We start from the raw sequence: 60,684 nt of genomic DNA on the forward strand, positions 1-60,684 counted from the left end.
ATTTTGGTCTTTGTGAAGGATATAGATGATTTTTTCTTAAATTCAAATTTTTATTTTTAATTGTTTCAGATATATCATTTTCCAATCCAGCTAATGAAATCAAAAATCTCATCAAACTCATTTTATTCAAATTTGAAATTATCATCTGCATTGGCAAGAAAATATATCAAATTAAAAAATCAAAGTACTTTTATTGCTTTATTCATTTCAAAGTCTCAATAAGGCCTTCAACATTGAGTAAAAAAAACCCACCTCTTCACAGGTTGAAGGCAACCATTTTTTAGGGTTAGAGTAGAGTTCTTGGCAAAAAAATATATAAGAGTTTTCTGAGTATATATATATTTTTTGGGGGTTAAACAACATGAAAATAGTTAATTCAAAAATAAGAATGGAATTGAGGTCAGTAAACAATCAAATTCATCTTGATATAAGTGTAAAAAATCAATAATCTTGAGAAAAAAAATGATGTTAACCACAACGTTTTTCAAATGACTTTTTTTTAGGTTTCATATAACTATAAAATTAGGCTGGACAAGAAAACAGGGGACCCACTCAATTCCCATTGTGAGTGTCCTGCCGGCAGAGGCCCCCATGGCACATGCAAACACTTAGCAGCTGTATTCCTGATGATGGAAGACTTTGTAAACAATGGGGCATTAAAAGTGGAAAAAACCTGTACAGAAAACCTTCAGATGTTTAACAAACCAAAGTCCACATATCATGGTAAAATTCACCAATATTTTCTTAAACCATTAAAATTTCAATAATGTATGGATACTTATATTACTTTTGAAACAGAAATAGTCACAATCTATCGGTTAACTATAAATGTATCCTGATGTACATGTAGAGAGATTTGCTCATTTGGTGAGCACCTTCATGGTCAAGTGGTAGCATGTTTGCCTTGAATATGGGTTCCAACCCAGGGCTGCTTATTTAAACCAAATATTTTGAAATTGGCTGCTTCTCTCATAAGCACGTGGAATAAAAGGAAGGAGCAAATACTGATTGGATCAAAGTCAAAATAATAAGTGTAGATATGATGGTAACTTCATTTACTGGTGCATTCCAAATTAATCTCAGCATGTCCGTCTTGTGTTCAGCAGAATCATTATAATATACATATTCAGGAACATTTACATGTTTTTGTCCTGAAGTATGCATTTAATTTTCTTCCTACCTTTAAACATATATAAATACATAATTATATGCATATATTTCATTGTTACAGGTTCACCTGTTAAAGCTGAATTGCTACCAACCAAAAGAAAGCTGTGTGATGAGTTTCTGAATGATCCTAGACCCCTTAAGTATCGAAATGATAACACCTTCAACTATAGAGTCAGAAACCTTATGCTGAATTACTGCAGTCAAACATCAAAAGATCTCTCCATTAGATATTTATATTCCAAAGCAGATATCCAGGTATTTGTTGTTCAAAATACGCAGAAATTAAAAATAATGTCAAGGTACATGCTTTTCCTTTCATTTAAGGAGGCTCCCAGGTACAAAAATTTCAGCAAAAAATTAAAACTTTGTTTTTTTATTACAAATTTTATTAATTACACTTTCAGTTATAACTTTATGATATGGTACAAACATAACCCAAACAAATAGATTCGGTTTGTCCACAGATGACTTAAAATGTTTATATCATTGACAAAGCTCTAAATTATCTCCCTTTGTTGCAAAAATGACATTTTTGGGCATGAAAATTGAAATCTTTTTTAACTCATTGGTGACCTATATTATTTATTATTGTTTTCAAAAAAGCTGTACATATAAATAATTGTAAAATTTAACTTATTTCTGTAATTTAGTTCTTTTTTTTATTTCGATATTACAAATTTTTCTCCTATAACTTCAACAGAAAAAAGGGACATTTAAAAAAATGTATGCTTCTTTCGGAGGCAGATAGTTTTCTCACATTGTTCAGTTATACAAATCAAATTGAATCAAATACTGTTTATTGTTTAAATTTACAATACAGGAATGATACCAGCTGACATTTATAAAATACAAATACAAAAATTGACGAAACAAATATAGTGCAGAGACATATTTTCTCAATGATAAGAGACAATTATTTCATATCTTCATTGTGGGGAGGTGTTATTCATACCATATTATTATATTAAGTCAAGCTATTACAATAAGCTTTAAAACTTCAACTGTTCTTATAATAACATTATGTTTGCTTTACCTCATATTCAAATCTTACATATCACTTCTCCAAGCTTCACATACAGTACACAAAAAAGCTTGTTTCCTGGATTTTATTAATCCCTAATCTAATTTCTTTTAAAATGAAAAAAGTGATTTTGTCATGTTGGGGCCTCTGTGACTGAGTGGTATTAGTCAGTAGCTTTAAAATAATGTAAATAGAAAAGAGATGTTACACACAAATCAATTATGCATTAAATGCTACTGCTTTCCTTCAAAGGTTTTCACATGTGTTCCAAAGAGCACAATTTTTATTCTTTAATATAGCAAATTCTTGTTACCTGGTATGACTGATTTTGTGAAAGTTTATTACAAATGTAGACAAAAAATACTATATGTTGCAGGCAGCAGCTATTGAACATAACTACAGTACCATTCCATTCACTGAACATTGGGTTGATCATGCAGTTGAGGTAAGTATCATTGTGTTTGCATTACAGCTAATTTCCTAATCTTATAGAGCAATGTTAGCTTGTATCCTTTGTTTGTTTATTGTACAATAGACTTTATAGTAATTTGAAAAAAATTCAATTGAATTGAACTATAATATTTACAGTATATTTATTGCTTTGAGATGCCAATCTCAATTTAAAAGCTTTGCTATACGTTTATACAAACAAAACAAGCAAGGCAACCAAAGTTTTACTCTACAGGCTGTAGGAAATTAGCTGTAACAAGATTGAAATATGTGTATCTATTTGTGATTATTGAAAATAGAATTTTTACAACACTCCTAAATAGTTTTTGAAAATAGTAAGACATGGCAAAATAACTATTAATTCTGGCAAGTGAAGGAATTAAAAAGTTCAAAATTAGCTAATTGCAACACTGCTAAAACCATTCTTAAAGACTTAAACTAAAAAAAAACACTCTTAAATATGTAACAGAAATAACTAGACAATTATGGAAAAACATTTATCAAGGACGACCTCACTGACCAAACATAGCAAATTAAAAGACAAATAAAAGTAATCAGAAACCTCATTTCTCTTTGGTTTGGTAAGTTTGTGTTATATTTATGTATTACAACTAGTTTGGCCTCAAGCATTGCTGAATAAAAATTATTTGTTGAAATGTGCATCTGGTGAAATAAGACTGATATTTCTAATAATTTTTTGTTTCATTGAGGAGGATTTTACATTTATTGTATTCAATAAATTATTAATTCAAATTTCAGGTTGATGCAAAAATGGCCCAAAAAATAGAACAGATGACAAGGGGGCAAAGTGTTAGTTCGGCTTGGTACCAAGCCAGAGAATGGAGGCTAACTGCGTCCAGATTTGGGGAAATATGCAAGGCAACCTGCAGAAGAAATACAACAAAGCTGTGTGCATCATTAACTGGAAGGAACACATTTTCTACCCAAGCCACGCTTCATGGAAAAAACTATGAAAAGAAGGCTCTAAATGCATTCCAATCAAATTCAACACTACAAACCACTACATGTGGTTTGTTTGTAAGTGTTGAACATCCATATTTAGGTGCAACACCTGATGCCACTGTGGGTGAGGATGGATTGGTTGAAATCAAGTGTCCTTTTAATGGAAGAAATGAAAAAATAAAACCAGGGAAATGTTTTCCATTTTTGAAATATGATGACAATGGCAATACAGTGCTTAAACAATCAAGCAACTATTATGTTCAAATACAAGGACAATTGTATGTTTCTAAAAGGGAATACTGCTATTTTGTTGTTTACACATTTTGTGATCTTTTTGTTCAAAAAATTGCCATTGACAATGCTTATTGTGAGTCATGTCTTATACCAAAATTAGAAGTGTTCTATAAGAAGTTCTTCAGACCTTACATTGCATCACAAATGTAGAACTGAATGAAATATGTTAAATTTTGCATATATTTTAATATATATGTATACATTAGAAAATCATTTAATTCACTTAAAGTCATTGTTTGGAACATTAAGGGCATACGATACATGTACAGGGGAGGTAATGATGTTGCTAACGTAAAATGTTTTTTTTGCGATGTCAAACTGACATATTGGGAAAAGATGCATTTTTCAACTGTTTTTTTTTAACATTCTAACTGAAAAGGAGTTCATGAACCCCTATTTTTAAAAAGGACACTTTGTTTCATTTTGCCGGAAGATTATGTGGACCAAATTTTATAAAACTGTCAATAGTGCATTTTTTTAAAATTTCGATAAATTTGATTTTTACCATTTGATAATTATAAGTTATTTCTGAAGAAAAAATGCATAAATTTTTAGAATACTTATAAAATACAGAAATTACAAATTATTTAACAAAAAACAACTTGTATTTATATTTTAAAACAAAAAGGTTAAGTCTTTCTTTCGAAAGGAAAAATATGAACACAAATCCTAATTTTGAGCAAATATACAAAATTTCGACCTCATATAACTCAAAAAGTAGCATATGAAGGTATATTTTTTATTTCATATTTAATCAGGCAAAAAATAGCCTATATGGAAATTTTCATTTAACTGTAAATACATATTCAAAACTGTATCGAATTCAAAACTGTATCGTATGCCCTTAAAGAAAAATATATATAAAGCTTGGTTAACTTATCAAATCAATAGGCCTCTTTGGGGTACACACGTTTACATCACATTCAAATTATTGTATAGTCAGTAGTACTTTATTATTTAATTTGTTACCGTGGCATCAGCATTCATAACTCAATTTTTTATGAAATTCTCAAATTTAGTTAATTTTTCCCCAAAACAAAAGCTAACAAGAATTTCAACCTATAACATGGGTTCTCTTAATCTTATATTATAAAAAAAATCATACCTCCCTGAAAAATTTTGAAAAAATAAAAATTTACTTATGAGTATTGTTTTGAAATTATTAGGTTTCTTTTCTTGTGAATTGAATGCTACATGTAAATAATAACAATGTTACATACATGTATAATGATATAAGTTGTAAATTTTCCCACCCTTTTTTTTAAAGTCAAATATCTAGATGAGAAGTTCCATTATTTGAGTTTTCACCTACATGTATCAATAAATGTTATCAAATTAGTTTGTTCATTATGTTATCATAAATCATTTTTGGGAATTTCAACTGACTATCCATCCTTAGCATGTTACTTTTCATTCTATCATGTCAATTAATATTGTATATGTATTTGGTATTTAACATTTATTCTGAAATTCTTGAATAAAACTTATGACACACATTACTTTTTTTTTTGCTTTAGTAGCTTTATCAACCAGTCTGATGTTCTAAAACCAATAATATGATAGAAAGTTATACTATTGGTAAAATTTGTACAGATGCCAAAAAAGTCACAATTCTCATGAACAAAACATAAAACATAATCCCTATGAAATGATTTATATAAATATATAAATATTGATTATCATTTAAAAATCAAGAGATGATAAGGATATATGCTTGTCATTGAGACAGTTTTCACCAAAGTTTAAATTAAAAAATACTAACAATTTCACAACTGTAGACTTCAACAATGAGAAAAACCTATATCATATACAATGTATAATATATATTAACTTTATAGCATATAAATCAATTTCATCTTTTATGCGTTTTTATGTACAATATTTTTTCTAAAATTAGAAAGGACAAAGCACACATATATTACTCTGGAACCAAGTTGAAGTTTTCCACGTGGAATGCCATGTTTCAGAATCTTGTAACTTTTCGACAATCCGATTACTCTTTCGATGTGGATTCTTTTAGAAGCTACTCTCCTATCATGGACCACTTCCTTGGGATCAAGTTGGGATTTCCCTTTTAAAAAGGTTGGTGTGTTAACATACACATCTTGACTGGCAAATAAATCTTGAACCATAATCCCCCCAGTGTTCTCCCCAGGATTTTGGGATAGCACCAGGGTAACGCGTGTCGAAATGATTTGTACAATATGTCGTGTCGCGTTACATCGCTTATTTTTTCTTCTTGTTAGTTTTTGTGCCATTACCTTTTTGTCTTTTGTTTTGTTTACTGTGTTATGTAGACTTTGGGTAAAAAAAAATACTGGTAAAAAAAAGTAAATCAAACAGTTTGTATACTTTAATATCTTTTAAGAATAAATAACAGAAAGCACTTTTAGTCTCTAACTAGTCACTTTTTATACTTTGATCAAGCCAATTTTGTCCTTATACTTGTATACCGGTAGTTACACTACACATTCCCCATTTTTGTTAGATTACACCATAACAATTAACGTTAAACAAGATTAAATTTTAATGTAGAACCGTTAGTAAATTAAATACTATTTTCCATAGCTTTAGACATGATTCTTTTAGACATCAATAAAATTATTATTAAAATCATTATTGTTATTTCATGATGGACATGAAAAGTATACTTATATTATCTATGTGGACACTTGTGAAAGGTTGTCATGTCTAGCTGAGTTCCAATCATTGTAAATTTATTTTGTAAAAGTTAATCATTAAACTTCTTTAATACTCTTCAGCTATATATATGAAATGGATGTTTACAACAACATACAGTCCTAGCTCAGTCAGTAGATGTATAAATGGATATACTACCTATTTAATATAATATGTTTGTGCTTTAATAAAAGTATGATTGTCAAAAATAATTTGCAATATATTTTTGTTGGTATATTCAAAGAAAGTTTTTATCCTTGAGGTAACATCCTTATATAATTTTGCATTCAATTTGTACTTTATTTCTATTTCAAATGATGGATAATATTTTAGGAGCACATTGTTGTAATAAGCTAAATCAGGGGAAGTAACTCAAATTTTAAAAATACGCAAATCATTTATGACCAAAGGCTGGAGTAATAGAGTTTATTAACAAATGTCTGCTTGTCCCTCAAAAGTCTCATAAGTCTGTGATCATTAAGTTATGATCTCTTAATTAATTAAATCACAAGAATCATGTACATCGATTAAATCCAATCATCAAGGTTAACCTCAAAAGGTAAATCGATCACGTGGTGTAAACAATCTTCGTTGTCAGAACTGGATTCAACTGGTTTGAACTGGTCAATTTTCATCTGAAATGTTATACCCCACGGAAAGGTTTACCGTTATATGATTTTTTTTACCGATAATTTTAGCACCACGGTGAAAAATTATACATCGCGGCAAGACCGATACCACCACGGTAGAAAATTATACATCGCGGGCCCGTGGTCCTTTAAGGGCCTGGGGAGAACACTGCCCCCTATCTGCCATTATACTGTCCCCTTTGTTAAACATTTTGATGTCTGGATTAAGTAGTTCAGATTTTTCTACAATTTGTCTGTCACTTGCAGATCCACCAAAAGCATCTGACACAAAAGTTACAGCTCCCCTCGGACTACAGCCAATCATAGTTTTCAGAGTGTTTCTATGTTTATAGTTTGACCAAGTGGTGCTTTGGCAACTCACATTTGTGGGTTTTTCAATTGGTACCTCAGTTGCATCTAAGATAACACGAGTATTGGGAAACTTTTTCTTGAAGTCAACTGGCATAGTTTCTTCTATGATTTCTTTTGATGGCCACACATCTAATTCTTTCAATTGAAAGTATAAAAAATTTATCCATGTCATGATAACTCTAGAAACTGTAGACTCTGAAATTTTGAACAACATTGCCAGTTCTACATCCTCTTTTGCCTGCCTCAATTTTATCAAGGTTAAAAACAGTTGATCTGTTGGGTGTAATTAAGAGCACTTGTACTGGAGTTCATATGCGGCTGGTCCAAGACAATGAAAAAATATCATAAAATGATCATAATCATCAAAACCAGTGTAATAATTTATCAATTTATCATTGAACTTGAAGCTTTTTATGCTAAATGTTCCAAATGAAGGAATATCACATTGAATTCCTTGGTTCTTAGAGGAAACATCATCTACTGTTATAATAGGCTTCTCACTGTTAGGTTCAGAGGAAATTACTTCTGCTTCATATTGATAATCAAACTTATTAAGTATCAGTATTGTCTCATCTGCAGATCTCTGTTTGAAACGTTTAGCTCTTGGTGATTCTTCTTTTATAGATGGTCCGAAATTAAAAATTGATGGTATTGCTTCAGCCTTCAACCGTGAACGTTCACCTGCAAAAAAGTTATACCAAACATTATACAAAATATATTATCCCCTGAAGGTAAAGGTAAATAAAGTGTTTTATCTTGGATTGTGAAAAAGCAGTACACAAACAATCTAGTTCTGTGCTTAATTCTGAGCTGGAATAGCCAATTAGCCATGATAGCAATTAATCATTTTTTTCCAAATGAAGTAAATGAGGGGGGGTGATTATATGAATTAAGTATTAAATCCTACATTGACATTTTGATGCCATCCCTTACTTGCAATTATATTTAGCATACATGTACTTGTAGGTAACTACACATTATGTCATATCATGCATATATATTAATATGCATTGAATATTCTTATTTAGGCCTAAAATAAAATTTCATTTGTTTGGCATTGCCGCCCGACCCACTGAAAAACTTGCCGCCCGAATAATTTTATTGGTGTTTCAAAATTTGTATTTTTTTTGTATTAAAAAAATCGGAAAACCGCCGGAATTTTGATCATATCCGCGGAGTTTGTTTCCGGTCTTTACTTATTTCAAATCATGATCTTTAAAGTGCTTGTTGTACACTGTATTCAGAGCAAGCGTTTTAATGACATAGACTCGATAAAAGTCTGCAAAAAATGTCAAAAAGACAGGCAGTGGATAGCATCCACTTATGCTTTAGTCAAGGGAGAGGAACATTTTATTAAAAATAAGATGTTCACCTATTCTTTAGATGGAACATGGGTTGATGTTCTGAAAGGCCTTTTAGAGAACTCAAATGTCGTCTTTGGTAAAGCAGACAGTGACACTGTAATTTGTTGGTGTCTGCTTTGCATCCTCACATCAGGAAATATAAGTTTTTCACCCAGACATGACAGAACAAACATCTGTGGCTTTAACCTCTGAAAGATCTCTTAAATATGTGAAATCTATCATTGACAAATTTTTCTTGAACCAGATAACAAAGCATGTTGCCATGTTAATTCCAAAACAATGTATTCTTTGACCTATAATTGTTTACTTTTACAAGTTGTGACTTGGATGGAGAGTTGTCTCGTTGACACTCATACCACATCTTCTTATATCTATTCAAGATGATGATGCATTGGCTTGATGGCTGAAAGGTGTACCTGCATGAAAGCACCAAAGCTAAAAGACCAATATGGTCCCAGATTTACAGGTTTATAGTAGTTTTGTACCAGTAGAGGTTAGCCTGGTACAAAACATACATATTTCAAAGACTAGCCTCTTTTGTGTGTCAAGAATTTATGAACCCAACCCCTCTCTTTCTTCTTAACATGAATAAGATAATTCTTAAAACAGAAAAGATATCTGACAGCAACATATTTATAAATGTATCTACTGGTAGTGTTCCATTGTTTTAAGCAAACCAAGGGCTCATGAATTTAACGGTATTTATGTCATGCATGTCCAGAACCCTGTTAATCAAACAATCATAACAACCTTAAAATTTATTTTAAATTATCTGTAAAAATTGTCTGTCCTACAGCATATTTATATTTTGAAATTACATGTATCATACTTTTACTGCAGTTATTACAAATGCAGTATAAACACCCTGCCAGGGTGAGGCATTCATGACTGTTCTTGTGCCAACCTTCTAAATTTGTAATATTTTGCTATTCTCAAAGCTGATCAGGGGCTGTAGTGGCTTTGACCATTTGGTAGTTCCGCAAAATTTGCATGTATCAATGCTAGTCTTATCACCTCTAGGGATAAGTGCATGTATGCATTCACAAAATTAAGGTTAGATTGTCATGACATTTATAATAAGGTTCCTCTGTGCACTACGCTTTCGTCCACCAATGAAACTGACTGTAATGAACTTGCCCATATGGTGTAGAAGTTACTTTTAATCCCATCAAACAAGCAAACAATCAAAGCTTTAAATCATCTATTTGTACAAGGAACTGTAGTGGTCGAACTGATTAAAATATGATAAGTTTACCAAACTGAAGGCAATTTCAAGATGTGACATTAAGCCTCTATTCAATGGACAGTCCCACAATTAAGAATCAATTTTCATGTCTAACATGTTACATGGTTAATGTCAGTTCCCTTCCACAGATATGTTTCTGCTGGGTACTTTGGTTTACTCCTCCAAAAAAACTGAATGTTTAACATGAAATTATCCATGTGTTGTAGAATGTGACATTAACCCCTAACAAAGAAACCATAAGTTTGTACACACAACAATGCTGCACTGCTTTTGGCTGTGATCTAGAGTCATCATGGTTGTGATATATAAAGTTTTTAATGATGTAAAAAAATAAAAAAAAAATCCCTACCTACCTACCCACCTGCTGATGGTGTGAGTCGGCAATGCCAAACAAACAATTTGTTAAGGGTGGCCTTATTCTGAAATTATATTTGCATGTGAATGATATAAGTGTCTCACTGTCTGGTAACAGTCTGTGTTTGACACATAGTAAGTTGTTTTTTCATGAACACTTGAAATTCATGCCAGAAAGTTCACAATCATTCTAGTTCTGTGCTTAATTCTGACAACAAATTACATGTAGCAATCCATCAATTTTCCCCAAATTAAGTTAAGAGGAGGAAGGTATGTGTAAAAAACTATGTGAATTAAGTTTTTTTTTATCCTACATGTAGATTGAGCTTTTGATGTTGTCCCTTATCACAAGGATAAATTCTATTTTCCAGGGTCATACCACATCTTCCTATACCTATCATAAATATCCCTTGTCACTGCACCCTATCAAGTTTCGTTTAAAATTTTATAATAAAACTGTCAACCTCTGTTACCAGCTAAGGTGTCTCCATTGACTCGATGTTAATCCTAGCAGTTGTAGCCAGTCTTGAATTTTAACCATGAATTCATAACAAAAATAATAATGTATCCCATCCATCATTTCATGGTTGAGTAAAATGTCTGTTTTCCATGATGGCATCTGAAATATTAAAACAAGAAACCACAAAGCATCATGCTATTTAAATAAAGGTAAATTCAGAATTGTTTTTAGTGTTCCTAAGGGACAACCATTTAATGCAGGGCATGGTTTTTGTGTTGTTTTTCTTTATATAATTTCCAAATTTGGAGAGGAAAAAAAATAATCTTACTGTTAATGTAAAGATATAAAAAATAAGACTTTTATATATGTGACGTAAAAATAAAAAAAAACATTATGCTTTTGCTCTGACAGTAGAGATCCATACTTTTTTTTCAAAGTTAAATGGTTGTTCCCTGTTAAATTATATTAGAAATGAAACTTTGTGTTAATCATTTATGATTTACACTTACAAATATTTAATGATTTGTAAGCCATAAATAAAATGTAATTGCATCAAACAATATTTTAAAATAAGACTCCAATTTGGTTCATGACAACAAAAATTCTGAATTTTAACTTTCTGTAATACAACATATCATAAAGACAATGAAAAATATTTTTTCTCTGTCTCTGAAGTTTTAAACAAAGCAATACAAAATAAACAAAGAAGAGCAATTTTTATTGATACAATATCATTTAGAAATTTAGAAATGAAATTTCAAAGGAAAAATGTGTGGATTTATCCTCATCCGTGTTCAAATAATGTGACGATATTTAAAAATATGGGTCTGTGTTTGAGGCTTTCCAAATTTCCCCATGAAGGATTGACTTCTATCAGAAGTCCAAATGGGCCGACTTCATATATTATATATCCAGATTACTCATCTTTTTATGCATGTTTCTTTTCATGGTTATGTTTCACTTGCAAATTTATTCGCCTAGAAATAATCTGATTTACCTTGTAATCAAATATAAAAGGGACTGAAAAACTGACAAAATTTTATTATTTCAAAGAAAATTAAAGCACTCGTAAATACCCCCTTTTTGTGAATAATCTGTTAAAACAACTGTTTAATCGAGAAAAATCAAAACAAATAAGTTTAAACATAACTGAATTCAAGAAAAATATAAATATAATAACCTAATCCAGTGGTTCTATAATCTCCTGGAGTGAAATGATTGTGGCAAACTTGGTCGTATTTTCCTGGTTTCCATAACTTTTTGCTGGATGGATCAAGTCTTTTTATGGCCACTCTCCATTTCAAATTGAATTCAGTGTCTTTTGGAAATCTGTGACCGCCTTCGGAATTATTGCAGCCGGGCACACAACAATATTGGGGCATAGTATGGTCAATTTATCGATTGTTGATTTTGGTTTCTAATGTAAACAGATGCCGCGTAATGCAATTCAAGCGTCCAAGTGATTAAAGCGCTTACGACAACCACTTATGGAACACCAGCGACGTCTTCAGGAAGAAAAATTACGAATGATCCCTATTAGACGAACAAAGTAAATACGAACGAAAAGACGAGATTATTCATCAGTTTATGAGCTACATAAACAAATAACTGTTTGGTTTAAAAATTTTACTACTGGTTTTCTTTGACTGTAATAAAGGTAAAATTTAGTTTGATTCCTACAATATCACTGTATTCGTGGCTTATATACATTGAAGATGTCTGTTTGCATACATTATCGTTAATCATATTGTAGAACTTTTTCTTGGCGTTCTAAGGAGTCAAATATTGTTGCCGTGTACTATAGACTCATTCTTGTTTAATATGGTTTATATGAATAAACCTTATTGAACAAGAAAGTACACGGATTCCCCACTCCCACATCCACTTCAATTGAATTTTAGGCGGAGCAGACGGACGAGCACATAAACTGTAAACCATAATACCCCTCGGCGGGGCATAAAAACGTTGATGCAATTGACAAATGGTTTTTGGCAATACCTTTAAGTACAAATTATTAAAGCTACCAATTATTTTGTACTTTGATAAAAAAATTATTCCAATTTTGTTCTTCTTCATAAGATTGAGGTTGAAAGGAGTATTTAGAAATAATAGGAGAATTTGTTTGCTTTTGATAAACAACACATGATCCGACAATACTTCGGTGCATTGTGTTTTTTTTTTTTGTTTTTTTTTTTGCAATCTGCCAATGAAAGTTTTGCTAATATGTACACACTTTTACCACATCTTCCTATATCTATATAGCATAACTGAACAGCAAAAACGATGCCACAAGTACACCAGAACCTACTTACTCTACCGGCTTATATGAATTGTAACCTTGTTGTGATACAATTACTGGTCAGCGTACCGCCTGTAAACAAAACCAATCCCGCATTGTCAGCTATACAAGGCCCAAAAATGACAAATGTATAATAATTTAAACTAATGGCCTTAATTATGTCTATAAACAAACATGTAACAAACGACAACTTCTGAATTACAGGCTCCCGACTTGGGACAGGCACATAAATACAGAATCCTAACCCTCTCCTACATGTAACCTAGCACAGTGGTTTAACAGTACAACATAAGAACAAACTATTAAATAAGTTGAAAAAGGCTTAATTCATCAGATGTATACAAATATAAATATATCGAACAAAAAAACAAAGACTGTACATGGCCATGTATATAAGAGAGGAACGAAAGATACCAAAGGGACAGTCAAACTCATAAATCGAAAATAAACTGACAACGTCCTAACAACAACACGACGCTAAGTATGCATTGTATTGACTGTAGAATGGCTTTGTGCTTTTTCCATGAAACCATATGCATAATCACCTTTCGAAATGATGGCATTTGAATGCTGAATTTTATCAAGAAAAGCTCCTCTGACGCAGCATCTGCAGAATTGTACTTTGTTTGTTGTAAGCAAATTTGATAAAAAAAAATTAAAAAAAATTCATTATCAGAACGTGAATCACCACATAATTGAATGCTCTGACAAATTGAAATTTTCTTGCAGATGCTTTTGCCGCAGAAAATGTGGAGAGTGTTTACATTGTCTTGTACATTTATGATTGTGAATATGATTACAGTTACAAGTATGTATTATAATTACTTATACGGCAACATTCTGCAATTATAATAAGTGTAGATGCAACTGGAAAAGTCAAATGTAAATTGATGCCGCAAGTACACCAGCATCTTCTTACTCTACCGGCATACACGAATTGTAACCTTGTTGTAATGCTGTAATAGCTAAGTCTTGGTATCCTTTTATTTTGTGTTTTGTGTCTTCCCGGCTTGTTTATAAAAGAGAAGATGTGGTATGATTGCAAATGAGACAACTCTCGACAAGAGACCAAATAAATGACACGGACATTAGCAACTTTGGGTCACATAGTTACATATACAGCAGTTAAAGGTATAAACATCCATATGGTAAAAGATTCGTATGCTACTGTCATATAAATGTTAAGTTTTCATCCATCATCTTAAGATTAGAAAAATGCCTGTTCCAAGACAGGAATATGAAAATTGACATTCATTCGTTTGATATATTTGAGCTTTTGATGTTGCTATTTGATTAGGGACTTTCCGTTTAAAATATTCCTCGGGGTACGGTATTTTTGTTATTTTACTGTTATCCAAACTGTCAAAAAGAAGTAGTCATGTTATATTATACCAGTTACCTAAATTACACAATAATTTGATACGGAAGTAGTAGTTGTCTTTTACAGCCAATTTCAATGGGATAACTAACTGGTGAAAGGGATGGTCTTAACACACACATACAATCCATATAAATCAAACTTTTGTAATTCTAAGCAATATAAAACTATCTTCAGCAATGTTATCCAATGAAACAACAACGGCAACAACTTTGGAGACAACAATATCAGATATAATATCTTCTCCGGTTGAAACAGCAACAGCATCAACTCAGGTGACAACACCATTAGCTTTAACTAATGTTCCCGATGAAATATCATCAATACCCCAGGAGTCCACTCAATTAGCTATAAGTACGTCTTCAATGGAAACAATAACAGCGTCAACTCAGCAGACAACAACATTAGTTATAACTACTTCTCCCGATGTTACGACAACGGTATCAACTCAGGAGACAACAACATCAGCTTTAACTCCTTCTGTTGATGTTACGACAACGGTATTAACTCAGGAGACAACAACATCAGCTTTAACTACTTCTCCCTATGTTGCGACAACGGTATCAACTCAGGAGACAACGACATCAGCTTTAACTACTTTTCCCGATGTTACGACAACGGTATCAACTCAGGAGACAACGACTTCAGCCTTAACTACTTCACCCGATGTTACGACAACGGTATTAACTCAGGAGACAACGATTTCAGCTTTAACTACTTCTCCCGATGTTACGACAACGGTATTAACTCAGGAGACAACGATATCAGCTTTAACTACTTCTCCCGATCAGACGACAATGGTATCAACTCAGGAGACAACAACACCAGCTTTAACTACGTCTCCCGATGCGACAACAATGGTATCAACTCAGGAGACAACGACATCAGCTTTAACTACTTCTCCCGATGTTGCGACAACGGTATCATCTCAGGAGACATTGACATCAGCTGTAACTACTTCTCCCGATTCTACGACACCTGCATCAACTCAGGAGACAACTACATCAGCTTTAACTACTTTTCCCGACTTTACGACAACGGTACCAACTCAGGAGAAAACGACATTAGCTTTAACTACTTCTCCCGATGTTACGACAACGGTATCATCTCAGGAGACATTGACATCAGCCGTAACTACTTTTCCCGATTCTACGACACCTGCATCAACTCAGGAGACAACGCCATCAGCTTTAACTACTTCTCCCAATGTTACAACAACGGTATCAACTCAGGAGACAACGACATCAGCCCTAACTACTTTTCCCGATGCTACGACAACATTATCAACTCTGGAGACAACGACTTCAGCTTTAACTACTTCTCCCGATGTTATGACAACGGTATTAACTCAGGAGACAACGACATCAGCTTTAACTACTTCACCCGATGTTACGACAACGGTATCAAATCAGGAGACAACGACATCAGCTTTAACTTCTTTTCTCGATGTTACGACAACGGTATCAACTCAAGAGACAACGACATCAGCTTTAGCTACTTCTCCCGATGTTACGTCAACGGTATCAACTCATGAGACATCAACAGCAGCTTTAACTACTTCTCTCGATGTTACGACAACGGTATCAACTAAGGAGACAACAGCATCAGCTTTAACTACTTCTCCCGATGTTACGACAATGGTATCAACTAAGGAGACAACAACATCAGCTTTAACTACTTCTCCCGATGTCACGACAACGGTATCAACTCAGGAGACAACGACCTCAGCCTTTAATACTTCTCTCGGTGTTACGACAACAGTATCAACTCAGGAGACAACGACATCAGCTTTAACTACTTCTACCGATGTTACAACAACACACAATTTAGAAACTAAAACTACAGTAGAACTTACAACGTCATCACCTCTGAAGATTACAACGTCTACAACAGTTGTAACAGGTAAGCTAAGAACCTCAATAATTTCTGACAGTTTTGCAAAAAGTATGAAACAAAATTACATACATAACAGAATCAATGAAATTTCATATATACATGCATAGCAGACGACTATTTACCTGTCGATACATCTGGTCATACTACTTTACACTATAGCTACAAACTATTAATTGTCTGAAATGGCCTATATCTGTACTCGACTGTACTGATTTTAACTCGACCAGTCTGAATACGTCTGATATTTACTTGATAATACTCGACTGTAGTCTGAACCATACTTAACAGTCTGAATGTGTACTTGACCAGTACTTAACCATTTTATACGAATCTGAATTGTACTCGACCTAGTCTGAACTGTACTCGACCCAGTCTGAACCGTACTCGACCTAGTCTGAACCATACTCGACCTAGTCTGAACCATACTCGACCAAGTCTTAACCAACCTAGACCTATTCTTTGTATCTATCAACTGAATTTGATCAATTTCGGAATTCTTTTAATAAAAATGAAATTTGATCAACAACTTGAAATAAAAATGTACTCAATACAGTATTGAAATTAAAATTTCACAATAATCAACCATAATATAACTGCAACTCAATATTAATCAACACTTACATAATAATGTATATCAACTTTTAAAATATAAATAAAACAAGCTGATCAAATAATCTAAAAAAAATGAGTTGTGACTAATATTTTATAGCACCTGCATACGGGGTATATACCTCCCAATTGATACGATATTCCCGTGCTTGCATTTCCTATCATGACTTTCTTGATAGAGGTTTGCTGCTCACAAGGAAGCTATTAAACCAAGAATTCCAAATGGTGAAGTTGAAATCATCCCTTCGTAAATTTTACGGACGCCATCACGAGTTGGTTGACCGTTATGGAATAACCGTTTCACAAATGATATCGGATATGTTCCTTACGTCGTAACTACAATCCCCTTCCCTTTCATGAATATGACCTACCGAATTAGACTATATACCGGATTTGTAATCACATAAGCAACACAACGGGTGCCACATGTGGAGCAGGATCTGCTTACCCTTCCGGAGCACCTGAGATCACCCCTAGTCTTTGGTGGGGTTCGTGTTGTTTATTCTTTAGTTTTCTATGTTGTGTCGTGTGTACTATTGTTTTTCTGTTGTTTTTTTTAATTTTTAGCCATGGCGTTGTCAGTTTGTTTTAGATTTATGAGTTTGACTGTCCCTTTGGTATCTTTCGTCCCTCTTTTAATATTATTCAAAATGTTATGAACATTTTAGAAGTATTTTATGGTATTAAACTGGACTATTTCCACCATTAACTTAAGCCTCGTATAGATGTATGGTGTCAGTTGAATTAAGTTTATAATGCAGTGAATGTTTTTTATGAAGATATATATAAAATAGTATATAAAACAACTTAATAAATCTAAAAAAATGAGAGCTTAATTGTTTTGTTTTAATAAACCAAGAATTTAATATAATCATGATAATAGAATGTCAATAGCAATCCTTGATAACCTTTTTAAAACAGGAAATGTATTCCAAAGTAACAGTAAAAAAGTTTTCAATTAATTAAAGTATTCTTTTGTCAAATTAACATGGCATACATAAAGCACTTTAATATGTTCTAATTACCTCAGTACATGTGTGTTTTACAGGTAAAAAGAAAGCCCTGTTTTCTTAAATTCATGTATTACTTATCTACTACATGCATGTATATTGAAAGGCCTTGTTATTTAATTTAAACAGGATGTTGCAATTTTGAATCAATGTTATTTAGAATTTAATACATCTGGCCAGGTGTGATCTTATTTATGAGTTTGCCCTAAAGCAGAGGTTATACTTTGTATTTCACCACTAATCAGAAAAACAATTTTATTTATTTATTTTCTTTTATCTCTTTTTGATTTAAGTTATATATAATATATTTTTTTTCATCCTAAATATAATCAGAGATATTTTTCTTTTATAAGGTTAAATCTTGTTTTTAAATTTTGTCGGCTGTTGTTATATATATCAGTTAAAAAGAAATTTATTTTAACAGTTAAAAAAGTAGAGGTTTTTTGGTCTAGTATGGTTCAGACTGGTCGAGTATTTTTTAGACCTTTGGTTAAGTATGGTTTAGACTGGAAAAATAGGTCGAGTACATGTCGAAAATGGGTTAAGACTGTTTCAGACTAGTCAAGTAATAGGTCAGACTATTTTCAACGGCAAAGATAAGGGTCAAGTACGATTCAGTACTGTCAAGTATGGTTCAGACTGGGGTCGAGTAATATGAAGTAAAAGTCAGACCAATTCAGACTTGTCGAGTAAAAATCAGTACAGTCGAGTACAAATATAGGCCATTTCAGACTTAAATGGTTTGTAGTGAATTTAAGAGTGAATGTTATTCCATCGGTTACGGTTATGATTATTAGGTCTTTCCACTTTTCCGTGGAAAGACCTATTGTTTTTCTTCTTCTTCTGATTATTATTATTATTATTTATTTTTTTTCTTCCGTCAACTTTTTGTTCCTTCGCAATTTTTTTGTTTCGCAAGATGTCGCTTAGACATATGGTATATGATATCGAACAATTAATACGCTTTTGAAACTGACACCGCGTAATCTAAATATTATCCACGTAAGAGTTATCTTCCCGAACACTGTTTTTCTTGTTATAACTTATATGTCGAAACCGTATACAAAACCGACAAATTTATTTTACCAGATTACTCGTTATATCCTCAGGTTGATTTGATTAGTTTTGACTGAAGCTATCCGGAGACTCCATATTAGAGTTGTCCCCCCTTTTGTATATGATATAAGTGATATGTATTTCTTACTGATAAATCATAAGTGATAGAGACTTAGGGTCTTTTGATTAAAGATGCTTGGTCCAAAAAAACTTAAAATTAGGTCAATGTCAAAGGTCAAGGTCATGTTCAAAGTTTTAATTTTGGCTCATTATCTCTTATTTTAAGAAATCTTATAAGATATCGACAAAATATTTTCACACAATTGTTAGTTGCGACATGTCGTAACACGTAAATTTGAGTTGAAATGGTACGTAGACGGTTGAGGCGACTTTTTCCCCTTTTATATCTAATATTAGTTGTATGATAATATAACTCTTTAACAGTATTAGGTAGAGGCCTAGAGTCTTTTGATTTGAAGTCCTTGTCTGCTCAAGGTCATAGGTAAATTTAACGTTCTAGATTTTTACCTTTGCTTTTACCTCATATGTATACATGATAAACCATGGAACTTTTTGCATTATATTGCAAGCAATGTGATCTAGAAAAAGCCAAACGGAAGTGACTTTTTGTAAACCGGAAGTAGCTATATTTTGTACTAAATTAATGTAAAAGTATATAGAACCATATATTTTTGGAATCCGTGTCAAGTTAACTATAAAAAAATATCGGAAGTAACATCTTTTAAACCGGAAGTAAAAAATTATCTCCCTTAATTATACCTTTTTGCATAGAAACCATATATTTTTGGAATCAGCTTTCAATAAGCTGTCATTTGACGCTAAAATTGACATTTAAAACCAAATTTTAACGTTTTCAAATGAAAAAAGATCCTTATTGGTGGAAAGACCATCAGTGGTTCTCTGAATAATTGGTTTTTAATTTACATTATCTTTCGAATGAGAATATGAGATTTGAATATAGTTAATTGCTGTTGCCTTTTGATAATTGATGTAGAAAATCAATAGGAAAAGGTTTTCAAAATATCAAAATGTATAAACTTTATTTTATTATTAACGCAAACTCGTTTTAGAAAATCTACATTGAAAAATGCTACTAGTCATCACTGCACAAATATACAGGAACTTTACATGCTATGTAACATATAGTGACTTTATTTGTTAATATGAGTAATGCAACTATATACATGTAGTTATATCTATTCTACTCTAGAACAAAAAATTGCAGTTGAATATCTATATTTTCTATGCATTACTTTCCGTATACAAAATGTAGGGAAATTACATAATTTCAATATAATTATTTCACTACCACAGATCAGCTAAAACATTCTTATGATCCCTTCTATATATTGGTTAGATAAACTATAAAAACCGTGGTATACCGTTTCATATTTAGTACATAACTTTTCTAGTTAGGGTTTAGTTTCTTAGCTACTTTCAAGAAATTATCATTCATTTTTTAAATAAATCATATGCAAATAGTGGATTTTACTCAATTTAAAATCTGAAACATTCGTTGGATGTTTTAGAGAAATAACTAATACACAGCCGATTTCTCTAATGAGTATGGTAATTCTGCTAACTTTACATGCTGGATGTTTGATGAGATAATTAAAGCTGAACATTTTCTCCTTGGCTAACTTTATGTACGTTTCGGCAATACAGTTTACCGACAGGTTTTACGCTATCATATGGACACCATGTGTGCCCTTTTAGCAGATTTATTCTGGTGATAGTATGGTAATAATTTAAATCACAGTTTATTGCCAAAATCGGGAAAAATAGTCTTAATTCCATTTGTATGATAAATAGATGCCGAAGATATGTTTCGAATTTGTTATCGATTATACTATGATCTTTCATTAAATGCAACATCACATGAAGTAACCTTTTCATCAATGTGTACATGCCATGATCATTACGAAACAGGTAACTACTAATCTTGATATTAATACCCTTCAGAACACCTACGATCATTTATACAATAAACATACCTCAGTAAGATCAATGTAATATACAGAAACATTATAAAACTGTAGAGATGTGGTTTCATTGTCAATGAAACTAGAACCCACCAAAGTTCGGATGAAGTTGTTGATAGCAATTAAAGGCAATCGTACGACCTAAACAATGCGAAAAAACATCCTTTAAGTCGGCTATAAAAGTTTGTGACATAATAAATATGAGTTAAATCAATAATGGATAACAAACAGCTTATTTATGACAAAACAATTTACGAAAAACACAAAACGATAGATGCATGTATGAAGCAGCGACAAACTTTGCACTACAAACGTATGATTTCAGACAGTCTCAAACGGAATATGGTAAGGTTAGACATGTATTAAGGCACCAAACGGTCTCCCGAACCTGGAACAGTGATGTGACAGTGCGATAACATAACACTTACATTAGAACAAACTATGAAAAATAGTTAAAAGCCGTATAACTCATCGATACAATGCAGAAAAAAAATATCTAGCAAAAACACTTACCAGATGTAACCGGGTATGATTACATTCCTAACAACAGAAATAACACAAACTTTATTGATCTCAAAGTACTCACAGTAACTGACAGCTCGTTCAATTCCAATCCACATCAATAAAAAATAATTATAGTTCTAACATGTATCTTTTGCAGCGTATTGTCCAGAAGAGAAATTAAACAATATAACATGGTCACATGTAGCAGCAGGACAAAAAGACACACAAAAATGTCCGCCTGGGTATATAGGTATTTCATGTAACATACGAATATTCTGATCCTATAAAAATGCAAAAGACACACAAAAATATCCGCCTGAGTATACAGGTATTTCACGTAATAAAATTAACAGTATCAACATACGAATAATCTGATCCTATTTAAATGAAAACGCTGACGGTCAGTCCACACATTAGGTTGCACTATGAATTATATATATTTGAACCGCCATTATTGATTTGGGAGGGGAATGCATATTCCAGAACCAAAATCGAGTAATATTTGTAATGAAATATTTTCTACATCACAATTCAATGATTTCCCATTTCTACCCGCTGATCGGAATCAGAAAAAAGAACAGAAGGGGTAAATGTATAAAGAATGATGATAATAGCATTAGGCTTTATTTATATGCGAGTACGCTTTCTACCGGACATACGCATATACAAAAACATGGAATGTTTTTTCTTTCAATTAGTAGAAAATAATCTTAGCCTCACACAAAAAATAGATTTCTTGTTTATGGAAGTAAAACTTGTATTTCATAATCCAATTTTTCTTCATGATGATTAATTTAAAGTAATTCATCAATTCAGAAGTTTGTTAATAATTTGCAAAGTCTGATCTATGATGTTTACTGATCTTTGTGCTTACTTGTAGGTAATGCCTTTCGAAAATGCAATGACAACGGTGATTGGGAAGATCCGGTGTATATAGAATGTGTTAATATGGTACTTCATGAAACATCAGAAGCGGTAATTGTTGACTGATTTCGCCATTATACTTGTTGTCGATTATTTTTTGTATCTTATGCATGTATCCATATTTTATAACAGATACTTGAAGTATTAAAAATATTAATCAACTCCCTTTTCACTTCAACTTTCATATAACAATTAGTTAAAGGCATATTGAAATCATCAGCCACTGACTCATTGATACTTTAATACCAATATGTTTAACAAATTATTGTAAACAATATTTATATTGAAGGTGAATAGTCTTAGAAATATCACTGATCCTGTGAAGGTAGCAAAAGGTATATATGGCGTATTGGATATTATAGATACTACTATTGGGAAAAAAATTCCTCCTACATCTGGAGATTTGAAACTTACCACTAATATCCTGACTGACATTATCGACATAGGGACAGCGGCAAATGCGTCTGTGGATTCCGAGGTAAATTTTTCATCTTTTTTATCAGCAAAAAGTATCATGACTGTAAATGTCATCTGCATAGAACTATCTACGTATATTTAGTACTGACTGAAAAAAACCGGATTCGTTTGTATTTCAACATCAGTCTGATGACTAAAACGGACAATGAATGTTTGATCGGGGAATATATCTTATCATGAAGATATACATACAAAATGTATATTGGATTTTTTATTATCATCAAGTTTCCATTTAAAGTTTAAAGGATTTCCCACCAATTATTGATAAGTAAAAACATAATCAATACAAACATATGATATACTTAAGACAAGACAGTACAAGATGCATGATAATGATGGTCGATAAAAGGTACAATAATCATGCAACCTAATATTGTGGAATTAAAAGGCTCATTAAGGAAACAAATATGACATAAACAAAAGTGGTATAAATCGTCCATATATAACAACAAAATATTGTAGATTAATTTGATATTTATCAAGTTTCATTTCAGAAATTCGGAGATGTTCTAAATTCTGTGTTGGATTCAGATAATAGCGGTAGCTGGAATGAAGTTAATTCGGAGGTAAAGTTTGTATAAGATGAGCAATTTCTTGTATGGTTTCTACTACATGTAAACGAAGCTTTTCTATTGCAATGCAAGCATTAGACTCATTACAAAAATGACAAACGTATATATAAGCGTCTGGTCTTATACGGATACATTCTACGTTTTGTTCTAAATATTTCTGTTTTTTAAATAGTTTATATTTTTACATATTTCATAGAAAACGATATCATTACATTACAGGACCAATCCGACGAAGGGGCATCAAAAATTATGGGAATAGTAGATAGTCTTGGTAGTCTCTTTCAAAAGAATTTACTACCTAATCAAACCATTACCATTAACAAAACAAACATAGGTAAGCATACTTTCTAGTATACCGTCTGAACTAAATGAATACAAGAAGTGATACATCTAACCATTTAGAGTATTCTCGTGAAACAAACCATAAACTGATAAAAAGAAAATGATCCTGTATGCGTATACACATATTAGTAGTATTTTAATTTACGAAAACTCTATTTTGCAAGATTAAATTGGATCATCAAAATATGAAAATGATACGTAATAGTTGTATTCGTCTGAAGGTGCTCTAGATTTACCTACATCAGTCAAAACCGAATACTAGGAAGATACATATTCTGACGACGATAACTTAATATTATTATATGGAGTCTTATTTCATGTTTTCAAACTAGAACGCTGAATTAAAGGTATCGAGGAAAGAATAAATGTATATACTTATGACAATAACCTGATTAATTTTGAAAATGTAACTGTGGTGATAGTTATTTAGATACTTATACAGTATAACAGTAGTGCAGTGTTCGTTATCTAAATGCTTATAGTGTGGTTATCAAAAACTAAAATAAAACAAAAACGTTTTTTTCATTCTATATGATGAAATCAATTGAATGTTATTCAGCAACAAATTGAATGGAATTTTATTTTTTAGTTATAGAGGTTTCAACATTGAAGAAGAACCTTACCTTCCCGCCAGATTCAAATTCGATGTCAGAATTATTTCTTGCAAACCAACCATCTCTACAAGGTTTATATAATTAAAACGAAATGTTTTTTTTTTCAACTTAATGCATACACTATGAGAATATTTAAAAGTACGAGAAGACATCTATTGATTGAAAAGTAATTTTAGAAGATGAGTGCATTGATATATTAACAACTTTGAATAACACTTACTCCCTTAAAATAAAATGACTTGTACAAATTCATTAATGTTCTTCCGAAACTACTTTACATCGACAAATTGATTGAATCCATGAAGAAACAATACAAAAACACAACAAAAACAAAAAACTAAACGCCCTTGCTCGTCTCATGTTGTTTATTCTATGTCTTATGTCTATTGAATATATATAGTATCATAAATAACATGCAGGCACCATCGTTGTGAATTAGTATTTCCTGCGTTGTCCTTCTTATAATTACTTTGCTACTTATATAATAACCACAAACAGCTCAGACTTAAAACTTAGAGAGGTAAATGTTTATAAATTTAAATATAGTTACCATTTTCGTCAATTTATTTTAGGTATTGATGACTGTACACTCATATTATATATTAAATACTCTTTTAGATACACTTTACACAGCGGCCCTCTACAGAACATTGTCAGGTATACTTCCAACAACACCCAATAGGTATGTAAATTACTAAACTACTACTTTATACTAAGTTAGATAATTCTATTTTTTTTTTATAAAACCTACTTTGTCATCGTTAACTCACATATAGATTTAAATATTTGATGACTTTCTTCTATTAAAGGAATCGAATTCTGTGGTTCTCGTTTGAGTAGTTTTACATTTTGTTATTTTTGGGCCTTTATAGTTGACTATGGGGTATATATTTTTTTTTTACCCATTTTTGAAAGTAGCCTATAGTTGTTAAAACCTGTGTCACTTGGTCACTGGTGGAGTGTTGTCTCATTGGCAGTCATATCACATCTTCTATTTTTTCGTACAGTGCATGTATGCTTTAACTAGCTGTTCAAATTAAATCTTAGTTAACATTTTTGCTGCACCCATATGACATACCGCTTTAAGATTAATGGTTTTCCTTTACAATAAGTGTAAGCCATGTGGGATCCATCTTATTCAACAACATACCCATCGGGAGCATTTGAGATCAACCCCGGTTGGTTGAATTTTTGTTGATCAGTCTTTTGGTTTGTATTACAATGTAGGTAATTTTTTTCAATGTATTGTCACATTGACATTGATTTATGAGTTTATATATCCATTTGTTAGCTTGTCGTTCAATTTTATGAAATTTAATCTCTATCGAAATTCGAATCGGAACAATTTGAAAACGTTTTTTTAATCGCATAAGTCAGGAATTTGATGTACATTAGTTTTCGTTTGTTTATGTAATTTATACGTGTTTCTCGTTTTTCTTCTTTTTTTATATAGATTACACTACAAACTCCTCAGAGTCTGAATTGACCAGTTTTTGTGCTCGACCAGTAAAATCGAGCACACATTTTACTCGACTAGTCTCGACATTGTCTCGACTGTACTTAACTGTACTTAAGTGTACTCGACTAGGTCTCGACTAAGTCTCGACTTTACTTAATTAGTCTGATTCAGTACTTGATGATCTTTGTGTAGTCTGAAATAGTCTTGACCAAGGCTCGACCTGTCTCGACCTGTCTTGACTAGTCTCGACCTGTCTCGACTAGTCTCGACTCAGTCTCAACCAGTCTCGACCTGTCTCGACTAGTCTTGACCTTCAAATTTAGTTTTGACTGGTGTAAATCAGCCCATCTAACTAAATTAAATATTGATCTTAAAAAATTCAAGCTTATTAGGTAGTTTGATTTATTACTGTGAAATGAAAGAATTTAATTTTACAATATGTAAAAAAAAATTATTATATAAAGATTCAGATAGGCATCTTTAATTTTTTTTATAACTTTTTCAAATCAACTTGGATTTTCATCAAACTATGCAGATATCTTACATATATATCAAGCTTACTGAATCCCATTTCATTTAGTTTTTTGTTGTATTGCTGTAAAATTTAAGAATTAAAGTAATCTTGGTATACATGGTATAAAAAGCTAGGATTTGCAATTCGGACAAAATAGAGATAGTACACTTTAATTTTTTTAATAACTTTTTCAAATCAACTTGGATTTGCATCATACTATGCAGCTATCTTACATATATATCAAGCTTACTGAATCCCATTTCATGTAGTTTTTTGTTGTATTGCTGTAAAATTTAAGAATTAAAGTAATCTTGGTATACATGGTATAAAAAGCTAGGATTTGCAATTCGGACAAAATAGAGATAGTACACTTTAATTTTTTTAATAACTTTTTCAAATCAACTTGGATTTGCATCAAACTATGCAGCTATCTTACATATATATCAAGCTTACTGAATCCCATTTCATTTAGTTTTTTGTTGCATTGCTGTAAAATTTAAGAATTAAAGTAATCTTGGTAAAAAAAGCTAGGATTTGCAATTCGGACAAAATAGAGATAGTACACTTTAATTTTTTTAATAACTTTTTCAAATCAACTTGGATTTTCATCAAACTATGCAGCTATCTTAAATGTATACTAAGCTTACTAAATCCCATTTCATTTTGTTTTTTGTTGTAATGCTGTCAAATTTAAGAATTAAATTAATCTAGGTCAAAAAAGCTAGAATTTGCAGTTCGAACAAAATAGAGATAGTACACTTTAATTTGTTTTATAACTTTTTAAATTCAACTTGGATTTTATTGAAACTATATAGCTACCTTGGTGATGTATTCTTCTTACTGAATCCCAGGTTGTTATAAAGTTTGTTGTATTGCTGTCAAATTTAAGAATTAATTTAATCTAGGTAAAAAAAGCTAGGATTTGCAGTTTTCACAAAATAGAGATGGTACACTTTAATTTTTTTTATAACTTTTTCAAATCAACTTAGATTTTCATCAAACTCTACAAATATCTTAGCAATATATTGATCTTACTGAATCATAGGTTGTTATTTTGTTTGGTGTATTTCTGTCAAATTTAAGAATTTAATTAACCTAGGTCAAAAAGCTACGATATTAGAAATATATCTTTTCTCATAATTTGGGAAAAAGTATACATAAAATATTAATATAATTCCTTTAATGTTTTATTCCTTTTGATATACACTATATAAATATATCAAAAAGGGATGAAACATTAGAAATTATTAAAATAGTTCTTCTGATTTGTGGTGATTTATAAAGCAATACCTTCTGCTTGGGGCAAACTTATTAAAAATATCACATCTACCAGAGTTTTAAATTCTAAATAACATTTATTCAAAGTTGCAACATCCTGTTAAATCTAAATCGCAGGGCTTTTAATTCACTAGATAAGTAATACACGAGTTTAAGAAAAGTAGGGCTTTCTTTTTACCTGTAAAACTCACGTGTACTGATGTAATTAAATCATGTATAGTGTCATGTCATTAAATTTGAAAAAAATATATTTTAAAACTTCATAACAACCTGGGATTTAGTAAGATCACCAAGGTAGCTATATAGTTTTAATAAAATCCAAGTTGATTTGAAAAAGTTATTAAAAAGCTTAAAGTGTACTATCTCTATTTTGTTCGAACTGCAAATTCTAGCTATTTTGACCTAGATTAATTTAATTCTTAAATTTTACAGCAATACAACAAAAAACTAAATGAAATGGGATTCAGTAAGCTTGACATATATGTAAGATAGCTGCATAGTTTGATGCTAATCCAAGTTGATTTGAAAAAGTTATTAAAAAAATTAAAGTGTGCTATCTCTATTTTGTCCGAATTGCAAATCCTAGCTTTTAATACCAAGATTACTTTAATTCTTAAATTTTACAGCAATACAACAAAAAACTAAATGAAATGGGATTCAGTAAGCTTGATATATATGTAAGATAGCTGCATAGTTTGATGCAAATCCAAGTTGATTTGAAAAAGTTATTAAAAAAATTAAAGTGTACTATCTCTATTTTGTCCGAATTGCAAATCAACTAAATGAAATGGGATTCAGTAAGCTTGATATATATGTAAGATAGCTGCATAGTTTGATGCAAATCCAAGTTGATTTGAAAAAGTTATTAAAAAAATTAAAGTGTACTATCTCTATTTTGTCCGAATTGCAAATCCTAGCTTTTTATACCAAGATTACTTTAATTCTTAAATTTTACAGCAATACAACAAAAAACTAAATGAAATGGGATTCAGTAAGCTTGATATATATGTAAGATAGCTGCATAGTTTGATGAAAATCCAAGTTGATTTGAAAAAGTTATAAAAAAAATTAAAGATGCCTATCTGAATTTTTATATAATAATATTTTTTTTTACATATTGTAAAATTAAATTCTTTCATTTCACAGCAATAAATCAAACTACCTAATAAGCTTGAATTTTTTAAGATCAATATTTAATTTAGTTAGATGGGCTGATTTACACCAGTCAAAACTAAATTTGAAGGTCAAGACTAGTCGAGACAGGTCGAGACTGGTTGAGACTGAGTCGAGACTAGTCGAGACTAGTCGAGACTAGTCAAGACAGGTCGAGACAGGTCGAGCCTTGGTCAAGACCATTTCAGACTACACAAAGATCATCAAGTACTGAATCAGACTAATTAAGTAAAGTCGAGACCTAGTCGAGACCTAGTCGAGTACACTTAAGTACAGTCGAGACAATGTCGAGACTAGTCGAGTAAAATGTGTGCTCGATTTTACTGGTCGAGCACAAAAACTGGTCAATTCAGACTCTGAGGAGTTTGTAGTGTTAGACCGTTGGTTTTCCCGTTTGAATGGTTTTACACTAGTTATTTTGGGACCCTTTATAGCTTGTTGTTCGGTGTGAGACAAGGCTCCGTGTTGAAGGCCGTACATTGACCTATAATGGGTTTTTTTGTTATAAATTGTTATTTGGATGGATAGTTGTGTCATTGGTGCTCATACCACATCTTCCTATATCTACAAAAGGACGAAAACGTTTACTATTGTTTCCATCGTTTTTTCTTAAATTTATGAACAAATCGCTGATTATTGAAAAGCACGTTGGGTTCTTGATTGTTTATGTCTATGCATATTTATACAATTGCAATACTCCTAAGACAGAATATGTTTGTTTCTTTAGTTTGTTCTGAACCGATGAAATTACAAAAACACATGCTTAGCTTAAGTAATTAAGACATGTTTGTTTTAGATCAGTTGGTTCTGACATGATTTCGGTATCTTTTGGCCAAGCTATTGACATCTTAACAGAAAATATTACAATCAGATTTGAGCAAAATAAAAAGGTAAATAGTACACTGACTTAATTTTAGTAGTATTGCATATTTAAATGAACAATAATTTGCAAGTTTATAGAGTTAAGTGATTGAAATAAATCATTACACACATATTGTATATCATATAGTAATTTGAAAGGATAATATTTAAAAACGTGAACGTATTACTTCTTTTTTGTATAAACGATACGTGTTTCCATATATACTCTCATTATATTGTCCAACCGAGACCTGATTTCTAGAAAGACAAATCTTAAAAAAGTAATGCAACACATTAACAAAACAAATGCATAACAACATTAGTTCCAACTGTTAAAGGTTAACTTCCAAGGTCAATAGTACGGTTTAATTAAAATAGATTTTATCAATGTTCACGTGTTATAAAGCGTATAGGTGATATAACTTTTCCAATACATTAAATTTATGCAATGTTTTACATAGAACAAAACACTGGTTTGTCGACGTACCTGATATCTTTCTGTTGAAAGCTTTTGCGATTCGTGAAGTTTTAGGTGTGTTAACCTTGACTTGTATCGTGTAAATGAATTATATTTTTTTCGGTATCCAATGATTATTTCTAAGAATTAAAATGCATCCAATGAAAAAAAAAGTTAAAGTCAAATGTGAGTTCGTCGATATCGTCTACTATATTCTATCCTTATGTAATTGCCAGTTTTATCATGAATTTTATTGTTATTTACATCATATTGTTGTCTTGAACTACAGGTGCCATTCACAGATCCCAAGATATCATGTGGATATTGGAACTTCAGGTATATGTTTTAGTCATAGTAATAGCTGGTGTAATATTAGTTACATAGTGTGCTAGTGACCTAATACGGTATATGAGGGGTCAGTAAATTCCATATAGGGTGAGAGCGAAGCTCGAATCCCCATATAGAATTTACTGACCCCATATATACCGTATTACATCACTAGCACACTATGTAACGAATTTATCTTACCGACTATCTTAATTTAGACTAGTGACCTATCAAAATGAGCAAGTCTTCAATACAGTTAGCATTAACATCATTTAGAAACTACTGCCTTTGATCCTACAAAAACAGATGCCAACAATGACAACTTGTTAGATTTAAATGTGTTTTATGAATTTATTTCACTTTATCATCACTTTCTTCGTCTGTCGAAACCCTTAAGATTTTTTCTCAGTACTGTTTTGTTTTTCTTAAAGGACGTAACACCACTACTAACCGTTTATGAAATCAGCCCCGCCTCCTTATTACCTTATATGGAATATAAAGGGACGTAACTCCACTACTTACCGTGTATGAAATAAGCCCCGACTCCCAACTAACCTAATATTAAATATACACGGTTTCCATGAGGACTCTTTTAACCAATCATATTCCTAGAAATGTATAGGAGGTAAGATAATGTACTGTATTGCCATTGTCCAACCGTTCTTATCGTTACCGTTATATCAGCTCCTGTTTAAAGATGTACCTGGATATTTCGTATCATACCTCTTAATTTTATGCATTAAACCGATTTTCAGATCTGTAATTCTTTAAGACAACGCTATATGTATGATATTGTACTTTTTATTTCAATCTAACATGACAATTTTGTAATTATTCCTGTCTTCTAAATTATAAAAATGATGTAAACGATATCGGGGTAATAATTTTATCTGGTTGAACTGTCTCGTATTGTCGATCTTCAAATGACCCGGATAGTCATGTTTCTGTTTGAAAATTATTTTAACTGAATTTAATTTTGATCTTGAAATCTTTATGAAGATTGAAAAATAAATAAAATTAAGTTTCACGGACATTGTTTTGTTTTCAACCTTTTCAAGATTTTTTAAATAATGATCTGAACTTTCATTATTTCTCGATTTAAATGTTGCTACTATTTCAGTGCTAGAAGTTGGGCTAATAGTGGATGTTATCTCCAACAGACTGAATCTAATGTTTCTACATGCACATGCAATCATTTAACAAATTTTGCTATATTGATGAGTCCTAGCGATTTTGAAATTGTAAGTTTTATTTACTTTACATGCGCATACACAAACTTGTGTGTTCATGAAAAAACCTGTTGACGACTTAGAATTTCTTATATTATTCTAATAATAAAAACACTTATACATTTCCTGCATCCAAAACGATTTTTTTAGATCTACTAAAAAAATATATTTATTAGGTTTGTTTAAAATTTCTGTTTAGGAAACCAGAACGAAGGACACTTTTGATTTTCAAGTACGGTATCTGGTAGGCAGGTGTAGCATGTTATTTGTGAACTTTTGCTCTTGAACCTCGTTTTGGGATTTTCGCCTTTCAACTGTATTGATTCTAACACCAGTGTCTTTTGGTGATGAAACACGAATTTTGCGGACTTAATTATCAACCAGGGTTGCGTTCAACATCGTAGCGGCTACATAGTGCTACGTAGATTTATAACTATTGAACTGTAGCTAGCCTATCTGCTACAAATATATTGATAGCAGCTAGGCTAGCTACTTGTTTAGTAGACAAAAACGCAACCCTGGTATCGTTTATACCATGGATAAGTTAAGACACTTTAAAAAATCATAATACACCTGTTTCATTATTGAGTTTTAAATATATCTTTGCTGATGACATTTAAGATTTGGCCTTAAATGTGTAGTTAGCGTAATTTGACTGACTTATCTAAGCAATGTTTGATATATTATTGTATTCTCAAAACATTGTATGAACCTTAAAGAAAAAATAGATATTTTCATTCAATAAATAAGAAAAATATTATTCGGAGGTATTCTGGAGGTAAGATTTTAAAAAGACAGAATAATACACGTGTAATGTGTCAGAATACACTGTAGAAAGGAATTGTTATGCAGATAAATGTCTGCACAAAACAAAATTGTGTTTACGATAAAAGAAGAAAAAAAAACTAGAGAGCAATGCAACACCCTTTCCGAAGCCTAATTACATGGGCTTCGGCTGTTGTCTGCTCTATGGTCGGGTTGTTGTCTCTTTGATATATTCCCCATTTTCATTCTCAATTTTATGTACATTTTAGACAGACCTACACCAGATAGCCTTAGAAATTATCACGTTTATTGGTTGTGGACTATCAATATTAGGGTGTACTCTTACCCTTATTACTTACTACATATTCTGGAGGTGAGATATTAAAAAGAAAGAATAATACACGTGTATTGTGTCAGAATACACAAAAATAGAAAGGAATTTTTATGCAGACAAATGTGTGCACAAATAACAAAAAGCATGTTTAAGAAAAGAAAAATACGGACATTAACTAACTAGACAGTAATGCAACACCATTTTAGAAATCTTAAAATCGACGCGAAAGGTCTTCTTAAAAGATTCCTTGCTATACTACAATTGAAAAATGTAAATATGGCATATACTTCATAGAACATTGATATCCTTTCAAATAGAAATAACACTCTATGAACTCTGGTGTGGATTAATCTGCATTAAGAGTGCTCCAATAATTTGATTCCGGAGTTGCAGTATGATCAAATTGATCCATCAAATCTAATTTTTAACTCCGTAAGGCAACTACAGGAAACTCGTTATATACAACGTTAACATAACAATTAATTTGCTACAAAACAAGAATACGTTTATACATGTTATATATGATAATACAATTTGGTAAAATTACATTATAATCATATGTCAAGGATTCTTAGTTTTTACCTATATTATCTATTATACAGTAGTCGATAAATTGATGAAGACATTTGATTTTTTCGATAGAATTTAATGTTCCGTCTAAATCTATGCGTCTCTTGTGGATAGTTGTCTCATTGGCAATCATACAACATCTTCTTTTTTATACATGTATTTGCTTAAATTATAACTTTATAGTTGTAATAGTTGAACATGTACGTACTATTTTAGGTATGTTAAAAATGAATGGACTGTTATTTTATCGAATATGTGTGTTGTATTGGTCATTGGATATTCTGTGTTCTTAAGTTCTACAACCGTCACAGACAATGATGTGAGTATTGTAACAATTAGAATGATAAATATGGTAACGTGTAGTTCATATATTGTCCATGTTCCAATATCAGTCATATTAGCTTTTAGGGTAATTACATACTAGTAATCGGTTCCAATGTTAACAGCACCAGATGCGCATTTCGATAATCAATTTCTCTTCAGTGAGGCCAACATATTTGCAAATCCAAAGCTTATTGAAAAGATGAAGAGCTTTAAAAAAAAAATACGGACAATAACGTATAGCCATAGCAAGGCAAAGAATCAGAACTTTGCATAAGGGAGATACATTCCTATATTTTAAGTTTTGTAACAGAAAATTTTAATAACACAATATATGTAAACAGGCCTAGCAATTGAAATAAAGGGATGGATCAACAGAGTATCGTGTCCTGCAATGGACAGGCATACCGAGAAACAGTAAAATACGTTAACAAAGATCATATCAAACTCCCATTAAGAACTGCCTTATAAATGCTGCCTTAGAACAGCAAAATTATTGTATTTTAAATTTTCAAGTTAACGTTCACAGATGTTTTTTTACATATCTGTTTCAGATTGCTTGTATTATAGTAACAGCTGTTCTACATTACGTGTTTTTGGTTGTATTCTTTCTCATGTTATGTGAAGGAATATCAGTAGCTAGATATGTGACCGTTGTTTTCAAGAGAAAATCTGAAGTACGCTTTTATTTACCATTTGCTTGGGGTAAGAATATATATTTTTGACATTTTTGCTTATAAAAAATAGCTGACTAGTACATAATTCATTTAAAAGGTGATTGTTGTAAAAAGACACTATGTTCGGTTTGTAAATTTACCAAATGTAAAAAAAAAAGAAAACCGAAACTATTACTTATTATATTGGCAATTAATATAAATGATTTAAAAAAAAAAAAACAATATACTGAATGGGCAATCTTTCTTAATAAACCAAAGTAAGACCGAGAAAAAAATGCAAGAATTAAAGGTCGACTAAAACTAGGAAAGATGAACTGCATAGATGCAGCTATTTGAAGGTTGCTTCATAAAAATTGAACGTAAGAAATTGGAAAGCTAAAATCCGCTTTTTTTTTTGTCGTAGAGCTGCAGCGACTTCATAGCCAATTTGTAGATGCGAGTCAATATATGAATTCTGATTAATTGTGTATTTGATATATTCAAAGTTTGATCAAATCAATGTTATCCCCACTTTACAACAATATAGGTTTTGATTCAACTATTTCTATCCATGTATGTAAAGAATTGATTTAAAGAAAAATATCATATGCATACAAATAATAGAGTAGGCAGTAACAAAACATTTTTTTTTCTTCAGGCGTTCCGTTGGTGATTGTAGGAATAACTCTCGGAGTAACGCGCCTTAAAGGCTATCATTCAGAAAAATAGTATGTATAAATTAGTATGAATAAGAATAGAAAATGAAAAGTGTTTTATAGTTGATCTATTTAACAGCCTGTGTTTCACAAACTTTAACTTCAAACAATAAAAATGGTTTGTTATTCAATGGTTTGATATGGTCATGTTTCTTTGTTTTTTAAGTTAACCAGTATTTAGAATTTATATGTTTTGATTTAATGTTGATCACATGAATCAGCAATATAGTTAAAAACATGTATTTCAGGTCAAAATGTGTGACTTGATTAGAATTAAATCGTCAATTTAAGATTAATGTTAAGTGATATATTTACACTGGTCAAAATCTGCTTTTAGAAATGAAAAAAAAAAATCTGCTATCTTAATGTAATTTTCAGTAATTTGTAATCCATAATTTATAGCATTCATTCCATGGATCAGCCATAGCTTGAATTTTGTATTTGTCTCTTTTTTGTCGTATTGATAATTGGTTTTTGGTTGTTCAGGTATCGGGAAAAATCCAATGTCATTGTTTCTCAAAATGAATTTCTATTGTAAGGACATCGATACAGTTCAATGTGATTAAAAAGAATACTAGTATCAACATAACGCTTTCTAACCAGATGATACACGTTTTATTATGAAATGTACGATCAAATTACTTGGAAAATATTATATTATGTGTATATAGGTGTAATACCACCATTGATTTTTCCCTATTAGTCTTTGTTAAATTTGCACTTTTCAAAAAATTGTGCAGAATTTATCTTTGTTTCAAATAAAGAAATACTTGGCATGAGTAACGATTTATTCTGTCCAGTACTATAGAAAAAATTTCACATAACATTTTATTGCATATAAGAAAGAAACCAACACTGGAAGTTAACCAATCAAATACTTTCCTTATATAACCAGTGTACAAGGCTAAGTAAACATATAACCATAAGTTTACAAAATATTCTATAGAAACCTCAAATAAAAAAAAAATAATGGTGCATTGAAATACCCATGACATATGTTTATAAAAATAGAAATGTTTTACTACAATACAATGTAGGATTAATTACCTACAACTGTAAAATTCAAGGGAATATTTTTTCGATCTATTTTCGTATACAACCGAATGTGACACTCCATGAATAGGTGGTATTACACCTATATACAATATATTACAATACACACAAATAATATGAGATATAGAATATTCTAGATCAATTCAGATAAATGTTTGATTTTAAATAAAAATCTAGAGGAACTAAACACACACAGACACATACGAAAAAAGACAGAAAACAAATACAGTTGTGTTTGTTTTGTTTGATAATTTATTTCTGACGTTTATATGTACTCTACTTCCTATTACGCCGTGTACAGTTTCGAAAAATATGTATACAGAAATGAACATAAATTTACAATTCCTTTTCAAGTGAACACAATTAAATTGATTTTTTTTCAATGAGTCTTATAAAGTGTCTCTATTTGATTTTTGTATTACATGTTTACAGTTGCTGGCTTAGCACAAATAATTTTGTATTTATGGCCTTTGTTGGACCTGCTTTACTTATAATACTGGTAAGTTTATTTACAGATTCTGTAAAACAGTAGTCTCGTCCTGAATCGGTACAGTCTTTTTCAATAGCAAACGGTGGGCTAAACATAGTTCATAGCTATTTAAACCCCCAACATTTATAACAGTTGGTCAGTTATAATGTACAATACCACCAAAATCATAGTACGTCACATCCATTTGCAAATGTTTACGGGTCGAATCAAATAAATCCTTGAATTTGAAAAATTGTAGGAAATCAATTTTACATTTCGTTGCAGTAACGAATTTCTGAGTCATAAACATAGACATATACCATTGATGCTTTAAGCAATCTTTAAATGAAAAAACACCTAACTGAGAGGGTGACAGGGCGATTGGTACCCCTCGAAAAAGCATTGTCAACCTTGGCTTTCTATAGTACTGGATAAGATACAACTAGACTAATGCCGACTATTTCTTTATTTAACCCTTAGAGTGCCACGGTGCTTTTTTGTTAAAGTACCGTTGAGTGCCAAAGGGAAAGGCCCTGAATTTGAAAATGTGCATAGTTCTTGAAACATTTAAATTGAACAAAGACTGATAGTGGAAAATTATTTAGTTGAAGATGATCGTAAAATTGACAAAAGACGCAAACGAAAATTGTTTTTGTAATTCACGTTTTTTTTTTTCACATATCGTAACCACAATCCCGTCCTTTGTATCTTAAAGTTTTCATGTCGCCTTGGTATTTTTTGCCTTGCTTTGCTTTTTCTGTTTGTTCATTGTATTTCCTATTTGTATAGGCTGTTGAATTTTAAATGTGCGCTTGGTATCTCTAGATAGAAACATCTGTAATATTTCGTGTTTGACATTATTCTTTCGTACCAAAGCAATTTTTCTTTCAAAGAATCACTTACTAGTAATCAGCAAATTATCATCTATCATAATTTTGTTGATATATATTCCCTGATTGTAGATTAATATAGGAATAATACATGTTGTATTAAAAGTTATCTATTCTACAAATGCTATGATGAACGAAAGATTAAAGAAAAAAGTCAGGTTTGTATTTTGTGTAGGCTAAGTCTGTTTCAAGTTAATAAGTCTATTATAGCATGATAGATATTTTCCTTTGTGCAAATATAGGAAGATGTTGTATGAGTGCCAATGAGACAACTCTACATTCAAGTCACAATTTGAGAAAAAAAAGCCACTATAGGTCAAAGTAATGTCTTTAACACGGAGCATTGGCTCACACCGAACAGTTAGCTATAAAGGGCCCCAAACAATGACTAGTGTAGAACCATTCAAACGGGAAAACCAACGGTTTAATCTATATAAAAACAGAGAAACGGAAACACTTATGAACCACATCAACTAACGACCACTACTGAACATCAGATATATCTATGGTTTGCACAGCCTTGTTCTATTCTGTTTATATATTTTTTTTGAATTATTGTATTTGATGATAAAATATTGAAATGATGCAAAACTTAAATGAAGGTAATCGAAGTTCCTTAATCATTGATTAGTGTAAGTGTAAATAAACTCATCATAGATACCAGGACTAAATTTAGTATATACGCCAGACGCGCGTTTCGTCTACAAAAGACTCATCAGTGACGCTCGAATCCAAAAAAATTAAAAAGGCCAAATAAAGTACGAAGTTGAAGAGCATTGATGATCAAAATTCCTAAAAGTTTTGCCAAATACAGCTAAGGTTATCTATGTCTGAGGTTAAAATGTTAAAATTTCATAAAAGTCACTTCGAAGAAACAAATCAAGATAAAACAAACAAAAAACAGCTGCACCAAGAGTACCTGTTGCAATAATAAAATGAGGTGTTGAGAAAGAATTTAATTCGAATATCTCTGTTGAAAATATGAACGAGAATGTTCCTATCCAGCCATATGCATGTTGTGTCAGCTATGTTTGTTAAAAGTTCTATAACGAGTCAATCCTAGAATTTTGAAAATACTCAGATATTCTACATGCACCAATACCAACAAAAGTGTTCAGTTTACAAAAACAGTTATCTAAGCTCAATTGAGCTAGTACATGCCATTTTAAAGTGTGTTGTGACAACAATATAAAGCGTTCTTAAGTCAATCCTAATGTTGTTGTAACATTACATGCGTATTAGGGCTATCGTTTTAACGGACGAATGGAAAGACAGGCGACAAAATGCACGGGTGGACATTTTTATGCCATAATACATCTTGACGTTGGACGTAAAAACTGATGACATCGCGTGACCTCTAATGGGACCGAGACTTAGTGTGTCGACTTGATAAGTGCGTCATCAAAGATCAAACTACTATATAGGTAAAGAAGTATTTTTTTTTTATAGAGCGGGTGTTAAATGTATGGCTGTATTAATACCAGTATTAGGACTATCATGGTTATTTGGAATTCTGGCATTTAATGAAGATACCATCATATTTCAGTATTTATTTGGTATTTCTACTTCCCTCCAGGTATAAATATTAAATTGTTCTTTAATTTCATTACATACGAATTAACAATATATAAAAAATAATATATATTAACTTTAAAAAGTAATAAACGCAGAATTTTGAAATAACGTTTTTTAAGCACAGCAGCTAGTTTGGTTCAACTTAAAAGGGAGGCAGATGATACCAAAATGATATTCAAACTTATATGGTACAACACAGCGAAAAAACGACTAAAACGTTAAAAATATATTAAAAAAAAATTCTGATATACAATCGTCTTGCCAGAGAATACACGTCTTCATCAGTTAGGTTTGCATACAAATGTATGCATACAGCCTTTATGAGGATCATTTCTTTTAGATGGGTTGCACGTGTGCTGAGCATTTTCAAAAATTTAATGTGAAAAGAATAACAAAATAAAAGGTATTAAAGCAAGATGTACGATTTTGGTGATTGAATCAATCCGCAAATATCATTCTTGTAATTCCTTTTTCAAATATATGACCTAATTCAAAAACGAAATTAGGGAAAGAGTCATTACTCTTTAACACGCGACTTCCTGTATGCAGGGTGACATGCATAGCTGCAGTTTCTGAGGGTTATTTAATTTGTTGGCATGTTATTTTAAAAACATTAAGGGTACCATTTTTTTGGTACTCAATCTGCATTTAAATAGGCAATACATTCTGATAAATTTGACTTATCTGTTTTTAAGTCTTTTTGTTGCTTTAATATATTTTCAGGGATTTATTATATTTATAAGAGAAGCAGTTTCAAATAAAAAGGTGAGTTCAGAAGAATTATGTATTGAAAACGTTTCATATTGACGACTTGTTGATTCTACATCATCCAGTAAGAATTAACTGCGCCATATGCAATATCAACACCGTATGTCTCTTCAGTTAAATTCGAGGCAAAACAATTGAAAACAAATTTGAAAAGGGGCACTCAATAGCAACTTACAAATTCTACGCTATCAAGCAACCGTTAAACTTTAAACCAAACAAATGCCATATTCCTGACCTGAACTAGCCATCAAAATCTGAATTGAGTAAATTCAAACAATTAAAGGCAACCATACGGCCTTCAACAATGAGAAAACATCATACGGTATTGTCAGCTAAAAAAAGAATCGACATGAAACATTCTAAACAGTTAAATTGAGAAAACTAACGGCCTAGATTATAACAGATCAATTTAGGAAAAAAATTCAAAAGACATGAACCAACAAAGCCACCGAACTAACTCATGGATTGGTACATGCAATTAAATAATGTGTCGGAGTTAAACAAGTTTGTGAGCACTGAGCCCTCCTCCTAACCTAGAACATTGGTGTAACAGTACAATATAAGATCGCATATCTTTGAGTACTTGCAGTTATATCTCCTTTCCTTTTAAGGTTTGATCGTTTATTGAAAAGTAATACAATTGTTTTTCATGACAACATAGTTCATACACCCTTCCTTGTTTTATAATTCATGAAAAACTGAAAGAGGACATATAATCTTACTTATTCATTTAGTGTTTTATTGCATTTTAGTTACACGAAGGAATCAGGAGAGCGGTGCATAGATACAGATCAAACTCGATGTTAAAAGCTAGCAGTAAAGCACAGGTTTGAGAAAAATTTACATGTCTGCACGATTAAGAAACAACTTAAAAATGTCATCATGTGAATCACAATTGAAATTTAAGTTAACCATGATCCACATTGTGTACGCCTGACACGCGTTTTGTCTATATAGGACTAATCAGTGACGCTAAAATCATAAAAGCAAAAAAATTATTGAATTTATCAACGCGTCTTATATTTCAATGATGATGATTTCTGCAAATAAAACTGACAAGTAATGATATCGAACGTCAAGGATAATTACAAACGCAAAGTCATTCACCAATGTACAATATACAATGTGCTAATAGTATGTATTTTACCCTACTGAAGTTTAGTCATACACGAATTTCTTAAGAAGAAACAAAAGAAGTAAGCAGCATCCTTTAACCTTACTTTTCGCTATATAGATGATGTCTTCTCACTAAAAAATCTGCGTCATATCTTGACCTACATATAGAAATTAAGTAGTTACTACAATTCCGTTTCCTTTTCACGAATTTAACCTACAGAATTATACTTATTACAGAGTATGGACTAACATTAGCAACACGACGGGTGCCAAAAATACATCAGGATCTGCTGAACATTACGGATCACCTGAGATCGTCCCAGGTTTTGGTGGGATTCCTGTTGATTGGTCTTTACTTTTTATTTTGTTGTGTTTTGAGTACTATTGTTTGTTTGTTTTTCTGTTTCTTTTTTAGCCATGGTGTTGTCAGATTATTTTCAGGTGCATCTGGATCTTTCGTCCCTCTTTAAGTCATAGTTGTGTGAAATATACAAGTGCATGCTTTTCAAAACAATAGATTGTATCTGCCATCTTTTATTTACAGTGAATGAGTTCCAATGTACTGGGTAAAAAATCCGACATATATTGATGCCTGTCGTTGTACATTAAAATTTTGTAATCTTTATATTATTCCTTTCGTAGTCTTCTGGTTTACAGTACAGATTTGATTTTGAAGGTATGTTAAAACTTGTTCTAGTGTCGTTAATTAAATTGAGAGTGGAAATGGGGAATTTGTCAAAGAGATAACAACCCGACATTAGAGCAAAAAAAAGACGAAGGGCACTAATGGATCTTCAACACAGCAAGAAAATTCCGCACCGGGAGTCGTGCTTCAGCTTGCCCCCTTAACAAAAATGTGTACTTTTTAAGTGATAATAGACGTCATACTGAACTCAGAAATAAATAAATGAACTAAAATAAAAAGTCAAACAACATTTCCAAGCCAGATGTTCCTGACGTGGGACAGGCGCAAACTATATCATCATGTTTTATCATATGTTAAAGCATAAATAGGTTGTATTTCTGTTAATGTATACAATGCGATTTCCTTGTACGGCTAAAACTGTACCGTTTTCACTATGACGTATTGTTATAATTATATCCTAGAATGGAGTGCTCATATGCTTATAGTTTAAAAGGCCAAGATAAAGTGCTGTTCGACAATGAGTGTTTAAAATTCTACTGACAGTCTGCATTACACCTTCTTGCACTTTTGGTCTGCTTCAGAATTCAATTTTACCGCTAAACATGAGCATCTGTACTGGTTACATTCACGAGTTTTGTCTCTCCGAGATGGAATATAGAGATTATATATGAAAACCAGTAGGTTAAGCAAAAAATATATATCAATATAATATATAACATCCCAAAGAGGTGTGGTTTGTGCTACCCATCTACGACAAAATGTGTAATCATTTTTATACTTACCAGTTTTAGTGGCCACAAACCCTTCCTCTTTTCTTTAAATGTGACCTACCGAATTATACTTATCACTGGGCTAACTAGACTTTTCAGACCGTTAAGACGCCATTCCGATCGATAGTCTCATCAGGTTTTCAGTCCGTTCAGGCATGTCAAGATCAACAAGACTGAATCTTCTAGCGAGCTGTTTAGATCCGTTACGACGGTGTCAGACCAAAACAGACCAAACCTCAAAATAAATATTCAAAATTGTCAGACCATGTTTAGATCCGTTCAGTATGCCAGTATGATACCACAAGTTACGTCCCTTCTGCTTGATAATGTATTTTATATTAATATATATATATTTATTTAATAGAATTTAAAGTATATCTTTCGAATAAATAAAAAAAGATTAAATCGTCTGTTGATTTTTTATTTCTGTTGTTGTTTTATTGAGAAACTAATAAATCATTCGTCTATATATGTTGCTTATGTTTTAATATATGTTAGTTTATTTATGTATATTGCAAGGACGTATGTTAATTGTATACACACAAAATTGTTTGCCATACATTTAACCTTAAAATGTTGTGAACACCGTGTGAAAATGTTTTTTTTGTATTTAAAAATTAGCAACGGAAAATCCTAAACGTAACCTAAAAAAATAAGGAGATGTGGTATAATAGCCACTGAGACAATCCACAGAAATGAAGCGGAGGCAAGTTAACACATGCATAGTTTTGTTTAATTTCGGTTGCTTTAATTCGTTTTCTGTTGATATGTCCTAGTTTACTATTACCGTAGGAGCTGGGTTTTTTCTGTGCGAGTTATTCTATTAAACTTGTTATTTATTTTACAAGGTGGTGCGTCTAACACCACCAAGATCGCCATAGTACATAAAGCTGGTCATTTTACTGCATTCAATCTGTGTCTCCTTATAGACCACCCTACATCTATCTCCAGTAGTCCTGTACTATCAAACTCTAAATAAATCTCTATTTTAGGCCTCACAATGACAATGCATGTCTCTCATCTTCAATCACTAAATGGCGAGCTAATTTATGTTAAAGATGTGGTATATGTATGATTATCATTGATACAAATCTCCACCAGAAATCAAATATCGTAGCAGTTAGCAAATATAGGTGAACAGCCTTCAACAAAGAGCATATATTCCATGTAGCAAGCTATACCCCTTTTTCTTCTTTGTTAAAACTTCAGGTATGAATTGCTGTTGTGTATAAATACAATCCTATATATAACGAGAAAACTAACGGTCTAATTTATGTACAAAAACAGTAACGAAAAAATATTTGCCAAAAAAAAACATTTTCCGAAAAAAACAATCCGTATAATAACGTTTTGTCCTTTAAATCTTTTTTGTGACTTTCTAACCTATATCGTCTAATTGTTATGTTAATCCAAACAGTACAAGTATATGTAATGCAAACATACAAAATTTGGCTTTGGTGTATCATGTTAAAAAAAATGCCCATAAATTATAATAATTTTCAATTATTCAAGATTAAATTATGCATGGAAAAGTGTCTTTGTTTTCTATCAAAATTATACAATTTTCTTTTTTTACGCAAAGTTGTCGATACATACATTGGATACCTTGCATTTCAATAGCATATTATAAAATTGCTGAAAGATCTCCTACATGTACTAAACAGGGAATCCGTTAGTATTGAAAGCCCCTGTCCTAAATTATTCAATTTGTCGTTCTGCATTATCTTGGTGTAAGAAAGACACACACATTCAGCCTAACGCCCCTTATGTGTATATAACACATACTTTTGTATTTTACATAACTTTTCTAGATAGGTTGTTAAATTCGTTTCCCTTACACCCTCACTAATAAGCTGTGATTTCTGTTTGAATACTTTTTTATGAATATTTTATTTTGCTATATATTGTTTATCATTAGTTTCAAAATCTGCATCAACTAATCCTGCCTTTTTAAAGGTCAAATGAAAGTGAGCCATTTCCACTCTACTATGACATGGATCCAGAGAAATTGTTGCGTGGTATAGTTATACTATAACTGTTCTTTATACTTATAATTATAGTTTGAACTGCAAGCCGAAAAATTCAATTTGCTATCGATGGCTTTTGGTTGTATTTATGTTAACGTTGTTGGTTTGTTTGCAATATTATTGACGTAAATAAAACAAAGAACTCCTTATATCTCGTTAGATACCACATCTTCTTTTATTTATTCAAATGATTGTTTACTTATAATTTCGGACATATGATGGATACCAATATCGTGCTCTGTCCAGTTAGACAAATGAAATTTCGTTGTAGGCTTTTTATCATATAACAATGACTTATCAACTCAATGACGAGTTTATACGGCAAAGCTAACAAATTAATTATCTGGTATTCGAAGCGTTACCAAATAGTTTTCTAAAGAATTCACTGGGACACAAATGACAATAATAAATATTCAAGTAGTAGAGAAGATAGTCGTGCAGTCTATCAACAAGGCTAGTAGTGAGATTTGTCAAGGTGATTGTAAATTGGATGTAATTAACGGCCAGTTAAAGAAGTCAAATCAAGCTGCGATTAATTTCCGCTCTAGATAAACTGTCTTTTTTTCTAATTTTTATTTTATTCTTAAAAGGGGAGCAACCCCTGATAAACACTGGGAAAGTTTCACCCGTTTTGTGTCCAAATTATTAAAATCTGAACACGACTGAACACGGTCTGATAACATCTTAACGTAATTTTGTATCCATGGTCTGTTTTGGTATGACACCGTCGTAACGGATCTAAACAGCTCGCTAGGAGATTCAGTCTTGTTTATCTTGACATGCCTTAACGGACTGATTTACCTGATGAGACTATCGATCGGAACGGCGTCTTAACGGTCTGAAAAGTCTTGAAGTTTTTCCAGTGGTAAATCCAGTCGATTAAGATATGATCAGACCAAAACGACTGTTTCAGACTGAAATCGTGCTACTAGTGGTTTGTACTTACATGAGCAACACGACGGGTACCGCAAGTGGAGCTGGATATGCTCACTTTTCAGGAGCACTAGTTATCACGTCTTGTCTTTGCGTTTTATGTAACTAATTATTGTATTTTACATGTTGTGTTTTGTGAATCGTTCCTCGTCTTTTAGTCGTTTATGTTTTCATCCATGGTGTTGTCAGTTGTTTCGACTTATGTGTTTGAATGTTATTTAGGTAGTCAGAATACATAAAACAGCATGTCGACTTATCAGAAACTATAGGATTGTTGTTCTCGAAATCTATGAAAATGCTTCTCAAGTTTCAAGCAAATAAATAAGCGTTCCTCTTGAAGTATAACATTAGCATATCAACACTTCACAAGAACTTATAAATAAATTAGGTACGGCGATTGGCCTGCAATTCATCTTCCACTAGTTATACTAAAGTCAGGTTCTGCGATATGTCTGAAGTTCATTTTCCACTAATCATACTGTAATAATGTACTGCGGGGTTTCTGAAATTGATCTTTTATTAGTAACACTGTTATGATTACTGAATTTTGATATACGTTAAAAAGGATTCATATTATCGGGTTTTATTAAAAGCATTATGTCTTATCCGTATACAATTAAATGCATAATCCCAAGGTAAACGTAGACCATCTAACCTTTTAATGAAATACCTCTTGATAAAGTGTATGTATCCAAATCCACTAAAGCTTTGAAAAATAAAAATAAAACAATTGGCAGAACATAGATAAGCCAGACTGTTTCCGGAAGAAAATGCTTTAACATTAAAAAAAATTATCTTTCATTAATGAACAAAGACATGATGAGTCTGATTCTGTCAAAAAAGATAGAAAAGTACATTCTTTTTATTTTTTCTAAAAAGGTAACCAAGTGAGTGCAGATGAATATCAATACAACACACCAATGAGGGCCAATCTGAAGACGCGGACTTTTATTTAAATGTTCAATATCTAAGTGTGAAAACAAAAGGTATAGGAAGTTCTCTTGTAACCTTAACTTGTAAGAACTGGAAATTATAAAATACACCTAGTAACTCCGAAGAGTGTCAAAAAGTATACGGGTGAAAATTCGGGAAGAATTAATACTCAAAGCTTGATAACAGGCTGATACATAGATGGTGTGATGAAAAACCACGAATAAAACAAATCTACATAAAATTGCTTAGATAGTACTAGGATTATAATTTAATACGTCAGACGCGCGATTCTTCCTCATAAGACTCACCAGTGACGCTCAGATCAAAATAGTTATAAAGCAAAACAAGTACAAAATTAAAATGATCAACACAAACACCTTGAAAAAGCGGATGGTGATCGCCGGTGAATTTGAACTTATTAATTCAGTAAACCTTTTTATTGAATTGAAGTTTGTTTCTGGAACTATTTAAGGAACACACAAACAAACTTAACATAAACACAAAACTCATATATGAAATAGTTTATGTCCTGTAGAGTCATCTTGTCCAAATTAGATGAAATATCGAAATATATAATTTAAAAATAGTATAATATTACGTTTCTCAAAGTGTATAATTTTCATACCAACGTTAATAAACTGTCATATTTCATTTACAACGTTACTTAACCAGATTGACAGATAAAACGATTGATAGAAGGACAATGTATTTTAAATTAAGTCTTTATATTTATTTTGTTTTTATTTGCAGACATCAAGACATTTTTCAATGAGAGAAAAAAGAATAGCTACGTACATCTAATAAATTGTCAAACTCATGCATGTGCAATGCAATCAAACTAAAGCATTAAGATATTAGTTTGTGGATGAGATTTGTTGAATGTTATTCCTTCACAATTATCTTATTTACAATTTATGAAGTTAAGGTGGTACATAAAACTACAGGGAGATAACTCTGTAAAAATCATCTGAACGTTTTAATGACGTTCTATTGTGAAGAAAATATTAAGCTTCTCAATGATCAAAATTGGTGTTAGTCAAACTGATATATGTCCAGTGACTAGTTTACGATAAAGTGTGCGATTCAAGTTTTTTTTATATTTTTATATTTTTGACAAATGGTCAAAGTAAATATTTTGTCAAAACTTTATGAAAATTAAACGAGCCAAATTAATTTTAGTGAAGGTGTTGGGTATCACCTAAATTAGTAAAAGTCGTTGAGAGACGAACACCAACAGGGCTTGTTAAAAAGTAAAAATTATATGAAATAGTGCGTAAGAAATTTGGAACACTATTTGCAAAATATCTTGGTATATTTTAAGTTTAGATATATGTGTAACAAGTTAAATTTTATTTCATGTATGATACATGTATATGCAAAATAAGCAGTACTTACTGTTTGTATGTTAAGAATTTACACTTTAAAGATGGAACGTCTTTTAGTGATTTCATTTTAATTTTTTTGTTCAATAGAATGATTATTTTGTTGTCATAAAATGAGATATTGAAAACCAATTATATATGCATTTATTCGAACTGAGGGTAAAAATATTTGTAAATATATGTTTACCATCAAAGTTGATGTGATAGTAACAAATATATAATATATAAAATAAATATGAATGACATTAGTTTTGCCATGTCACAATTGCCCTACACTAGAAAGAGAAGAAGAAATCATATATACAACTTTTATTTCAACACAAAAAAGCTCATAATTGCTATTTTTAGTTAATCTATATTTGATAAATGGTATTGTCAAACTGTGTACGAGATCGCTTTATCGCGTTGTAAAGAAAACTGCTTGTTTCATAAGAGAAATTATCAAATTTGATTTGGTCGAGGTGAGACAATATCAATTAAAATGATCAACTGATATCAATTTACGGTTTCCATATCTTTCAATACTGTTTTTTTTTTATTATGCAACGTACGTAGCAGTTGGATGACCAAAAAAAAGTAGTCGCCAGTCATGAAAACTAAACTAAATTTTATAATATTTTGTCTTTGGAAGTATATTTGTATGATAATAACTGATATATATATTGGATATTTTGATATGAGCACACATTCAACATATTGTTAAAAGAGGTTATTTTATCCTTCTTTTCTTACAAATAGAATTAATAAGATAAAATTGTTGCGTGAATTAGCTGTGAACAAACTGTTTGTGTATTTGTTCTTCTACAAAAACAATATTTACTGCTTCGCGGTAAAACAAATAATAATAGAATTACGAATAAAAGGCAACGATGATTTACCTCAATTTAACAGCAACAATTTAGAACGACAAAACAAAAACCATAAACACTCTGTCTTGAATAATTAATAGATTAATTATGCAATATTTCATTGATTAAATCGGCCATTTTTTAAAGTTGTTAATATTTTTAAGTAGAATATTTACTATAACTATTAATCACGGATGTTTGAATAAAATTTTAGGATGTGACAAAATCCACTGCTGACAAAGTTCTTCACTTTGGACAACATATGCACATCATCCAGCGTTGAACGAGGTGTTATGGATTTTAATCTGCTCGCTTTAAATATCGGTCAATTTGAGTAACGTATGGTAATTTCATAGAATGTTCAACGAAGACAGTACATTTAATGTACGCATACTAAAATGGAATCAGGCCTTTCTCTAATCTATCACTAGTATATTTGATGAAGCAACAATATAGAAAATAAGAGCAACATGATCATATGTATTGCCAACAACAAATGTGTAAAAAAATATAAAGAAAAAATCAAAAACAATCAATCTAATTTATTTTGTACTGAAACCAAATTTCATGGCGAAAACATTGTATCAATACATACGAAACACAATTAAATACAAAGAAAAGACTATAATATAACAAAAGCAAGATTTCATTGCCGTTTACAAAATTGACGTTTAAGTGGCGAGAGAACGCATACAGTATTCTGTATACACATCTTTAAAACGTGAAGTAAATAATAACAAGTTAATTATTTCAATATATCATCTATTGTTATAATTGTGTCAAGGGTGTATGTTTACAAGTGCAGCTTACTGTATTGCATAAAACAATGCATGGTCGAATCAAATTTAAAATATATATGCAAATGTATCATATAATAGAGTATCAAAAACAGAAAGCCTACTACAGGTATATCCTTTGTTGGTTTAACAATACTCTATTGCACAGGAAATTAATAAACGATCTTAAATGTAGATCATCCAATTTAGCACTTAGTTTTGGCATTCATATATTGAATACTTTTAATAAATCTACAGATGTACCCTGTTAACTAAAAGGATGACTTAGCATTTTTAGAATTTACAAAATATATCTGTATTTTTATAAACAATAGTATCCGTTTTGATGAAAAGATTGCTAAAGGCTTTTATATTTTTTTTCATCGTATCGGTAATACAAATGATGTATTTAACAGTTAATTCGTTGCCATAACTACTAAGAACATTTCCAACTGTTTATCTAATAATCTTAAGCATTACTAAAATTTCCTAATGGCTTCACTAGGATTGCTTCTTAAACAATTATAAACAACTGTAATATCAAAAGGTGATATCATAGAAGTTATATAGACGTGGAGTGATAATTTGTTGCATGAGAGATGATAACTTAAAGACGTTTGGAGGCTGGAAGAATTTAATGGTTTGTTATATAATGTTTGCAGAAACAGATTATTCAAAACTTGATGTACGATCGTTCATTGTGATAATTATTAGAGATAAAGTCAACGAAATTCTAATTTATTTAAATTCATGCTGGATTAAAATAAAACAGAATATTGTGAATACTACATAGTAAGCTTAATTTTTTAGGAAACGAAGCTACGTTTTTAATGATGACTAAAATTTAAAAAACGACATCTTTGATAGTACAATCGCAGTACACAATCGGTCTAGTAATTTTCCCAAATCTGCAAGTTTGGAAACAGATTTGCCTTTTAATGGTTAGACTTGTTATTTATATTAAAGGGGAGATAACTCTTTTAGCAATAAAATATACTGGACTGATAGACTAAGTTTAAATTATACTTGTATCAAAAAAACAAGTTCGGTGACACCATTTTTTATTTTTATTTTCTTACAACATATCATAAAACCTATATATCTTCTCACAAATTATTTCACAATTCTATCTCATAGAAACCAAATTATGCACACAAACGTGTTTTTCGTAAACAATCTAACCAAATTTAGGCAATTTTCAACGACTCATAGCTTAGAAATAGCACGGTGATCCATACATTTCATTATATTTTGGAAAAATGCATAGTAAAATCTTCATTTTGGCAAAGTATAAGAAAATTCTATCTCAAAGAAAATATACTTATGATCTACCCTAAAGGGACAGAATGTAGTTAAACAAACTTGAAAGTTAATCTCGAGACCGGTTCATAAATCAAAATATATGAAAGGAATAAATGAATGTCATTAGCGATTTGACCAACAAGTAACTATTTCTGTATCTATGTTTTAATGAGTCTACTAGTTGAGAAGATAATGAAAACTTAGAATGCATGACATAAATAAACACTTATTTTCATTTCTATATCGCCTAAAAATGTCCAAATAATGCAGCTGTCACTAAGGGAGAGTACACAAATTTGTTTCTTTTGTAGGCTTAGTTTTAGAAATTAATTTAATAGAATAAAATTCAAATAATAAAAGACATCAAGATAGCAAAATATTTGGCATGAATCGAAATTATATAACAGCCTAATACAAAAGGCATACAATACAAATAAAATATGCATGTAAATAGATGTACAAGTGTAATGAAGGAGAGTCTATACAGTTTCAACTCCTCAATGGACCTTAAACGTCCTGCTGTTACGGGTGCTGTTCGCAGTGACGTCATGATAACATAATCTTATCTCAGGACTGAACCCCTTAAATTTTAAACATAATAACGAATAGTTAATCAGATACAAAAACAATTGAAATTGAGAGAAAATATGTGTTTAACTAGCATCTATACAATGTACTTATTTCACCATGCATCTATAATTTCGCGGTTGACATTGTTTGAAGTTGCGGATCATTGGAATCGACTTCCATTTTATGGAATTGACGCAGTGTAATCACATCTTTTTGAAAGGGTGGGTTGAACCCGAAACTCAAACATTCATTGAAAAATACAAGACATAATCATAATACTTTTCAACAATTCGCTATACGTTGTTTTTTGTTTGTTCTATTACTCTACTTTACAAAACAAACATGCAGATCAATTTAAACATAAATGAGTCAATAACATGTTTAAACATCGCAATGAGAGGAGACTCTCATCAATCAGACGTCGTTTTTGTAATTCATAACGTCACATTCAACGTCGATTAGAGGGTTTAAATGTTGAACACTGATTTGAGAATGTGGCGTCAGATTCGGACGTCTTGTTGAAGAACGGACGTTGATTAGAGACCGAACGTAGATCTGAGTCTAACATACATAGAAAACACATATATTTGTACTTGTAAAAGAGGGACGAAAGATACCAGAGGGATAGTCAAATTCTTAGATTGAAAATAAACTGACAACGCCATGGCTAAAAATAAAACGACAAACAGACAAATAATAGTACAGAATACACAACATAGAAAACTAAAGACAAAGCAACACGAACCCTACCAAAAACTGGCGGTGATCTCAGGTGCTCCGGGGGGGGGGGGTAGGCAGAACCTGCTCCACAGGTGGCACCCGTCGTGTTGCTGATGAAATTACATAAAAAAATTCGGTAAATAGACTAATTCAGTATGTCACATTCGTGAAAACGGAAGGGTGTTGTTGTTACGACATAAAAAACAAATACGATATCATCTGTGAAACGGTTATTCCATAATGTTCAACAAACTCGTGATGTCGTCCGTAAAATTTACGAAGGAATGATTGCATCGTCAACATTTGGAACTCTTGGTTTAATAGCTTCCTTGTGAGCAGCAATCCTCTATCAAGGACGGTATGATAGGAAACACAAGCCCCGGAATATAGTTTCAATTGGGAGATGTATACTCCATATGCAGGCGCTGCTGGAGTGTTGCTACATAGAAATGGAAAGTTAGCAATTGGGAAGTTGAAATCATCTGTTTTGTCGTAAAGTTTTGTTTTCAACTAACCCTCATTGTCAATTTCTAGATGTAAATCAAGATATGAGGCAGACTTGACTGTATCTATAGCATCCTTAACCTCTAGTCAATTATACAAACCATGTATGATTTCAGATGTCTTTGTGTTCAAAACTCTCCCCCCCACCCCCATATATGAGTTGGCCCCCCACCCCCATATATGAGTTTATGCATTGATATCTGAATGGGGGTCACATTCAAGCCGCACTTCTGTACCCATTTTTAACCAAAAACCGAAGTAATCTCCCCACCCTTTAGATTATTCTATTTGCTGAGCAAACCAAAATACTTCCAGCCGCACTTCTGTGCCAATTTGTAACCGAAAACTGAAGTAATCCCCCACCCTTTAGGGTAGACATTTTGCTAAGCAGACCAAAATATCTGCAGACAAACGGAAATGATGACGGCACGTAAATGCTTGCTAATTTACCCAAAAATATGTCGCAGTATGCTCCACTCCGCAGAACAATATTATTTGCCCCCTAACGTTAAATACTGGATCCGCATCTGATTTCTGGTGTTTTCGTGCTAAAGAACCATCCCCGTATATAAGTGGGCTAAAAATTATATGCATTAATATATAAATAAGGTTGGGTCACATTCCAGCCGCACTTCGGTACACATTTTTATCTTATGCATTAATATATAAAAGGGGGTCAAATTTATATACAAATTCAAAGTCTAGCCGCACTTCGGTACCCATTCAAATCGAAAACTGAAGTATTTCCCCCGCCCTTTTCATTTTGAATTAATGTGGTTCCCCGGAAGGAAAAGCTCTAGGCGTGTAAAAATCTATTGCTGAGAGTGTCAAGGGAAAGTGTATCACAAAGTCATTCAGTATAATGTAAATATTTATCGTATCTACTACGAAATAAAATTTAGTTTTGCCGGGAATTCGTGCAATGACGGAAATGATGACGGCACGTTAATTTCAGAGTCGAACGTCGTGAAGGACGGTCGATCCGAAATGGCTTTTTCTGATTTAAGCCCCAAAATACCCACAAAAAATCTTGAAATGAACACATACTTAATTATGCTGGTCATTATCCCTTTGTGGTATAAAAAATATATTCGTCGATTTTATGTAAAAGACGAAAACGCAAACCCAATTTAAACTCTATTCATTTAGTAATATAGATGTATATTTCCATATCATATGAGGATAAATGCACATCCTATAAAGGTATTTGTACATCATATAATGACAAGTACACATCATATAAAGGAAGATGCACACCATATAATGAAAGTGGTCATAATAAGACAGATTTAGCGTTCCATACATAAACGTTTATAAAGGGCTTTTGTATAAGCAGTTTATAGGCTGTCCACCTAAATTTTAGAATCTCTACAAAATATTAAAAAATATATGTAACAAGAAGCTATCTCCATCAGAAAGATTTTATAAACTTTTTTTCAGTGGCCATTCAGTGTATAACTGTATATTATCCACATAAGATGGATCATATCTTATGGGTTGTGTGACACAATGTGTGATGATAGGGAGGTAAGTTTTAAAAAAATGTAAAAAAATGCGTTAACTTTCTTTTTGAATTTATATTTCTTACCTTGAAAAAACTAAAATCTGTTTCATAATTAACTAAAATGAATGACAGTTACTTCTAGTTATCACTATGATAGGTCTTAACTATTTCCTATAAAATACTAAGGGCGTACAATGTACCTAATTAATTATGCAGTGCACTACATGTAGATTTGCCTACCCTGGTTACTTGATCAGGTTAAGCATGTGAATTAAGTAGAAAGCATGTTCTAGCAACAATATATTATAAATAAACATGGTGTATTTACTGTCTTCTGATTGGTTAAAAGTCTGACTTTTATTTTTATTTTCAATGTTGTAAATTTTAATGGCGACACGCCCACGTTTACCGGATCTACCTTTTTTTAATTCATACCCCAAGATGTGTGTACGTTGTTATTGTTAATATGAATAATATAAAAAGTTCTTTGAGCCTTATTTTTGATAGAAAATAGAATATTTATAATGAATAAATAACAAAAATGACAATCACTTAATTACCATTACATTTTCATTTACCCTATTCCTGGCTTGAACATCCCGGTATTGTGCTATTGTTATATTATAATTTTTGTATTCTGGTCTATACACTATAAACATATCGACAAGTGGCAACAAGGAAAGGTAAACTTCTAATTTACATTTTGAGGTCATGCATATAGAACTAAAGACAATATTATTTTCATACTTTGAACGACAAAATTATTTTATATCTCTACCTGTGTGACGTTTACATTCTGACGTCAAACGCTCGGTTCTACGTTAGAGCCATTTAAGTTTAACCATTCGGTCCTGGTACTGAAAATCTTTCAATCGTTTATAGGTGGATTTAAGGGGGCTTGCGGGTCTAAATGATTTTTTTTTATTTAATATAGGATTTCTCTATATTTTTCTATAAATGAACTTTATCTTATACTTAATAGAGAAATGAAATAACAAAAATGGGGTCACCGTTCATTTACGCTCACAGTCTGCTTTCGAATGAAGCATACATTTTTGTTAATGTCTTTTTTTTCTGTTGAACTAATAGGATAAATAACGGTAATATCGAAATAAAAAAAGAACTAAATTACAATTATTTAGTTTATGTACAGCTTATTCGAAAACAACAATAAAAAATATAGGTCACCGATGAGTTAAAAAAGATATTTTAATTGTATTGCCAAAAAATTGCATATTTGCATCAAAGGGAGATAATTTGGAGCTTTTTGAGTGATATCTACATTTTAAAAGTCCGCTGGGGACAACACGAATTGATTTTTTTTGGAATGATTTTTGTACCCCATGACAAAGTAACAACTACTTAAGGTAATAAATAAAATCTGTAATGAAAAATTAATGTTTAATTTTTTTTCTAAAAATCTTATACCCGCGAACCTCCTTAACAAACATAAATAAAATTCAAAAGTGAGAAAGCAATGAATGAGTTTGATAAATTTGATATATCCCTTTTTGTGCTTCTGTGTTAAATATTTCTTTGCTTTTATTGTTACAAGATACGTGTCGTACTTGTTAATCCTTCCATAATTGTTTATGATATTCTCGAATTCCTATCTGCTGTTGTAAAACTTGTTTTTAGGTTGTGTAACATTTTCGCTATGTGCTTTAAATTTGTCTATTTGCCTTTATATGTGTCTTTGTTACATATATGTCGTGTCTCTTTATTTAGGCATCCCGTAGTTATGTTATTGTACTATGGTAAATTTGCGTATTCTTGTCTTTAATTATTCCTAATATTAATTGTTTCTGTGATGTTTTGTGCTTCTATGTTATATATTTGTTTGCTTTTTTAGTGATTATAATTATAACACAATGTTGACTGTTGGGGTTTGTTTTTTTTTTTTGGACATTTTTACCTATTATGTCTGTTTGTTTTTTTCAAGCATCGTTGGCAATATAATGTAATTTGAAGCGTCTGTGATACTAGAAAGAGTTTTGGCTCGCCATAAAACCAGGTTCATTACATCCATTAAAAAGGTTAACAAACTCCGACAGTATTTTTTTACTGTTCACGTCTCATACATTTTTATAGAGACTACGAATCATGGATACACGGTAAAAGATATCAGGGAATCGCATGAACTCTTATAAAGAGCAAGCCGCAGTGCATTGACATTGTCATCGTAACCCGCCTTATTAACCTACGCTTATTCAAAATGTCAAAATCGGATCCCGGATATTGCATAGCACTTTAATTTTTTTAATTTTATGTTTTTCTCATTTATTTGAATTTTCTAGCATAAACCCACCAATTATGTTTCGCCTCCCCTGTGGTATTTCCTTATTTTTTTTCGGAATTCTATCCTGTTAAAAAAAATCCTGCATGCAATTAGTAAATAAACAATTTGACGATTATAACAATACATGAAATACGACGAAAACAATTTCAAAGTAATAAACAGGTAACGTATAACAATGCACTGAATTTACTATGACTGTATAATAATACACGAAGGTTTAGTTTTACATATTGACGAAATTGTTTGTTTATAAAATTGTTTTATACTATCCGTTGATCCCTTGTTAAACTTGACAATATCGATTTCAAATCTTGTCATTTTAAAGGATAATTAAGGTATATAATGTGCGGTAAAACTACAAAAAATGAAATGGCATTGTTCAAATCAGTAAGACCTAGATGTTAAGTGTATAGTTGATATTCGCCAAGAAAGTAAAATAAGGTAAGTAGACTAATATTAATATTTAACACCCATAAAAGAACAGTTGATCGATGATTCGACCAAAAGTAGTAGAAAGTCATAAACACCTTGTTTTAATTTTTCATGAGGATGGTTCATGGCATTCTCATGTCAATAAAATAATTGAAAAGATAACACCTAGATTAAATTTATTTCCTGCCTTGAAATTCAAATTGAAAGGACAGTATTTACAAACTATATATTTAATAAGTTTTATCCGACCTTTATTTGAATATTCAGATATTATTGGGGACAACATTCCAGGCTATTTAAGTGATAAACTAGAAATATGCAACTTGAAGTGGCTAGGATAGTTACTGGTGGTACTAAGTTATCGTCCATAAATAAATTATACGACGAAACAGGATGGGAGTTACTATCAGAAAGACGTAAATAACACAAAATTATAACATTTCATGAAATGTTTCATAATAAGACCCCTGATTATTTAAGCGATATTATCCCTCAAAAATTGTTTGATATTCATAATTATGACGCAAGACGAACAAATGACACACAACATATAAAGTGTAGAACAGAATTTTACCAGAAATATTTTCTTCCCTAAGTTATTCGATCCTAGAATACTATCCCGGACGATATCATATTAAGTCCATCTAAGTTTACACTTAAACGTTACCTTAATCAAAATATAAGTAAAATACCAAAGGAGAAGGTCCGGTAAGGACCGATTTTGGCCTCAAATTTCAGGTTCATCTGACGAAAGATTTTGACCACTTTTTAAACACTTAAGTGTCTATTTTATTTGAATTAATTAGTTTATGTGAAAGATTTTAACAGATTTAGTCATTAAAAACGATCCGATTCAAGCTCAAATATGAAAAATCTACCTAATATGCCGAAAATTGTCACTTTTCAGATGGTTTTTGGTAAAAATGAAAGTGGCCGCATCCGTGTTCATCCTCAACCTTTATATATGTTATGTATTATCATAAAATACAACTTACATTTCAATATTAAGGATGAACACGAATGCGTCCACTTTCGTTTTACACGAAAACCGTCTAAAATTTAACTAAAATGCTAGAATTATGAGGATTTCAGTAATTTAGCATGACTTAATGGTGCTAGCACCGGATATATGTGCATTGTATTGTCAAAAACAGCCAATATTTATGTAGAAGAAGCATTCTATTGTCCAATAAATAACTAAAGGTTTACATTTTAACAATTTTGTAAAACTGCTATATTTTGGGGCCAAAAAGGGGTCTTACTGAACCTACTCCTTTTTATTTTTATGGAGACAGGAAAGGACAAATACTTCATGCCAGACTTCGGATGGATTGTAGTAATCTGAATGAACATTTATTTGAGAGAAATCTTGTAGAAAGTAAAAACTGTACCTGTGGTAGAATCGAGAGCAGTAAGCATTTTTTTCTCGAGTGTAATAATTACTCCCTTGTCCGTAAACATGCGATAGAAAAAAATCCGTTCCCATACAATATAGACACACTCCTATTAGGCTGAAATAACCTCAATCAAGAGAAAAATCTACTCGTGTTTAAACAAGTGCAAAAATTTTTGGTAGATTCGAAGCGATTTGGCTTATAGCGTCCTTCGTGCATGATTAGGATCGTAATTTGGTGAGACAGTCTTGACAAAGTCCTGAAAACACACTCCGCCGTCGGTATATATATATATAGGAAAGATTTGACGAAAAAAAAATCAACTTTGTTATTTGCAGTCATTTCCCTTTATCTTTTTTTTTTACAGGGAGACGGATTAATATAAGGGAAACCTCGTTTCCGAATCCCTTAGTATTATTGTATCACTGTATTTATATGTGTTTGTCATGTACATGATTTCTTTGAAATAAAATATTTTTAAAGTAAAAGGAGCTATAAATTCCGAATGCATCAAAGAAACCTTTTTGAAATTGGTTTTTGATAATAACATACATGCCATTGATGAAAATATTACAGATAACCCTTCTGAAGCGTTTTGTCGTAAACAAAAGGAAAACGTTAACATTAGAAGATGTCTGTTTTTATAATATTTTTTGAACCCAATTCAAACATCAACCAAAAATAGACAATACTGCTGTTGACCAAAAATGTTAGACTGTACTTTAATTTAGAAAAAAGCACTAATGTGTTAAACATATTTTGAAGTACATATGGACATTTGTTTTTTTTTAAATACATAACAGAATTTTCTAAATATATAGAAGCATTTTCTAAAATGAAGAAATATTACCATTTTGAATCCTAAAACTTAGTTCTAGAATCAAATTACATTTGCATAACATAATGGAAACTGATTCATGCTTGTTGATAATATCAAAATAGAATATTTTTCTTAATTTTTGAATGTACACATCTTCTTGTTCGTTCTCTGAATCCGAACCAATAATGTTCTCTTGACAGTTAATATTATATCTCTATTAGGACAGTGATACTTACTTCTAAGCGGTCTAGCTAATTTGCCAAGGAAATATTTAAATATCAACCTATTATAAATACACTAATTTCAGCAGACGTGTGACAAAAAAAAAGACTTTTTGATTAAATACTTGTTACTGTCTCACAAATTGACTGAAGTGTTTGTAGAGTTCTATCGATTGTTTTTGTCTTGAAAAAATGTGATTCTGAGATCAGTTAATGTGATGAATGTCTAAGATTATGCCGTACCAATCCAATATTAGTAATCGTTTTTGTTTCAAACAACTTCCTAGATCTAATAGTTATGTTGTCTTGTGGATGGTGAGCCATTCAATGTCGACAAGTACCATGAATGACAAAAACCTGGTTATTTTTCTCCAATATCCATGAGAAAGAAATCTATTTTAAAATGACATTCTTATATCTTTTAAAAATATAAACCTGATAACGTATTTAAATAATTGAATTAAATTGGATTAAAACATTACAGACAGTTTACCCTCTCGGTCTAAATGATTATATCATGGGAATTGGTAATATATCTAGAACCAATTCCGTTAACATTTTGGATATAGTTTCTAAAACTGTTCGTAAAAAACGTTCTCACGGTCGTAGAACAAATCACAATCAAAGAAAATTTCGGGCCAATCATACCAATATTTCGGACCTAATTTCTATTTCAAAAAACAACGGCAGACATTATCTGTTAACAAAACTCTGTTCGTTACCGGTTAATAAGTTAAATAAAATTTTGGAGGATTGCAACACAATTTCATATAGCAGTCCTAAGTATGAAATTGTTCAAATTATTATGGCATATTGTTATTCTAAATTATTTCCCAAAATTGATCGACCTGAAGATCATAAAAAACATTTTATTAAAATTAAGTATGTCAATTAAGGCTTTGATTTTGTAAATATTTAACGACAATTCTGTTAAAGAACAAATTCCTGGATATTTTGACAATACTGAGCTACCTCTTATTTGTTATATTTACAAGAAATCTACCCGGAAATTTGTGTTTAATTATAGTCAATTGTGTAAAGATGTTAATATTAGTGAAAATACACCTACTTCATGTAATTGAAGTAATTCCGAATTAATTTATGGACCCATTTCCCATGTTATAACAGGAGATCTTAACATCGTTCAAGACCGAGAGTTAAAATCATTCCTCAGTAAATGACCTAAATATCGTCCCCCGTCAATTATTAATTGGAATGAGTGTCGTAATATCATCCACGACTCACTCCATACTAACTGTATGAAATGGATAAAACGGAAAAAAAGCTGACAAAAAATTTTTGGACTCTTTTTTTTAATTCAGTAATGAAGATAGTTGATATACGTATTCAACATTTTAAAGAACATTTTACTATAAACAGTAACCA

At 31.4% G+C, this 60,684-nt stretch overlaps 2 protein-coding genes and 1 pseudogene across 4 annotated transcripts in view; 2 read left to right on the forward strand and 1 right to left on the reverse strand.

The window, feature by feature from the left end:
- LOC143048572 (uncharacterized) overlaps positions 1 to 5,391 on the forward strand; it is an 8,625-nt gene extending 3,234 nt beyond the window's left edge. The window contains exons 4-7 of the mRNA XM_076222317.1: positions 504 to 723; positions 1,232 to 1,425; positions 2,568 to 2,636; positions 3,401 to 5,391. Of these exons, the coding sequence (XP_076078432.1) occupies positions 504 to 723; positions 1,232 to 1,425; positions 2,568 to 2,636; positions 3,401 to 4,048 (1,131 nt within the window). The 3' untranslated portion in view covers positions 4,049 to 5,391. The remainder of the gene's footprint in view (positions 1 to 503; positions 724 to 1,231; positions 1,426 to 2,567; positions 2,637 to 3,400) is intronic.
- A 1,939-nt stretch (positions 5,392 to 7,330) lies between these two features.
- Positions 7,331 to 8,287, reverse strand: LOC143049595 (uncharacterized; annotated as a pseudogene).
- A 6,461-nt stretch (positions 8,288 to 14,748) lies between these two features.
- On the forward strand, positions 14,749 to 48,186 carry LOC143048571 (uncharacterized). Of its 3 annotated transcripts, XM_076222316.1 has the most exons (23): positions 14,749 to 16,581; positions 21,915 to 22,007; positions 22,638 to 22,732; positions 22,971 to 23,159; positions 23,653 to 23,724; positions 23,950 to 24,064; positions 24,662 to 24,757; positions 25,305 to 25,368; positions 29,907 to 30,000; positions 30,718 to 30,764; positions 31,876 to 31,996; positions 33,019 to 33,122; positions 33,870 to 33,972; positions 34,529 to 34,679; positions 35,289 to 35,358; positions 36,832 to 36,898; positions 37,831 to 37,916; positions 39,208 to 39,334; positions 40,057 to 40,098; positions 40,854 to 40,928; positions 41,860 to 41,893; positions 46,473 to 46,579; positions 47,277 to 48,186. In XM_076222316.1, exons 1-22 carry the CDS (start codon positions 14,859 to 14,861, stop codon positions 46,547 to 46,549), a joined length of 3,645 nt encoding a protein of 1,214 aa, XP_076078431.1. In that variant the 5' UTR covers positions 14,749 to 14,858; the 3' UTR covers positions 46,550 to 46,579; positions 47,277 to 48,186. The 3 variants fall into 3 exon arrangements, 1 of the variants encoding a protein (XP_076078431.1); XR_012969883.1 differs by lacking the exons at positions 39,208 to 39,334; positions 46,473 to 46,579; positions 47,277 to 48,186 and having other exon boundaries at positions 41,860 to 41,896; XR_012969884.1 differs by lacking the exons at positions 36,832 to 36,898; positions 40,057 to 40,098; positions 40,854 to 40,928; ... (1 more) ...; positions 46,473 to 46,579; positions 47,277 to 48,186 and having other exon boundaries at positions 39,208 to 39,232.
- Positions 48,187 to 60,684: the final 12,498 nt, after the last annotated feature.

The sequence above is a fragment of the Mytilus galloprovincialis genome, chromosome 10 (genome assembly GCF_965363235.1).
Source record: "Mytilus galloprovincialis chromosome 10, xbMytGall1.hap1.1, whole genome shotgun sequence".
Taxonomy (NCBI): Eukaryota; Metazoa; Mollusca; class Bivalvia; order Mytilida; family Mytilidae; genus Mytilus; species Mytilus galloprovincialis.

Bases quoted from the DNA above. Each gene is read 5' to 3' on its own strand.
- LOC143048571 (XM_076222316.1), top strand. From the start codon at position 14,859: ATGTTATCCAATGAAACAACAACGGCAACAACTTTGGAGACAACAATA. The intron at 16,582-21,914 runs GTAAGCTAAGAA...TATCTTTTGCAG, and splicing joins GTCTACAACAGTTGTAACAG to CGTATTGTCCAGAAGAGAAA. The intron at 35,359-36,831 runs GTATGTATAAAT...ACATGTTTACAG, and splicing joins GGCTATCATTCAGAAAAATA to TTGCTGGCTTAGCACAAATA.